The sequence below is a fragment of the Salmo trutta genome, chromosome 32 (assembly GCF_901001165.1).
Source record: "Salmo trutta chromosome 32, fSalTru1.1, whole genome shotgun sequence".
NCBI lineage: Eukaryota > Metazoa > Chordata > Actinopteri > Salmoniformes > Salmonidae > Salmo > Salmo trutta.
Window position 1 is genome coordinate 4,539,839 of NC_042988.1, and position 71,937 is coordinate 4,611,775.

General features: G+C 41.6%; 4 protein-coding genes across 4 annotated transcripts; 3 read left to right on the forward strand and 1 right to left on the reverse strand.

The window, feature by feature from the left end:
• The first annotated feature begins 1,541 nt into the window (after window positions 1–1,541).
• On the forward strand, window positions 1,542–3,601 carry LOC115170837 (ferritin, middle subunit). Its single transcript, XM_029727165.1, has 4 exons — window positions 1,542–1,868; window positions 2,246–2,392; window positions 2,630–2,755; window positions 3,229–3,601. The coding sequence occupies exons 1-4, from the start codon at window positions 1,767–1,769 to the stop codon at window positions 3,382–3,384; spliced, it is 531 nt and encodes a 176-aa protein (XP_029583025.1). The 5' UTR covers window positions 1,542–1,766; the 3' UTR covers window positions 3,385–3,601.
• Window positions 3,602–16,077: 12,476 nt separating this feature from the next.
• On the forward strand, window positions 16,078–17,946 carry LOC115170838 (ferritin, middle subunit). The gene is made up of 4 exons (XM_029727166.1): window positions 16,078–16,223; window positions 16,600–16,746; window positions 16,983–17,108; window positions 17,581–17,946. Exons 1-4 carry the CDS (start codon window positions 16,122–16,124, stop codon window positions 17,734–17,736), a joined length of 531 nt encoding a protein of 176 aa, XP_029583026.1. The 5' UTR covers window positions 16,078–16,121; the 3' UTR covers window positions 17,737–17,946.
• Window positions 17,947–34,023: 16,077 nt separating this feature from the next.
• On the forward strand, window positions 34,024–36,081 carry LOC115170839 (ferritin, middle subunit-like). Its single transcript, XM_029727167.1, has 4 exons — window positions 34,024–34,350; window positions 34,729–34,875; window positions 35,110–35,235; window positions 35,709–36,081. The coding sequence occupies exons 1-4, from the start codon at window positions 34,249–34,251 to the stop codon at window positions 35,862–35,864; spliced, it is 531 nt and encodes a 176-aa protein (XP_029583027.1). The 5' UTR covers window positions 34,024–34,248; the 3' UTR covers window positions 35,865–36,081.
• Window positions 36,082–56,792: 20,711 nt separating this feature from the next.
• Window positions 56,793–58,733, reverse strand: LOC115170841 (ferritin, middle subunit-like). Its single transcript, XM_029727169.1, has 4 exons — window positions 58,424–58,733; window positions 57,930–58,076; window positions 57,568–57,693; window positions 56,793–57,080 (listed from the first exon to the last, which is right to left on the reverse strand). The coding sequence occupies exons 1-4, from the start codon at window positions 58,523–58,525 to the stop codon at window positions 56,925–56,927; spliced, it is 531 nt and encodes a 176-aa protein (XP_029583029.1). The 5' UTR covers window positions 58,526–58,733; the 3' UTR covers window positions 56,793–56,924.
• Between the last annotated feature and the right edge of the window lie 13,204 nt (window positions 58,734–71,937).

Here is a 71,937-nt window from a genome sequence, read left to right on the forward strand (position 1 = left end):
GCCTTCTTCATAACAATTGAACCGCTCTCCTTGAAGTTCTTGATGATCCAATAAATGGTTGATTTAGGTGCAATCTTACTGGCAGCAATATCCTTGCCTGTGAAGCCCTTTTTGTGCAAAGCAATGATGACGGCACGTGTTTCCTTGCAGGTAACCATGGTTGACAGAGGAAGAACAATAATTCCAAGCACCACCCTCATTTCGAAGCTTCCAGTCTGTTATTCGAACTCAATCAGCATGACAGAGTGATCTCGAGCCTTGTCCTCGTCAACATTCATATCTGTGTTAATGAGAGAATCACTGACATGATGTCAGCTGGTTCTTTTGTGGCAGGGCTGAAATGCAGTGGAAATGTTTATTTGGGATTCAGTTCATTTGCATGGCAAAGAGGGACTTTGCAATGAATTGCAATTCATCTGATCACTCTTCATAACATTCTGGAGTACAGTATATGCAAATTGCTATCATACAATCTGAGGCAGCAGACTTTGTGAAAATTAATATTTGTGTCATTCTCAAAACTTTTGGCCACGACTGTACATGAAAATTGATTTGGAAGAGCATTTGAGGACCGGAGGTCAACTTTGATAGCTTGCTACTACTATAATTGATTTTAAGAAAAACAATATGTTTCTCGCCCATGATGTACCGCCGCTGGAGGTTCTGGACTGCGGGCCGCCGCTGAAGACTCTGGATTGCGGGCCGTCGCTGGAGGGTCCGGAAAGCGGGCCGTCGCTGGAGGTTCCGGACTGCAGCCCGTCTCAGGAGGTTCCGGACTGCGGCCCGTCTCAGGAGGTTCAAAAAATATAAATATATATGTCCCCCCACATCTAAAACCAAAGTTGCGCCCCTGGTAATAATAGTGGGAGGGAGCAATAGGGAGAGAGGGGGAGGGGGAAAGAGTACAGACTAAAAACACTGTGTCACCCTCCAGAACTTCAATTGAAAGAGTTATGTAATGGTTAACCATTTACAGTATTACTTACTGTTTATAACTTTGTGCGGCTGGTCACATGATTGACCCGGTCGTGACCGTAACAACAAGTTTAAAAAAAATAACAGACCGAGATGAAGAGGTCAAGGCGAGAGCATTTACTCCGCCCAAAATCTGTCCGCGTGAGATAAGGCCATTTATGTGTGGAGGTAAATAACAGAGTGTCAAATTACTAAAGGATTTAGATCGAATAGAAATTTCGTAATGGTTAAGCTTTTACAAACGCCGACACATATATTATATGTTGATGCACGTTGTATTCCGGCAACTTTGAGAAAAACGACGTTTAGTTGTGCGTGTTGTTTACACGCGTACCTGCCCTCTCATTGGTTAGAATCTGGCCTGTCTTCAATCGTTGAACACATGTATTTCCATTGTTAGAGTGGTCACTCGTCTCTCTTGTTAATATAATAAATAATCATTGCTTTAGGTCATGAGGTGTATCAGTGGGCTCGTCGTCAAATGATCCGCCTAGTTCCTGTTGAAATTCTAAAGGTGATTGGCTACGCTCTGTGAGGGTGGAGTTCACTGACGCGTTCCGTTCGGAACAATAAATAGAGGGAACAAGGCTCCTTCCAGTTCACAAGTCTGAGAAGACGCATGAAGAAGTTCTTGCTTCAACAGTGATTGAACGGAACTCCTCTGCCTTCGTCCCGCATTATAGAACATTCCGGATTGATAACGTAACACTTACTTTAACTGTAATAGTAAAATAGTCGAAGGAACTTTATTTTTGTATATTTCATTTTGATATAAAAGAAAATCTGCCAAGATGGAGTCTCAGATCCGCCAGAACTATCACCACGATTGCGAAGCTGCCATCAACCGGATGATCAACATGGAGATGTTTGCCTCCTTCACCTACACTTCAATGGTAAGGAGTCTCCCAAGATGACCGTTTAGTTGATCTACCTGTGTATTGTTATTCCTGGGTCTAAATGCCATTTTTCACCTGACTTTTCTACACGCCTAGACAATTAAAGAACCAAGAAGTCTAACTCCCTGAAGTTCATATTTGAGTTTTACTTTGTTAAGAGCTTTCAGGTAGATATAACATTCAAATGAAGCTGGGAATCTATCCTACCTTGGACAGAGCGCGTAACAACTCCTTGACGGGTTACTTGTCAGGTTACCAAGTAGACTACAGACTAGACTGATTCATGCCTTTGTCATCATGTTTAGTTGCCACAACAAGAACAGAATGCTGTCATGTTCTTTCTTCTAAACACTGTTTTATGTTTATCCACCCAGGCTTTCTATTTCTCCCGTGACGATGTGGCTCTGCCTGGCTTCGCGCATTTCTTCAAGGAGAACAGCGACGAGGAGCGGGAGCACGCCGACAAGCTACTCTCCTTCCAGAACAAGAGAGGTGGACGCATTTTACTCCAGGACATCAAGGTGAGTCCCTGAGCATCTAAAAACACATTTAGAATGTAGACTGATAGAAATGTCTTTACTCCATGGAGGAGAGTGTCTACAGCATTAAGTTGATCTAGAGAACCTGGAGTAGTCCTGAACATACTGCCTCTAACCACTGAACTGACAGTGTGAGGGGTGTAACTCTGTTCACTTTATCCTAACCTTAATGTCTGCTAGTAGTCCCTAACACTTCTGTGTTCACTCTGTCCTGTGTAGAAGCCAGAACGTGATGAGTGGGGCAATGGGCTGGAGGCCATGCAGTGTGCTCTGCAGCTGGAGAAGAATGTGAACCAGGCCCTGCTGGACCTGCACAAGATTGCCTCTGACAAGGTTGACCCCCATGTAAGTTATGGTGGATCTGCACATCACATGTATATATCACATAGAATACAGGTTCTGTCCCAGGAGATGAGCAGGTTGTTGTAGCTCTAACTAATGACACAAGATTGTGTGACCTGCTTCTTCACATGCACACAATAGTCCACAGATGCACACTATACACACAATGCAGCTAATGCATAAATGGCGGCAGGTTGTCTAGTGGTTAGTGTTGGGCCAGTAACCAAAAGGTTGCTGGATCGAATCCCCGAGCTGACAAGGTAAAAATGTGTTTTGCCCCTGAACAAGGCAGTTAACCCACTGTTCCATGTTAGGATCTCATTGTAAATAAGAACTTGTTCTTAACTGACTTGTCTAGTTTAAAAAGCTGGAAACACATTATCTGCACTTATGCCATTACCACCAGGCTCTTGTGTGTTACTGTATCTACAATAGTCTGTAGTTATTCTCTTGTCTGACCCGTTTCCCGTCTTTAGCTGTGTCACTTCCTGAAGACCCATTACCTGAATGAGCAGGTGGAGGCCATTAAGAAGCTGGGTGACCACATCACCAACCTCACCAAGATGGATGCTGTCAACAACAAGATGGCAGAGTACCTGTTTGACAAGCACACCCTGGGAGACCAGAGCTAAACCACTTCCATCCCCAGGCTACGGCCTCCAGCCTCAGACCAGGACTCCTGGCTTCTCTGATAGATCCTACTGGCTTTGCATTTATAGGGAGGGGAGAGTGTTGAACTGGTGCAGTGCAACACAGCTGTAACATTGAGGTGTTTATGTTGACAACACTACTGTATTTGAGGCAAGGCATCTTGTAAAACTGTAAAACAATAAAAAAATATCACTAGTTTTTCTTTTCTAAGTGTTGACTTGTAGTAATGGATGTTGTTATAGTCTATTCGGGTTCTTTGCTCCGTCTTACTGAGTATCTCAATTTCCTAGTGATAAATACTGACAATTGTAGACCTACTAGTGACAGGGTCATAACAATAGAAGTTTAACATGAGGTTTAGCGGACATTACCTCTGACCACAGAGGGCACTATTACAAGATATGTTAAAGACATCATGTCAAATAAGGGCCAAACTGTTAACTCTACCCCTAAAAGTGAAATGGGTAACTACAGTCAATGTGGACCTTTACTCTGTATCTCAAAAGATCGTCATTAGACGGCCTAGAGTTAAATCAAACCCTTGCTTCCTGCTCGGTAAATCCATATGGCGTATTTCTCTGGTGATGGGAAGTTTGGCTCTTACTGAAAGAAATGTAATGTTAACTCATTTTGTTTCAGCTGGTAATGCCCAATAGTGCCCCCTACAGCAAACTATGAGCTGAATTCTCAAAATAATGATTCTACAAGCCTCTAGTTCACCATAAGGGGCTTATTGGAGCTGTCATATGGTTGCAAAGCTACTGGTAATTACCCAAAATTACTGAAATCTTCGTCATTAACAGGGAATCTAACTTTGGTAACTCATACTTTAACTGAAAATATTGCTATTTTTCATGTGTCCATAGGGCATGGGTTTCTAGTTGAAGGGGAAAGTAACTTGACATGGTAAAATTTTCATTTTTATAAGATAAAGGTAATGGTATCTAAGTTGGTTTATATTTAAGGTAATGTTTTGTGGCTTTGTCGTTCTATTTTGAAGTATATTTTACATGAGGCAAAACAGAGGGCCAGAGATTTGAGATCTGAAGTACCCAAAAAGGCCACTGGATGGCAGCTGACTAAATGACATCCTTAATTGACCAACATTTGTTATGGATCCCTATTAGCTGCTGTCAAGGCAGCAGTTACTCTTCATGGGGTCCAGCAAAATAAAGGCAGTTCTATACAATAAAACTAACTACATTACTAAACAGATTTCACAACACATTAAGGGTTTGCCCTCAGGCCACTACTCTACTACCACATATCGACAACGCAAAATCCATGTGTGTGTGTCTATAGTGCTTATGTTATCGTGTCTGTGCCTATGTGTCTCTTCACGGTCCCTGCTGTCCCATAAGGTGTATTTTTATCTATTTTTTTAAATCTTATTTTACTGCTTGTATGAGTTACTTGATGTGGAATAGTAGCCATGTCATGGCTCTATGTAGTACTGTGCACCTTCCATAATCTGTTCTGGATTTGGGGACTATGAAGAGACCTGGTGGCATGTCTTGTGGGGTATGATTTGCTGTCTGAGTTGTGTGCTAGTAGTTTAAACCGACAGCTCGGGGCATTCAGCATGTCAATACTTCTCACAAATACAAGTAGTGATTAAGTAAATCTCTACTTTGAGCCATGAGAGATTGACATGCATATTAATGTTAGCTCTGTGTACATTTAAGGGTGAGCCGTGCTGCCCAGTTCTGGGCCAATTGTAATTTTCCTAAGTCCCTCTTTGTGGCACCTGACCACACGACTGGACAGTAGTCCAGGTGACAAAACGAAGGCCTGTAGGACCTACCTTGTTGATAGTTTTAAGAAGGCAGAGCAGTGCTTTATCATGGACAGACCTATCCCCATCTTAGTTACTGTTGTATCAATATGTTTTGACCATGACAGTTTACAATCCAGGGTAACTCCAATAAGTTTAGTCTCCTCAACTTCTTACATTTCCACATTATTCAGTACAAGATTTAGTTGAGGTTTAGTGTTTTAATTTTAGGTCCCAAATACAATGCCTTTAGTTTTTGAAATTCATGTATTTAGGACTAACTTATTTCTTGCCACTCATTCTGAAACTGACTGCAGCTCTTAAGTGTTGCAGTGATTTCACCTGCTGTGGTAGCTGATGTGTATAGTGTTGAGTCATCAGCATACATAGACACACAGGCTTCACTTAGCACCAGCGGCAAGTCATTAGTAAAGATTGAAAAAGTAAGGGGCCTAGACAGTTGCCCCCTAAATGTGCAGAATGAAATGATTTTTACATAACTCATTTTTGCTATCGTTCTTTTTTTACATCTGTTATTAGAAAGTGGCAAGGATGATGATTATTAACATGGTCTTTTGCCTGCTAATGCCTGCAATGCAGTGAAGAAAACGATATGACAACAATAATGTCTAATGTAACTGTCCCCTCTAACAATACAACTGGCCCCAGTTGAAATGGTGTAGAACCGCCACTGGCAGTGATTACACCTGCTGTGGTAGCTGATGTGTATAGTGTTGAGTCATCAGCGTACATAGACACACAGGCTTCACTCCGCGCCAGTGGCAGGTCATTTGTAAAGATAGAAAAAGTAAGGGGCCTAAACAGCTGCTCTGGGGAATGCCTGACTCTACCTAGATTATGTTGGAGTGGATTCCATTAAAGAACACCCTCTGTGTTCTGTTAGACAGGTAACTCTAGATCCACAATATAGCAGGGGATGTAAAGCCATAATACTTACGCTTTTTCCAGCAGCAGATTATGATCAATAACGTCAAAAGCTAATAATGTATTTAACCTTTATTTAACGAGGCAAGTCGTGGTTGAATTGCTGCAAAGAAACCACTACTTAAGGACACCAATAAGAAGAAGAGACTTGCTTGGGCCAAGAAACACGAGCAATGAACATTAGGCCGTTGGAAATCTGTCCTTTGGTCTGATGAGTCCAAATTTGAGACTTTTGGTTCCAACCGCCATATCTTTGTGAGACGCATAGTAGGTGAACGGATGATCTCCTCACGTATGGTTCCCACTGTGAAGCATCAAGGAGGAGGTGTGATGGTGTGGGTGTGCTTTGCTGGTGACACTGTCTGTGATTAATTTTAAATTCAAGGCACCGTTAACAAGCATGGCTACCACAGCATTCTGCAGCGATACACCATCCCATCTTGTTTGCACTTAGTGGGACTATCATTTGTTTTTCAACAGGACAAATACCCAACACACCTCCAGGCTGTGTAAGGGCTACTGACCAAGAAGGAGAGTGATGGAGTGCTGCATCAGATGACCTGGCCTCCACAATCACCCAACCTCAACCCAAAAAAACAGATAAAGCAACACCTCACGGCACAACGCCTCTCCCATATTTGACCTAGATAGTTTGTGTGTATGCATTGATATGTAGGCTACGTGTGCCTTTAAAATTGTTTTATGTAGTTTTGTCTTTGAGCCGCTCTTGTCTGTTGATGTTCTGTGTTATGTTATGTTTCATGTTTTGTGTGGACCCCAGGAAGAGTAGCTGCTGCTTTTGCAACAGCTAATGGGCATCGTAATAAAATACCAAATACCAAAATGAGATGGTTTGGGATAAGTTGGACCGCAGAGTGAAGGAAAAGCAGCCAACAGGTGCTCAGCATATGTGGGAACTCCTTCAAGACTGTTGGAAAAGCATTCCAGGTGAAGCTGGTTGAGAGAATGCCAAGAGTATGCAAAGTTGTCATCAAGGCAAAGCGTGGCTACTTTGAAGAATCTAAAATCTAAAATATATTTTGATTTGTTTAGCACTTTTTTTTAGTTACTACATGATTGCATATGTGTTATTTCATAGTTTTGATGTCTTCTCTATTATTCTACAATGTGAAAAATAGTAAAAATAAATAAAATCCCTTGAATGAGTAGGTGTGTCCAAACTTTTAATTGGTTCTGTGCATTCTGCAATAGTCTATGTGCAGGGGGGCTAGTGTAATTCTCCTGTCTTATCTTATCTTATCTATATCTATAGTGCTGCAGAGATGGGCCTGAGCCCTATGACCATTGCATCATTACTACCTGGCCTGAAGACTCCCTAGTCCACCTGGTTTTGCCTGCAGCTGTGGAACCCTGACCTGTTCACTGGACATGTTACTTTATCCCGGGACCTGCTGTTTAGTTTCTCCTCTGTCTCCATCGACCTCTCAACCTCTGAATGCTGGGCTATGAGAAGCCAACTGACCTTTACTCCTGAGGTGCTGACCTGTTGCGTCCTCTATAACCACTGTGATTATTATTTGACCCTGCTGGTCACCTATGAACGTCTAAACATCTTGAAGAACCATCTGGCCTTAATGGCCATATACAGTGCATTCAGAAAGTATTCAGACCCCTTGACTTTTTCCACATTTTGTGACGTTAAAGCCTTATTCTAAAGCGGATTTTAAAAAATCTCCCCGTCATCAGTCTACACACAATACCCCATTATGACACAGCAAAAACAGGTTTTCAGACATTTTTGAAAATCACTATTAAGAGAAAAACCCTGGCAATGTCACATTTACATAAGTATTCAGACCCTTTACTCAGTACTTTGTTGAAGAACCTTTGGCAGCGATTACAGCCTGGCGTGTTCTTGGGTATGACACTACAAGCTTGGCACACCTGTATTTGTCACATTCTTCTCTGCAGATCCTCTCAAGCTGTGTCAGGTTGGATGGGGAGCTACACAGCTATTTTTAGTTCTCTCCAGAGATGTTCGATCAGGTTCATATCCGGGCTCTGGCTGGGCCACTCAAGGACATTCAGAGACTTGTCCCGAAGCTACTCCTGCGTTGTCTTGGCTGTGTGCTTAGAGTTGTTGTCCTGTTGGAAGGTGAACCTTCGCCCCAGTCTGAGGTCCTGAATGCTCTGGAGCAGGTTTTCATCAAGAATCTCTCTGTACCTTTCTACATTCATCTTTCCCTCGATCCTTACTAGTCTCCCAGTCCCTGCCACTGAAAAACATCCCCACAGCATGATGCTGCCATAACCATGATTCACTGTAGGGATGGTGCCAGGTTTCCTCCAGACGTCACGCTTGGCATTCAGGCCAAAAAGTTCAGTCTTGGTTTCATCAGACCAGAGAATCTTATTTCTCATGGTCTGAGAGTCTTTAGATGCCTTTTGGTAAAATACAAGCGGGCTGTCATGTGCCTTTTACTGAGGAGTGTCTTCCGTCTGGCCACTCTCCCATAAAGGCCTGATTGGTGGAGTGCTGCAGAGATGGTTGTCCTTCTGGAAGGTTCCCCCATCTACACAGAGGAACTCTAGAGCTCTGTCAGAGTGATCGTCGGGTTCTTGATCCCCTCCCGGACCAAGGCCCTTCTTCTCCGATTGCTCAGTTTGGCTGGGCGGCCAGTTCTAGGAAGAGCCTTAGTGGTTCCAAACTTCTTCCATTTTTGAATGATGGAGGCCACTGTGTTCTTGGGGACCTTCAATGCTGCAGACATTTTTTGGTACCCTTCCCCAGATGTGTGCCTCGACACAATCCTGTCTCGGAGCTCTACAAACAATTCCTTGGACCTCATTGCTTGTTTTTTTGCTCTGACATGCACTGTCAACTGTGGGACCTTATATAGACAGGTGTGTGCCTTTCCAAATCATGTCCAATCAATTGAATGTACCATAGGTGGACTCCAATCAAGTTGTAGAAATAGCGCAAGGATTATCAATGGAAACAGGATGCATCTGAGCTCAATTACGAGTCTCATGGCAAAGGGTCTGTATACTTATGTAAATAAGGTATTTCTCGTCTTTGCAAAAATGTCTGAAAACCTGTTTTCACTTTGTCATTATGTCGTATTAGGTGTAGATTTATGAGGGGAAAAATGTATTGTATCCATTTTAGAATAAGGTTGTAACATAACAAAATGTGGAAAAAGTCAAGGGGTCTAAATTATTTCCAAATGCACTGTATCATACTAAATGGAGGGATACAAATTGACATCCCAAATCCTACAAATTTCCTCTGAGGCCCTTGTGCACAGTCATTTCACAACATTTCTTAATGCAATCCGGGGAGAAACACACTTTGAAAGCAGCTTTCATGGCCACTGTTAAGAGGGAGATCCTAGCTTTCCATTACTACTACATTTATTTCTGCTCTTAAAAATATGTGAACTGCACCATTTTAAAACATGAGTTTTTAGAAACAGCTTGGTTTAGGCGTTACAGGAGGTATATGTGTCACGTCCTGACCAGTAATAGGGGTTATTTGTATTGTAGTTTGGTCAGGACGTGGCAGGGGGTATTTGTTTTATGTGGTTCGGGGTGGTTGGTTGTTTAGAAGGGTATTTGATTTATTATTTCCGGGTTTTGGGCTATGTTATATGTTTTGTATTTCTATGTTCATTCTAGTATTAGTATTTCTTTGTTTAGGTCATTGGGTGTTGGACTCTCAATTGGAGGCATGTGTTTCCTAGTTGCCTCTGATTGAGAGTCCTATATATAGGTATGTGTTTGTGTTGGTAGTTTGTGGGAGGTTGTGCTAGGTATAGCCTTAATGCCCTGTTATTCAGCGGTGTGTATTGGGTACGTGTTTATTTTGGTTTTTCCTTCTTTGCCAATTCAATAAAAGAAGATGAGTGCACATAACCCTGCTGCGTTTTGGTCCGACAATGATTTTTCTTTATCATCTGACGAAGAAGATTGTGACAATATGTATACATCAATGCATCGCTTAGCCATTCTAGCATTGTCCAGTGCATTGTCCAGCCATTCTATCTTGCCAAGTGGTTGTTAGCAAGCTGACAGCAGGCTAGGTATCAACAGCCAATCCAGAACATGTTGGAAACTATAGTGAACTTCTATTGGTCAATCGCGCCATGATATTGCCGAGTATTAGCATAAACTTCATGGTTTCGTTCTGTAAGACGGAACAATGGGCAGAATTGAATTCAACGGACACGGTACTGTGCTGAACAACCAATTGAAAATGGTAATCGCCCCCAGAGGGCTAAATGTATTTTATTTTATTTGTATTTTTTATTTAACCTTCATTTGACTAGGCAAGTCAGTTAAGAACAAATTCTTATTTACAATGACGGCCTATCAAAAGGAAAAAGGGACGGGGGCTAAATTACATAAAAATATATGACAAAACACACATCACGACAAGAGAGACAACACAACACTACATAAAGAGACAACAACATAGCATGGTAGGCAGTAACAGAATTCTGTTGTAACAGATAGGCCTACATTATTCAGTGTTTGTACATCCTTGGCTGAGTACCAGTGGAAAGTTTGGGACAGTCAAGTCAGCAATAGCCTATGTTGCCAGCAACAAGATAATGTTTTGAGTTCATGATCTAGCTAATGATTAGCTCACTGGGGTAAATGAAGATGGGCAACCCCATGCTACAGGTTATCATGCTTATTGCTAAATAACACACCTGCCTGATAATATGGACCGATATGGTGTTGGGCTCATTTCTAGAAAAATTATATTTTAGATCGTGTCAGCATGATTTTATTTTCATTCATTTTGGAGTAATAAAATCAGTCTGAAAAGTCCAAAGTAATTAGCCTCTCTGTTCCCAGGTAGACCAACACAATACTTTTATTCATAATAGAATCTTCAGGACTGGACATGAATTCCTATACAACGGATGGGTCCCATTATGTCTGGCAAAAACCGAACACTGCATTCCACAGTAAGAACCTCATACCAACGGTCAAGCATGGTAGTGGTAGTGTGATGGTTTGGGGATGCTTTGCTGCCTCAGGACCTTGATGATTTGCCTTAACAGAAGGAACCATGAAATCTGCTCTGTATCAGAGAATTCTACAGCAGAATGTCAGGCCATCCGTCTGTGAGCTGAAGCTGAAGCGCAGCTAGGTCATGCAGCAAGACAATGATCCAAAACACACAATCAAGTCTACAGTCATGGCCAAAAGTTTTGAGAATGACACAAATATTAATTTCCACCAAGTTTGCTGCTTCAGTGTCTTTAGATATTTTTGTCAGATGTTACTATGGAATACTGAAGTATAATTACAAGCATTTCATAAGTGTCAAAGGCTTTTATTGACAATTACATGAAGTTGATGCAAAGAGTCAATATTTGCAGTGTTAACCCTTCTTTTTCAAGACCTCTGTAATCTGCTCTGGCATGCTGTCAATTAACTTCTGGGCCACATCCTGACTGATGGCAGCCCAATCTTGCATAATCAATGCTTGGAGTTTGTGGGTTTTTGTTTGTCCACCCGCCTCTTGAGGATTGACCACAAGTTCTCAATGGGATTAAGGTCTGGGGAGTTTCCTGGCCATGGACCCACAATATTCATGTTTTGTTCCCTGAGCCACTTAGTTATCACTTTTGCCTTATGGCAAGGTACTCCATCATGCTGGAAAAGGCATTGTTCGTCACCAAACTGTTCCTGGATGGTTGGGAGAAGTTGCTCTCGGAGGATGTGTTGGTACCATTCTATATTCATGGCTGAGTTCTTCGACAAAATTGTGAGTGAGCCCACTCACTTGGCTGAGAAGCAACCCCACACATGAATGGTCTCAGGATGCCTTACTGTTGGAATGACACGGGACTGATGGTAGCGTTCACCTTGTCTTCTCGGACAAGCTTTTCTCCAGATGCCCCAAACAATCGGAAAGGGGATTCATCAGAGAAAATGACTTTACCCCAGTCCTCAGCAATCCAATCCCTGTACCTTTTGCAGAATATCAGTCTGTCCCTGATGTTTTTCTTGGAGAGAAGTGGCTTCTTTGCTGCCCTTCTTGACACCAGGCCATCCTCCAAAAGTCTTCGCCTCACTGTGCGTGCAGATGCACTCACACCTGCCTGCTGTCATTCCTGAGCAAGATCTGTACTGGTGGTGCCCAGATCCCGCAGCTGAATCAACTTTAGGAGATGGTCCTGGCGCTTGACTTTCTTGGGCGCCCCGAAGCCATCTTCATAACAATTGAACCGTTCTCCTTGAAGTTCTTGATGATCCAATAAATGGTTGATTTAGGTGCAATCTTACTGGCAGCAATATCCTTGCCTGTGAAGCCCTTTTTGTGCAAAGCAATGATGACGGCACGTGTTTCCTTGCAGGTAACCATGGTTGACAGAGGAAGAACAATAATTCCAAGCACCACCCTCATTTCGAAGCTTCCAGTCTGTTATTCGAACTCAATCAGCATGACAGAGTGATCTCGAGCCTTGTCCTCGTCAACACTCATATCTGTGTTAATGAGAGAATGACTGACATGATGTCAGCTGGTTCTTTTGTGGCAGGGCTGAAATGCAGTGGAAATATTTATTTGGGATTCAGTTCATTTGCATGGCAAAGAGGGACTTTGCAATGAATTGCAATTCATCTGATCACTCTTCATAACATTCTGGAGTACAGTATATGCAAATTGCTATCATACAATCTGAGGCAGCAGACTTTGTGAAAATTAATATTTGTGTCATTCTCAAAACTTTTGGCCACGACTGTACATGAAAATTTATTTGGAATGGCCTAGTCAAAGTCCAGACCTAATCCCAATTTAGATGTAGTGGCAGGACTTGAAATTAGCAGTTCATGCTTGAAAACCCAGAAATTAAGCTGAATTAAAGCAGTTCTGAATGCAAGAGTGGGACAAAATTCCTCCACAGCAATGTGAGAGACTGATCAACAACTACAGGAAGCATTTGGTTGCAGTCGTTGCAGCTAAAGGTGGCAATACCAATTATTGAGTGTAAGGGGGCAATAACTTTTTAACACAGGGGAATATGGTGTTGCGTAACTTGGTTAATTAAATAGATCAAATTAAGTATCCATTCTTTTGTTATTTGTAAACTCATGTTCCCTTTATCTAATATTATGTTTTGGTTGAAGATCTGATAACATTCAGTTACAAAAACATGCAAAAATAGAGAAAATCAGAAAAGGGGAAATACTTTTTTTATATAAACACTGAGTGTATAAAACATTAAGAACAACTTCCTAATATTGAATTGCAAACGCCCCTTTTTCCCTCAGAACAGCCTTCTACAGGGATGCTGGCCTATGTTGACTCCAATGCTTCCCACAGTTGTGTTAAATTGGCTGGATGTCCCTATGGGAGGTGGACCATTCTTGATACACACGGAAAACTATTGAGTGTGAAAAACCAAGGGTTTTGGTGATGATTTTCTAAACTGTTAGTTAGACCAACAGTTTAAAGTAATATTGAAAAATATTGTTATTTGAGTTGTTTTTGGGGTATATTGGCCAAATGATCAGGAAAGTTGTTGGTGTATTTTCCCTCCAACATTCATCAGAAACAACCATATTACAGTTATTTGTTTAAAAATGCCTTAGTAAGTTACATAGTATATGATACTGCTGTTTTCTCATTCGTCCCTTTTTTTCCCTGGTCTCAGCACATTTTCGCCCACTCACCATGGTCAAGTCTGTTTACACAGTCATGAGACCGAGACTCCTTCCACCATTGTCACGGTGATAGCAGAAAAGAATGGCCTTCAGGCCAAAGATGGTGGGTAACTGAAGGCAGTTCACTCAGGCCTTTTACCATTGTATGCTTAAGGGGGGCGTGGTTCTCCATAGACACCAATGCGATAGCGGTCTGCTTAGTCCTTGACTTCCATTGAAACAGAACCATTGAGGGAGTGGAACATCTCGCTTCCTCTTCTGTTTCTGCTTGAGACTCCAGAATGCTGAGTCACAATGACAAGGCAGAAATACAGCCAGGGCAGAGCCTGAGTCATTCCATACTGTAGTAGAACCAACAGGAGGTTATGACAGGAGGACTGGGAAGGAGGGAGGGAAATAAGAATAGAGGGGAGGGGGAAAGAGTACAGACTAAAAATGCTGTGTCACCCTTCAGAACTTCAAACGAAAGAGTAATGTAACGGTTAATCATTTACAGTATTACTATCACTTCTGTTTATAACATTAACTTAAGAACATTCTTAGTTTTTACAGTAAAATTGTAATGCTAAGAGATGGATAAAAATGTACAGGGTGGGTACCTGGAGGAAAATGGGAGAGGGTCATGCCTTTTCAATTTCAGTCAAGAGGAGGGTTCAGAATTTTTTTAATCTAGTCCAGGGGAGGGTCATGTAATTTGTAATTTAAGAAATGTCAATATTTCTCAGTGTTTTAGAATTCATTGCTTATTAGGCTATATATCGATGTTTGCCCGATTCCACCCGGTTCTCTGCTGGAAATGCAATATGAAGTGTGCCTATAGGCTATTTAGCATGGTCTCAATCAAATGATTCATAGCCTATAGGCTATAGGCTATGAAGTGCATGCTCAGAGAAGCACAGAGCAAAGTTATATTTCTAAGATAGCTGCTGGGATCGCGTAAATAAAACTAGACTGCATTACACACTGCAATGGATATTCCAACACTGAGGCCTGCTCTGTCCTTGCTGATCAAAACCGTTTTTTGTGCAGGCTAACCAATCCTGTGCTGTGTAGGACTACAGTCGCAGTTCAGGAGGAGAGTCAAAGAATTCTTCAGAAAATTCTTTTTTATTAGGCGAGTCCAAAAAATGCAGTATCTTGCACGTAAACTAGCCTATAGCCTATGTTCTGTTCAGTTTGAGAAGGAGAGCATTTGAGGATTTGTTAGCTTGCTACTACTATAATTGATTTTAAGAAAAACAATATGTTTCTCGCCCATGATGTACCGCCGCTGGAGGTTCTGGACTGCGGGACGCCGCTGAAGACTCTGGACTGCGGGCTGTCGCTGGAGGGTCCGGAAAGCGGGCCGTCGCTGGAGGTTCCTGACTGCAGCCCGTCTCAGGAGGTTCAAAAAATATAAATATATATGTCCCCCCACATCTAAAACCAAAGTTGCGCCCCTGGTAATAATAGTGGGAGGGAGCAATAGGGAGAGAGGGGGAGGGGGAAAGAGTACAGACTAAAAACACTGTGTCACCCTCCAGAACTTCAATTGAAAGAGTTATGTAATGGTTAACCATTTACATTATTACTTACTGTTTATAACGTTGTGTGGCTGGTCACATGATTGACCCGGTCGTGACCGTAATAACAAGTAAAAAAAAAATAACAGACCGAGATGAAGAGGTCAAGGCGAGAGCATTTACTCTGCCCAAAATCTGTCCGCGTGAGATAAGGCCATTTATGTGTGGAGGTTAATAACAGAGTGTCAAATTACTTAAGGATTTAGATCGAATAGAAATTTCGTAATGGTTAAGCTTTTACAAACGCCGACATATATATTATATGTTGATGCACGTTGTATTCCGGCAACTTTGAGAAAAACGACGTTTAGTTGTGCGTGTTGTTTACACGCGTACCTGCCCTCTCATTGGTTAGAATCTTGCCTGTCTTCAATCGTTGAACACATGTATTTCCATTGTTAGAGTGGTCACTCGTCTCTCTTGTTAATATAATAAATAATCATTGCTTTAGGTCATGAGGTGTATCAGTGGGCTCGTCGTCAAATGATCCGCCTAGTTCCTGTTGAAATTCTAAAGGTGATTGGCTACGCTCTGTGAGGGTGGAGTTCACTGACGCGTTCCGTTCGGAACAATAAATAGAGGGAACAAGGCTCCTTCCAGTTCACAAGTCTGAGAAGACGCATGAAGAAGTTCTTGCTTCAACAGTGATTGAACGGAACTCCTCTGCCTTCGTCCCGCATTATAGAACATTCCGGATTGATAACGTAACACTTACTTTAACTGTAATAGCAAAATAGTCGAAGGAACTTTATTTTTGTATATTTCATTTAGATATAAAAGAAAATCTGCCAAGATGGAGTCTCAGATCCGCCAGAACTATCACCACGATTGCGAAGCTGCCATCAACCGGATGATCAACATGGAGATGTTTGCCTCCTACACCTACACTTCAATGGTAAGGAGTCTACCAAGATGACCGTTTTGTTGATCTACCTGTGTATTATTATTCCTGGGCCTAAATGCCATTTTTCACCTGACTTTTCTACAGGCCTAGACAATTAAAGAACCAAGAAATCTAACTCCCTGAAGTTCATGAGTTTTACTTTGTTATTAAGAGCTTTCAGGTAGATATAACATTCAAATGAAGTCGGGAATCTATCCTACCTTGGACAGAGCGCGTAACAACTCCTTGACGGGTTACTTGTCAGGTTACCAAGTAGACTACAGACTAGACTGATTCATGCCTTTGTCATCAAGTTTAGTTGCCACAACAAGAACAGAATGCTGTCATGTTCTTTCTTCTAAACACTGTTTTATGTTTATCCACCCAGGCTTTCTATTTCTCCCGTGACGATGTGGCTCTGCCTGGCTTCGCGCATTTCTTCAAGGAGAACAGCGACGAGGAGCGGGAGCACGCCGACAAGCTACTCTCCTTCCAGAACAAGAGAGGTGGACGCATTTTACTCCAGGACATCAAGGTGAGCCCCTGAGCATCTAAAACCCAGTTAGATTGTAGACTGATAGAAATGTCTTTACTCCATGGAGGAGAGTGTCTACAGCATTAAGTTGATCTAGAGAACCTGGAGTAGTCCTGAACATACTGCCTCTAACCACTGAACTGACAGTGTGAGGGGTGTAACTCTGTTCACTTTATCCTAACCTTAATGTCTGCTAGTAGTCCCTAACACTTCTGTGTTCACTCTGTCCTGTGTAGAAGCCAGAACGTGATGAGTGGGGCAATGGGCTGGAGGCCATGCAGTGTGCTCTGCAGCTGGAGAAGAATGTGAACCAGGCCCTGCTGGACCTGCACAAGATTGCCTCTGACAAGGTTGACCCCCATGTAAGTTATGGTGGATCTGCACATCACATGTATATATCACATAGAATACATGTTCTGTCCCAGGAGATGATCAGGTTGTTGTAGCTCTGATAACTAATGACACAAGATTGTGTGACCTGCTTCTTCACACGCACACAATAGTCCAGATGCACACTCTACACACACAATGCATAAGGGGCGGCAGGTTGCTTAGCGGTTAGAGCGTTGAGCCAGTAACCAAAAGGTTGCTGGATCGAATCCTCTAGCTGACAAGGTAAAAATGTGTTTTGCCCCTGAACAAGGCTGTTAACCCACTGTTCCACGTTAGGTTGTCATTGTAAATAAGAATTTGTTCCTAACTTATTTGCCTAGTGAAAAAAGCTGCAAACACCTCATTATCTGCACTTATGCCATTACCACCAGGCTCTCGTGTGTTACTGTATCTACAATAGTCTGTAGTTATTCTCTTGTCTGACGTGTTTTCCCTCTTTAGCTGTGTGACTTCCTGGAGACCCATTACCTGAATGAGCAGGTGGAGGCCATTAAGAAGCTGGGTGACCACATCACCAACCTCACCAAGATGGATGCTGTCAAAAACAAGATGGCAGAGTACCTGTTTGACAAGCACACCCTGGGAGGCCAGAGCTAAACCACTTCCATCCCCAGGCTACGGCATCCAGCCTCAGACCAGGACTCCTGGCTTCTGTGATAGATCCTACTGGCTTTGCATTTATAGGGAGGGGAGAGTGTTAAACTGGTGCAGTGCAACACAGCTGTAACATTGAGTTGTTTTTGTTGACAACACTATTGTATTTTGGATTCAAGGCATCTTGTAAAACAATTAAAATATCACTCAAGTTAATTTGTTTTCTAAGTGTTGACCTGTAGTTATGGATGTTGTAATAGTCTATTCAGGTTCTTTGCGCCGTCTTACTGAGCATCTCAACTTCCTAGTGATAAATACTGACAATTGTAGACCTACTAGTGACTGAGCGTCATAACAGAAGTTTAACATGAGGTTTATAAAGGACATTACCTCTGACAATAGTGTCTTCCACCATATCTTGTAATAGTGCCATGTCAATTAAGGGCCCAACTGTCAACTCTAGGTCCATAGGAGTAAAATGGGTAACTACAGTTGATGTAGACCTTCACTCTGCACGTCACAAGTTTAGAAGATGGCCTACAGGTCAATCATACCCTTGTGTCTTGCTCGGTAAATCAGTTAGCCAGCTGTTATGGTGTCTTTATCTAGTGATGGGAAGTTCGGCTCTTACTGACTCAAACAATGTTTACTCATTTTGTTTATATCACTTGGTAATGCCTAATAGTTCACCTACAGCAAACTATGAACTGAATACTGAAAATGGTAAATCTACAAGCCAGTCGTTCATAAGGGGCTTATTGGAGCTGTCATATGGTTGCAAAGCTACTTGTAATTTACCAAAATTAGTGAACTTTTATTTTGGTAATTAACAAGCAAGCTTAACTTATACTTCAACTGAAAATACTGCCACATTTTTTGTGTCCACGAAGTACATGAGTTTCTAGTGGATAGACCATTTGGTTGAAGGGGAAAATGGCCTAATGAGGAAAGCGGCATCTTCCATAACTCAACTTTCTTCACACAACTGCCACCAACATTTACAACCAAGAGGTATGACATGGTAAAGTAATTGATTACATTTAAATAAAATATGTTTATGGTGTTCACTAAGTTGGTTTATATTTAGGGTAATGTTTTGCAGCTTTGTCATTCAATTACAAAATATATTTTACCTGTGGTAAGGCCACACAGAGGGCCAGAGATTTGTGATAACCTGACATTCACAAAAAGGCCACTAGATGGCATCTTAAATTGTATATTCCTTAATTGACCAACATTTGTATTTGTTATGGATCCCTATTAGCTGCTGTCAAGGCAGCAGTTACTCTTCATGGGGTCCAGCAAAATAAAGGCAGTTCTATACAATAAAACTAACATTACATTGCTAAACAGATTTCACAACACATTAAGGGTTTTCCCTCAGGCCACTACTCTACTACCACATATCGACAACACAAAATCCATGTGTGTGTCTATGGTGCATATGTTATCGTGTCTGTGCCTATGTGTCTCTTCTCAGTCCCCGCTGTCCCATAAATTGTATTTTTATCTATTTTTTTAAATCTGATTTTACTGCTTGCATGAGTTACTTTATGTGGAATAGGAGCCATGTCATGGCTCTATGTAGTAATATACACCTCCCATAATCTGTTCTGGACGTTTGGACTGTAAAGAGACCTTGGGGTATGCACTGCTGTCTGAGTTGTGTGCTAGTAGTTTAAACTGACAGTTCGGTGCATTCAACATGTCAATACTTCTCACAAAAACAAGTAGTGATGAAGTCAATCTCTCTACTTTGAGACACGAAAGATTGACATGCATAATATTAATGTTAGCTCTCTGTGTACATTTAAGGGTGAGCCGTGCTGCCCAGTTCTGGGCCAATTGTAATTTTCTTAAGTCCTTTTTTGTGGCACCTGACCACACGACTGGACAGTAGTCCAGGTGTGACAAAACTAAGGCCTGTAGGACCTACCTTGTTGATAGTGTTAAGAAGGCAGAGCAGTGCTTTATCATGGACAGACCTATCCCCATCTTAGCTACTGTCGTATCAATATGTTTTGACCATGACAGAAGTTTAGTCTCAACTTGTTACATTTCCACATTATTCATTACAAGATTTAGTGAGGTTTAGGTTTAGTGTTTTAATTCATCAACATACATAGACACACAGGCTTCACTCAGCACCAGTGGCAAGTCATTAGTAAAGATTGAAAAAGTAAGGGCCCTAGACAGCTGCTCTGGGGAATGCCTAACTCTACCTAGATTATGTTGGAGGCTTCCATTAAAGAACACCCTCTGTGTTCTGTTAGACAGGTAACTCTAGATCCACAATATAGCAGGGGATTTAAAGCCATAACACTTACATTTTTTTCCAGCAGCAGATTATGATCAATAATGTCAAAAGCTGAAGTGAAGTGTTTTATTTTATGTTTCTGTGTTTTTAGGCTTAGGTTGAAGAGAGGGCAAATAGGAGTTGCAATATTGTTCGTCCTCTATCAGCCTCAGTAATTTTCCATCCAAGTGGTCAGGCCCAGGTGGCTTGTCATTGATGATAGACCAAAATAACAATGCTTTTTAAAAATAATTCGGTCAGTTAAGCATGCATGTGTAAATTCAGAATTTGTTGTTGGCATATCATACCATAGTTTGCTAATCTTGCCAATGAAAAAATAATTAAAGTAGTTGGCAATGTCAGTGAGACATCTGATTCAATGAATGATGGAGCCGAGTTTGCCTTTTTGCCCAACATTTCATTTAAGGTGTTCCAAAGCATTTTTACTATCATTCTTCATATAATTGATCTTTGTTTCCTAGTACAGTTTCTCCTTCTTTTTGTTCACTTTAGTCACGAGTTCTCAATTTACTGTACAGTACGTTTGCCTGTCAGCTGTGCAGCCAGGCTTATTTGCCATTCCTTTTGCCTCATCCTTCTCAACCCTACCATTTTCCAATTCCTCATCAATCCATGGGGATTTAACAATTTTTTTGGCAGTCATTTTCTTAATGGCTGCATGCTTATTAATAACTGGAATAAGTAATTTCATAAATGTGTCAAGTGCAGCATCTGGTGCTGCACAGGCATACTCCTACCTGGCTGGATGCCCACTCTAGCACGGCACTTGCGGGGGGCTGGGATGTAGCGCACCGGGCTATGAGCGCGCACTGGAAACACCGTGCACTCTACCGCATAACACGGTGCCTGACCAGTACCACGCCGCTTCCGGTAAGCACGGGGAGTTGGCTCAGGTCTAATGCCTGACTCCGCCAATCTCCCCGTGTGCCCCTTTGGGGCTGCCTCTTCACCTCCACCTGCTTCTCCGGCAGGCTGTTGCAATGGTCCAATAGCTGTTCCCAAGTTCAGTCTATTCTTGCCTCTAATACCTCCAGCGACCAGGATGCTATCACCTCCCGAGCACGGTGCTTGCTCCACTCCTGGTGCTGCTCCCTTCCACGCTGCTTCGTCTGTTGGTGGTGGGAAGTTCTGTAATGTCCGTCATTAGAGTGAGACCAAGGCGCAGCGTGGGTTGGGTTCATCTTTCTTTATTTTAAGCGTGAACCAGCAAAACAAGAAACAATACAACGAACAAAACGCTATGCGTGCAAACACAAGCAACGCAAAGACAACTTCCCACACAGACAGGTGGAAAAAGGGCTACCTAAGTATGGCTCCCAATCAGCGACAACGAATTACAGCTGTCCCTGATTGAGAGCCATACCAGGCCAAAACACAGAAATACAAAACATAGATAGGAACATAGAAATATAAAATATAGAACATACATCAAAACACCGAAACACACAAAACAAACAAATCAAATCAAATCAAATGTATTTATATAGCCCTTTGTATATCAGCTGAAATCTCAAAGTGCTGTACAGAAACCCAGCCTAAAACCCCAAACAGCAAGCAATGCATGTGAAAGAAGCACAGTGGCTAGGAAAAACTCCCTAGGAAAAACTCCCTAGAAAGGCCAAAAACCTAGGAAGAAACCTAGAGAGGAACCAGGCTATCAGGGGTGGCCAGTCCTCTTCTGGCTGTGCCGGGTGGATATTATAACAGAACATGGTCAAGATGTTAAAATGTTCATAAATGACCAGCATGGTCAAATAATAATAATCATAGTAGTTGTCGAGGGTGCAACAAGCACGTCCGGTGAACAGGTCAGGGTTCCGTAGCCACAGGCAGAACAGTTGAAACTGGAGCAGCAGCATGGCCAGGTGGACTGGGGACAGCAAGGAGTCATCATGCCAGGTAGTCCCGAGGCATGGTCCTAGGGCTCAGGTCCTCCGAGAGAAAGAAAGAAAGAGAGAAAGAGAGAATTAGAGAGAGCATATTTAAATTCACACAGGACACCGGATAAGAAAAGAGAATTCTCCAGATGTAACAGACTGACCCTAGCCCCCCGACACATAAACTACTGCAGCATAAATACTGGAGGCTGAGACAGGAGGGATCAGAAGACACTGTGACCCCATCCGATGATACCCCCGGACAGGGCCAAACAGGCAGGATATAACCCCACCCACTTTGCCAAAGCACAGCCCCCACACCACTAGAGGGATGTCTACAACCACCAACTTACCGTCCGAAGACAAGGCCGAGTATAGCCCACAAAAATCTCTGCCATGGCACAACCCAAGGGGGGGGCGCCAACCCAGACAGGAAGACCACGTCAGTGACTCAACCCACTCAAGTGACGCACCCCTCCCATGGACGGCATGGAAGAACACCAGTAAGTCAGTGACTCAGCCCCTGTAATAGGGTTAGAGGCAGAGAATCCCAGTGGAAAGAGGGGAACCGGCAAGGCAGAGACAGCAAGGGCAGTTCGTTGCTCCAGCCTTTCCGTTCACCTTCACACTCCTGGGCCAGACTATACTTAATCATAGGACCTACTGAAGAGATAAGACTTCAGTAAACACACCCCTGCCACGTCCTGACCAAACTACAATACCAAAATGACCCCTTTACTGGTCAGGACGTGACACCATGTACACTTATTGATTGCTAGGCATACAAATACCATTATTTCTTGGTACATATGAAACGAGGCCTTGTTTGGCTTCAACCGGACTAGATTGTGAACAACTCTTGGCAGAACACATTGCTTTACTGAAGTGAAGGTGATAAGCACAATATTGTTTGAACTGCAGCACGCCAAACGATTCGTTCTCGAATTTGTTGAGCAGAAGTTGTTTATGTTTTGCTTCTACAAAGCTGTGTCCATCATAACATTCAATAATCAATTAATTGCATTCAATATATATTTCTTCTCTATGCTGCCTGCAGCATGATCTATTTTGCCTACGACCATATGACAGACAGTTGTTGGTCGGAGCACATCACCAAAGGATTGCATATTAATCTTGCTGTATAATTCATTGCGGCCAGTAGGTCAAACTAACAACTAAAATGAGTCACTCAGAAAAACTGAGGGTTTTCTTGTCAGGTTATGTGGATTGGAAACACTCCTGGCCTAAGGTGGATCAAACTCTTTCAAACTACTACAAACCTTGCTGTTACTCATTCTGAATCTGACACCGAAAGAGCCAGAGACAACAACTTCAGCATACTCTTGTGTTTAATTAACTTCTATAGCAGGGATGAGCGTTATGCAAAGAAAAGTTACAATGTCTTTAAATATATATTTCCCTCTATGCACAATGTTAAGCAAAGGACAGACAGGTTTAAATGTTATGACATAATACCTATTATTTGTTCATCTGATTATAGTGCTCTTCTACAATTATTCATTCTAGGAGATTTATGAAAGGCAGAGTTACAATGAAGACAGTACACGTTGTAATCACTTTTTTTTAAATGCTCAAGTCATAAAAGCACTAACCTATTGTTGTCCTGGTCTCCATCTGGTCCACCAGAGGTTTGTTTACTAGGGCTCACTATAGGAACTGATTTCCTGTCAAATCCAATTATTCAATCATTAAATCAACTTCTTTCAACATTTTCATTGAAAATAATATCCCCTTTTCATGAAGTAGATTTTATTGAATGTCATTCATTCTATTGCACTATTCTAACCAAACATGCATTACCAGTTCATATCAGTAGGTGTCACTTTGCACTAGCTAGTCGAAAAAGACTGATGCCATGATAGCTGCCTGTCTCTGTATATGTGAAAGTTCTGGTTGTGTTAGCTAGAATCCATCAATTCATTCTTTCTGCATTAGCCATCCATGTGTTATGGTTGGACAAATGTGTTTTTTAGCTTTTTTATTTTAAAGACAGTGAAATTTGCACCACAAACATTTGTAAATAACCACCAGAATTGGAAATAAAATTATATGCCAACAAACATTACTGGAGTAACCTTTTCAGGAACTTCAGTATCCCTTGGCTTTGGATAGCAGCAAGAGATCGTTTCATCGTTATCCTGTGCCAAACACATTTATTCAGTGAGTCTATTGATAAAAGTCACCTCGTCCGAGAGAGATTTACATGGTTATCAAAACCTCACGCCAAGGTAAGCCAACACGAAACACAGCCCTTATTTTAAGTGTTTCTGAAATCCTCTATGGGAAAAATGAATGGTGGAAAAATGATTGGAACCATCACCCTGTTTGACGGCTAGGTTTTATAGGTATTATGACACCTCTACTATTAACACATAGAAAGAACCAGGGAAGCTAGGTGTCTCACTTCCGGTTCCGGTGACATGCATTGAAACATGGCTTTATTTTGCAAAATATCTGTGAATTACCAGACTTATTTTCAAATAATTTTCAACATCACATTCAGGTGTGGGACGTTCACTGTCTAACAAGGAACAATAGCAGGTCTATTTCGCTCTAGCAGCTGGCATATTCTGTCCATTCACAATTAATCTGTGGGAACATGGCGGCTCTCAACACCCGACAACTGAAAGAGGTGATTGTTAGTGAGGAAATTACCCCCGACCACCCCTGTCTCAGTCTCCAGAAAATAGTACCAGTCAAAAGTTTGGACACAGCTACTCATTCAAGGGTTTTTCTTTATTTTACATTGTAGAATAATAGTGAAGACATCAAAACTATGAAATAACACATATGGAAACATGTAGTAACCAAAAAAGTGTTAAACAAATCAAAATATATTTTATTTTTGAGATGCCTTGATGAGAGCTTTGCACACTCTTGGTATTCTCTCAACTAGCTTCATGAGGTAGTCACCTGGAATGCATTTCAAATAACAGGTGTGCCTTCTCTTTCTTTCCTTCTTAATGCATTTGAGCATTAAGGTAGGGGTGGTATACAGGAGATAGCCCTATGTGGTAAAAGACCAAGTCCATATTATGGCAAGAACAGTCCAAAGAAGCAATGAGAAACAACAGTCCGTCATTACTTTAAGACATGACGTTCAGTCAATCCGGAAAATTTCAAGAACTTTGAAAGTTTCATCAAGTGCAGTCGCAAAAACCATCAAGCGCTATGATGAAACTGGCTCTCATGAGGACCACCACAGGAAAGGAAGACCCAGAGTTACCTCTGCTGCAGAAGATAAGTTCATTAGAGTTACCAGCCTCAGAAATAGGCAATTAACTGCACCTCAGATTGCAGCCCAAATAAATGCTTCACAGAGTTCAAGTAACAGACACATCTCAACATCAACTGTTCAGAGGAGAATGAGTGAATCAGACGTTCATGGTTGAATTGCTGCAAAGAAACCACTACTCAAGGACACCAATAAGAAGAAGAGACTTGCCTAGGCCAAGAAACACGAGCAATGGACATTAGGCCGTTGGAAATCTGTCCTTTGGTCTGATGAGTCCAAATTTGAGACTTTTGGTTCCAACCGCCATATCTTTGTGAGATGCATAGTAGGTGAACGGATGATCTCCTCACGTATGGTTCCCACAGTGAAGCATCAAGGAGGAGGTGCGATGGTGTGGGGGTGCTTTGCTGGTGACACTGTCTGTGATTAATTTTAAATTCAAGGCACCGTTAACCAGCATGGCTACCACAGCATTCTGCAGCGATACACCTTCCCATCTTGTTTGCACTTAGTCGGACTATCATTTGTTTTTCAACAGGACAATGACCCAACACACCTCCAGGCTGTGTAAGGGCTACTGACCAAGAAGGAGAGTGATGGAGTGCTGCATCAGATGACCTGGCCTCCACAATCACCCAACCTCAACCCAAAAAACAGATAAAGCAACACCTCACGGCACAACGCCTCTCCCATATTTGACCTAGATAGTTTGTGTGTATGCATTGATATGTAGGCTACGTGTGCCTTTAAAAAAACATGTATGAGCCGCTCTTGTCTGTTGATGTTCTGTGTGTGGACCCTAGGAAGAGTAGCTGCTGCTTTTGCAACAGCTAATGGGCATCGTAATAAAATACCAAATTCCAAAATGAGATGGTTTGGGATGAGTTGGACCGCAGAATGAAGGAAAAGCAGCCAACAGGTGCTCAGCATATGTGGGAACTCCTTCAAGACTGTTGGAAAAGCATTCCAGGTGAAGCTGGTTGAGAGAATGCCAAGAGTGTGCAAAGATGTCATCAAGGCAAAGCATGGCTACTTTGAAGAATCTAAAATCTAAAATATATTTTGATTTGTTTAGCACTTTTTTTAGTTACTACATGATTCCATATGTGTTATTTCATAGTTTTGATGTCTTCTCTATTATTCTACATTGTGAAAAATAGTAAACAATAAAGAAAATCCCTTGAATGAGTAGGTGTGTCCAAACTTTTGATTGGTGCTGTGCATTCTGCAATGGTCTATGTGCAGGAGGGCTGGTGTAATTCTCCTGTCTTATCCATATATCAATGGAAACAGGAGCTCAATTACGAGTCTCATTGCAAAGGGTCTGTATATTTATGTAAATAAGATATTTCTTGTTTTTGCAAAAATGTCTGAAAACTTGTTTTCACTTTGTCATTATGTCGTATTAGGTGTAGATTTATGAGGGGAAAAATGTATTGTATCCATTTTAGAATAAGGTTGTAACATAACAAAATGTGGAAAAAGTCAAAGGGTCTAAATTATTTCCAAATGCACTGTATCATACTAAATGGAGGGATACAAATTGACATCCCAAATCCTACAAATTTCCCCTGAGGCCCTTGTGCACAGTCATTTCACAACATTTCTTAATGCAATCCGGGGAGAAACACACTTTGAAAGCAGCTTTCATGGCCACTGTTAAGAGGGAGATCCTAACTTTCCATTACTACTACATTTATTTCTGCTCTTAAAAATATGTGAACTGCACCATTCTAAAACATGAGTTTTTAGAAACAGCTTGGTTTAGGCATTACAGGAGGTATATGTATACAGCAATGCAACGCTTAGCCATTCTAGCATCGTCCAGAGTGGCTTGCCAAGTGGTTGTTAGCAAGCTGACAGTAGGCTAGGTATCAACAGCCAATCCAGAACATGTTGGAAACTATAGTGAACTTCTATTGGTCAATCGCGCCATGATATTGCCGAGTATTAGCATAAACTTCATGGTTTCGTTCTGTAAGACGGTACAATGGGCAGCATTGAATTCAACGGACACGGTACTGTGCTGAACAACCAATTGAAAATGGTAATCGCCCCCAGAGGGCTAAATGTATTTTATTTTATTTGTATTTTTTAATTAACCTTTATTTGACTAGGCAAGTCAGTTAAGAACAAATTCTTATTTACAATGACGGCCTATCAAAAGGAAAAAGGGACAGGGGCTAAATTACATAAAAATATATGACAAAACACACATCACGAACAAGAGAGACAACACAACACTACATAAAGAGACAACAACATAGCATGGTAGGCAGTAACAGAATTCTGTTGTAACAGATAGGCCTACATTATTCAGTGTTTGTACATCCTTGGCTGAGTACCAGTGGAAAGTTTGGGACAGTCAAGTCAGCAATAGCCTATGTTGCCAGCAACAAGATAATGTTTTGAGTTCATGATCTAGCTAATGATTAGCTCACTGGGGTAAATGAAGATGGGCAACCCCATGCTACAGGTTATCATGCTTATTGCTAAATAACACACCTGCCTGATAATATGGACCGATATGGTGTTGGGCTCATTTCTAGAAAAATTATATTTTAGATCGTGTCAGCATGATTTTATTTTCATTCATTTTGGAGTAATAAAATCAGTCTGAAAAGTCCAAAGTAATTAGCCTCTCTGTTTCCAGGTAGACCAACACAATACTTTTATTCATAATAGAATTTTCAACCTATTAGGACTGGACATGAATTCCTATACAACGGATGGGTCCCATTATGTCTGGCGAAAACCGAGCACTGCATTCCACAGTAAGAACCTCATACCAACGGTCAAGCATGGTAGTGGTAGTGTGATGGTTTGGGGATGCTTTGCTGCCTCAGGACCTTGATGATTTGCCTTAACAGAAGGAACCATGAAATCTGCTCTGTATCAGAGAATTCTACAGCAGAATGTCAGGCCATCCGTCTGTGAGCTGAAGCTGAAGCGCAGCTAGGTCATGCAGCAAGACAATGATCCAAAACACACAATCAAGTCTACAGTCATGGCCAAAAGTTTTGAGAATGACACAAATATTAATTTCCACCAAGTTTGCTGCTTCAGTGTCTTTAGATATTTTTGTCAGATGTTACTATGGAATACTGAAGTATAATTACAAGCATTTCATAAGTGTCAAAGGCTTTTATTGACAATTACATGAAGTTGATGCAAAGAGTCAATATTTGCAGTGTTAACCCTTCTTTTTCAAGACCTCTGTAATCTGCCCTGGCATGCTGTCAATTAACTTCTGGGCCACATCCTGACTGATGGCAGCCCAATCTTGCATAATCAATGCTTGGAGTTTGTGGGTTTTTGTTTGTCCACCCGCCTCTTGAGGATTGACCACAAGTTCTCAATGGGATTAAGGTCTGGGGTGTTTCCTGGCCATGGACCCAAAATATCGATGTTTTGTTCCCCGAGCCATTTAGTTATCACTTTTTCCTTATGGCAAGGTGCTCCAATCATGCTGGAAAAGGCATTGTTCGTCACCAAACTGTTCCTGGATGGTTTGGAGAAGTTGCTCTCGGAGGATGTGTTGGTACCATTCTTTATTCATGGCTGTGTTCTTAGACAAAATTGTGAGTGAGCCCACACACTTGGCTGAGAAGCAACCCCACACATGAATGGTCTCAGGATGCTTTACTGTTGGCATGACACAGGACTGATGGTAGCGCTCACCTTGTCTTCAAATAATATTTTTGCAGGAATCTCCTTGCGAATGATGCCCCAAACAATCAGAAAGGGGATTCATCAGAGAAAATGACTTTACCCCAGTCCTCAGCAGTCCAATCCCTGTACCTTTTGCAGAATATCAGTCTGTCCCTGATGTTTTTCCTGGAGAGAAGTGGCTTCTTTGCTGCCCTTCTTGACACCAGGCCATCCTCCAAAAGTCTTTGCCTCACTGTGCGTGCAGATGCACTCACACCTGCCTGCTGCCATTCCTGACCAAGCTCTGTAATGGTGGTGCCCAGATCCCGCAGCTGAATCAACTTTAGGAGATGGTCCTGGCGCTTGCTGGACTTTCTTGGGCGCCCCGAAGCCTTCTTCACAACAATTGAACCGCTCTCCTTGAAGTTCTTGATGATCCGATAAATGGTTGATTTAGGTGCAATCTTACTGGCAGCAATATCCTTGCCTGTGAAGCCCTTTTTGTGCAAAGCAATGATGACGGCACATGTTTCCTTGCAGGTAACCATGGTTGACAGAGGAAGAACAATGATTCCAAGCACCACCCTCATTTTGAAGCTTCCAGTCTGTTATTCGAACTCAATCAGCATGACAGAGTGATCTCGAGCCTTGTCCTCGTCAACACTCACACCTGTGTTAACGAGAGAATCACTGACATGATGTCAGCTGGTTCTTTTGTGGCAGGGCTGAAATGCAGTGGAAATGTTCATTTGGGATTCAGTTCATTTGCATGGCAAAGAGGGACTTTGCAATTAATTGCAATTCATCTGATCACTCTTCATAACATTCTGGAGTACGGTATATGCAAATTGCCATCATAAAAACTGAGGCAGCAGACTTTGTGAAAATGTATATTTGTGTCATTCTCAAAACTTTTGGCCACGACTGTACATGAAAATTGATTTGGAATGGCCTAGTCAAAGTCCAGACCTAATCGCAATGTAGATGTAGTGGCAGGACTTGAAATGAGCAGTTCATGCTTGAAAACCCACAAATTACGCTGAATTAAAGCAGTTCTGAATGCAAGAGTGGGACAAAATTCCTCCATAGCAATGTGAGAGACTGATCAACAACTACAGGAAGCATTTGGTTGCAGTTGTTGCAGCTAAAGGTGGCAATACCAATTATTGAGTGTAAGGGGGCAATAACTTTTTAACACAGGGGAATATGGTGTTGCGTAACTTGGTTAATTAAATAGATAAAATTAAGTATCCATTCTTTTGTTATTTGTAAACTCATGTTCCCTTTATCTAATATTATGTTTTGGTTGAAGATCTGATAACATTCAGTTACAAAAACATGCAAAAATAGAGAAAATCAGAAAAGCGGAAATAATTTTTAATATATACACTGAGTGTATAAAACATTAAGAACAACTTCCTAATATCGAATTGCAAACGCCCCTTTTTCCCTCAGAACAGCCTCAATTCATTGGGGCAAGGACTCGATGTAAAGGGTGTCGAAAGCCTTCTACGGGGATGCTGGCCCATGTTGACTCCAATGCTTCCCACAGTTGTGTTAAATTGGCTGAATGTCCCTATGGGAGGTGGGCCATTCTTGATACACACGGGAAACTATTGAGTGTGAAAAACCCAGGGTTTTGGTGGTGATTTTCTAAACTGTTAGTTAGACCAACAGTTTAAAGTAATATTGAAAAATATTGTTATTTGAGTTGTGATTGGGGATAATCAGGACAGTTGTTGGTGTATTTTCCCTCCAACATTCATCAGAACATAGTATATGATACTGCTGTTTTCTCATTCTTCCCTTTTTTTTCCTGGTCTCAGCACATTTTCGCCCACTCACCACGGTCAAGTCTGTTTACACAGTCATGAGACCCAGACTTCTTCCACCATTGTCACGGTGATAGCGGAAAATAATGGCCTTCAGGCCAAAGATGGTGGATAAATGAAGGTAGTTCACTCAGGCCTTTGCGATAGCTGTCTGCTTAGTCCTTGACTTCCATTGAAACATAACCATTGAGGGAGTGGAACATCTCGCTTCTTCTTCTGTTTCTGCTTGAGACTCCAGAATGCTGAGTCACAATGACAAGGCAGAAATACAGCCAGGGCAGAGCCTGAGTCATTCCATACTGTAGTAGAACCAACAGGAGGTTATGACAGGAGGACTGGGAAGGAGGGAAATAGGAATAGAGGGGGAGGGGGAAAGAGTACAGACTAAAAACGCTGTGTCACCCTTCAGAACTACAAAAGAAAGAGTTCTGTAATGGTTAATCATTTAGATTGTTACTATCACTTCTGTTTATAACTTTAACTTAAGAACATTCTTAGTTTTTACGATAAAATTGTAATGCTGAGAGATGGATAAAAATGTACAGGGTGGGTACCTGGAGGAAAATGGGGGAGGGTCATGCCTTTTCAATTTCAGTCAAGAGGAGGGTTCAGAATGTTTTAAATCTAGTCCAGGGGAGGGTCATGTAATTTGTAATTAAAGAAATTGCAATATTTCTCAGTGTTTTAGAATTTGTTGCTTATTAGGCTATATATCGATGTTTGCCCGATTCCACCCGGTTCTCTGCTGGAAATGCAATATGAAGTGTGCCTATAGGCTATTTAGAATGTTCTCAATCAAATGATTCATAGCCTATAGGCTATAGGCTACGAAGTGCATGCTCAGAGAAGCACAGAGCAAAGTTATATTTCTAAGATAGCTGCTGGGATTGCGTAAATAAAACTAGACTGCATTACACACTGCAATGGATATTCCAACCCTGAGGCCTGTTCTGCCCTTGCTGATCAAAACCTTTTTTTGTGCTGCCTAACCAATCCTGTGCTGTGTAGGACTACAGTGGCAGTTCAGGAGGAGAGTCAAAGAATTCTTCAGAATTTTTTTTGTTGATTAGACGAGTCCAAAAAATGCAGTATCTTGCACGTGGACTAGCCTTTAGACTATGTTCTGTTCAGTTTGAGAAGGAGAGCGTGAAGATGAGGACCGGAGGTCAACTTTGATATCTTGCTACTACTATAATTGATTTTAAGAAAAACTATGTTTCTTGCCCATGATGTATTTATCCAAGTTATTGACATCACAATAAGCCAGATTTTAGTTACTTACATTGTGATGCTGAAACTTGAAGCAGCAGTCACGGCACAATCAATTGGAAATGGACAGCTGATGGTGCTGAAAATAGGCAAATAAGAGTAGGAATAATTCATTTAAACCGTCTTCATTTAATTAGACTTCACTAACAACAAGAGGGCTTTGTGTTGGAGCCTATTTCTTCCTATTTAAGAAATAAGAGGTAGCTCTACCTGTTTGACAGACAGAATTAGGCTATAGGCTGCTATATCCATAGATTTGTCATTCAATTCCTCTACTCACCATGCACTCTTTAAATAGCCTTCCTCCATGTCAGTGAAGGCCTGTTAAAACCAGTAATGGAATTGAGGGGGTATGAGAGGGTATGCAATAGGCCTACATTTTTTTGAAGAAAATGGCGAAAAGGAAGTGCCTACACATTGTTATTTTAAGATTTGGAATCAAATAAAAAATCGGATTACATACAGTGATCTATAACAGCACTTTGGTCCGTTATGCTTTATGCTAAATACAAGGAAGGTGGCACGGTGGTCCTTTGTGGGCAAAATTTCTCATCAAACTTTGCCATCAAATTCTGGCATTCTCTGGATTTATGGTGCTTTCAAGACAACTGGGAAATGTCGAATCATGAAGTCAGTGATCTTCAGGTTGGCATCAAGATATGGGTGGCCTGTGACGCACAATCCAGCTACGCTTGGAAGATGCAAGTCTACACAGGGAAGCCGACCGGTGGAGGCCCAGAGAAGAGCCAGGGGATGGGGGTTGTGCTTGATGTGACAGATGGACTGAGGAGTCACAATGTCACGTGTGACAAATTCTTCTTCTCTTATGAACACTGGCAGCAGATCCTGAAGAGGAAGATCCCCATTGTTGACACAATTAGAAAGAACAAGCCTGAGCTCCACCCTGCTCTCCTTGCAACAAGGGGGAGAGAGGCCTTCTCATCAAAAGTTGCCTTCACCCCCATCACCACTCTAAGAATGTGGTCCAAAAAAAAGGGAGGGTTAGGGAGGGTGACAAATGTCTATGGTGGCTCTGGTGCAGTAAGCAGAACCTTCTCATCCTGCGGATCCTCCAACAGAGGAGGCGGCTCCGGTTCGGGGCGTAACCCCCGCTCCGCCCACTGACCCCTCTGCTTTTGTGCCACCGGACCGTGGATCGTCGGAGAAGGAACCGGACCGTAGATCATCGCCAGAGGCTCTGTACTGCAGACCGCCGCTGGAGGTTCTGGACTGCGGGCCGCTGCTGAAGACTCTGGACTGCAGGTCGTTGCTGGAGGGTCCGGAAAGCGGGCCGTCGCTGGAGGTTCCGGACTGCGGCCCGTCTCAGGAGGTTCAAAAAATATAAATATATATGTCCCCCCACGTCTAAAACCAAAGTTGCGCCCCTGGTAATAATAGCGGGAGGGAGCAATAGGGAGAGAGGGGGAGGGGGAAAGAGTACAGACTTAAAACACTGTGTCACCCTCCAGAACTTAAATTGAAAGAGTTATGTAATGGTTACCCATTTACAGTATTACTTACTGTTTATAACTTTGTGCGGCTGGTCACATGATTGACCCGGTCGTGACCGTAATAACAAGTAAAAAAAAAATAACAGACCGAGATGAAGAGGTCAAGGCGAGAGCATTTACTCTGCCCAAAATCTGTCCGAGTGAGATAAGGCCATTTATGTGTGGAGGTAAATAACAGAGTGTCAAATTACTTAAGGATTTTGATCGAATAGAAATTTCGTAATGGTTAAGCTTTTATAAAAGCTTTTACAAACGCCGACACATATATTATATGTTGATGCACGTTGTATTCCGGCAACCTTGAGAAAAACGACGTTTAGTTGTGCGTGTTGTTTACACGCGTACCTGCCCTCTCATTGGTTAGAATCTTGCCTGTCTTCAATCGTTGAACACATGTATTTCCATTGTTAGAGTGGTCACTCGTCTCTCTTGTTAATATAATAAATAATCATTGCTTTAGGTCATGAGGTGTATCAGTGGGCTCGTCGTCAAATGATCCGCCTAGTTCCTGTTGAAATTCTAAAGGTGATTGGCTACGCTCTGTGAGGGTGGAGTTCACTGACGCGTTCCGTTCGGAACAATAAATAGAGGGAACAAGGCTCCTTCCAGTTCACAAGTCTGAGAAGACGCATGAAGAAGTTCTTGCTTCAACAGTGATTGAACGGAACTCCTCTGCCTTCGTCCCGCATTATAGAACATTCCGGATTGATAACGTAACACTTACTTTAACTGTAATAGCAAAATAGTCGAAGGAACTTTATTTTTGTATATTTCATTTTGATATAAAAGAAAATCTGCCAAGATGGAGTCTCAGATCCGCCAGAACTATCACCACGATTGCGAAGTTGCCATCAACCGGATGATCAACATGGAGATGTTTGCCTCCTTCACCTACACTTCAATGGTAAGGAGTCTACCAAGATGACCGTTTAGTTGATCTACCTGTGTATTGTTATTCCTGGGCCTAAATGCCATTTTTCACCTGACTTTTCTACAGGCCTAGACAACTAAAGAACCAAGAAATCGAACTCCCTGAAGTTCATATTTGACTTTTACTTTATTAAAAGCTTTCAGGTAGATATAACAGTTCAAATGAAGCCGGGAATCTATCCTACCTTGGACAGAGCGCGTAACAACTCCTTGACGGGTTACTTGTCAGGTTACCAAGTAGACTACAGACTAGACTGATTCATGCCTTTGTCATCAAGTTTAGTTGCCACAACAAGAACAGAATGCTGTCATGTTCTTTCTTCTAAACACTGTTTTATGTTTATCCACCCAGGCTTTCTATTTCTCCCGTGACGATGTGGCTCTGCCTGGCTTCGCGCATTTCTTCAAGGAGAACAGCGACGAGGAGCGGGAGCACGCCGACAAGCTACTCTCCTTCCAGAACAAGAGAGGTGGACGCATTTTACTCCAGGACATCAAGGTGAGCCCCTGAGCATCTAAAACCCAGTTAGATTGTAGACTGATAGAAATGTCTTTACTCCATGGAGGAGTGTCTACAGCATTAAGTTGATCTAGAGAACCTGGAGTACTCCTGAACATACTGCCTCTAACCACTGAACTGACAGTGTGAGGGGTGTAACTCTGTTCACTTTATCCTAACCTTAATGTCTGCTAGTAGTCCCTAACACTTCTGTGTTCACTCTGTCCTGTGTAGAAGCCAGAACGTGATGAGTGGGGCAATGGGCTGGAGGCCATGCAGTGTGCTCTGCAGCTGGAGAAGAATGTGAACCAGGCCCTGCTGGACCTGCACAAGATTGCCTCTGACAAGGTTGACCCCCATGTAAGTTATGGTGGATCTGCACATCACATGTATATATCACATAGAATACAGGTTCTGTCCCAGGAGATGAGCAGGTTGTTGTAGCTCTAACTAATGACACAAGATTGTGTGACCTGCTTCTTCACATGCACACAATAGTCCACAGATGCACACTATACACACAATGCAGCTAATGCATAAATGGCGGCAGGTTGTCTAGTGGTTAGTGTTGGGCCAGTAACCAAAAGGTTGCTGGATCGAATCCCCGAGCTGACAAGGTAAAAATGTGTTTTGCCCCTGAACAAGGCAGTTAACCCACTGTTCCATGTTAGGATCTCATTGTAAATAAGAACTTGTTCTTAACTGACTTGTCTAGTTTAAAAAGCTGGAAACACATTATCTGCACTTATGCCATTACCACCAGGCTCTTGTGTGTTACTGTATCTACAATAGTCTGTAGTTATTCTCTTGTCTGACCCGTTTCCCGTCTTTAGCTGTGTCACTTCCTGAAGACCCATTACCTGAATGAGCAGGTGGAGGCCATTAAGAAGCTGGGTGACCACATCACCAACCTCACAAAGATGGATGCTGTCAAAATCAAGATGGCAGAGTACCTGTTTGACAAGCACACCCTGGGAGACCAGAGCTAAACCACTTCCATCCCCAGGCTACGGCCTCCAGCCTCAGACCAGGACTCCTGGCTTCTCTGATAGATCCTACTGGCTTTGCATTTATAGGGAGGGGAGAGTGTTGAACTGGTGCAGTGCAACACAGCTGTAACATTGAGGTGTTTATGTTGACAACACTACTGTATTTGAGGCAAGGCATCTTGTAAAACTGTAAAACAATAAAAAAATATCACTAGTTTTTCTTTTCTAAGTGTTGACTTGTAGTAATGGATGTTGTTATAGTCTATTCGGGTTCTTTGCTCCGTCTTACTGAGTATCTCAATTTCCTAGTGATAAATACTGACAATTGTAGACCTACTAGTGACAGGGTCATAACAATAGAAGTTTAACATGAGGTTTAGCGGACATTACCTCTGACCACAGAGGGCACTATTACAAGATATGTTAAAGACATCATGTCAAATAAGGGCCAAACTGTTAACTCTACCCCTAAAAGTGAAATGGGTAACTACAGTCAATGTGGACCTTTACTCTGTGTATCTCAAAATGTCGTCATTAGACGGCCTAGAGGTAAATCAAACCCTTGCGTCCTGCTCGGTAAATCCATATGGCGTATTTCTCTGGTGATGGGAAGTTTGGCTCTTACTGAAAAAAATGCAATCTTAACTCATTTTTTTTCAGCTGGTAATGCCCAATAGTGCCCCCTACAGCAAACTATGAGCTGAATTCTCAAAATAATGATTCTACAAGCCTCTAGTTCACCATAAGGGGCTTATTGGAGCTGTCATATGGTTGCAAAGCTACTGGTAATTACCCAAAATTACTGAAATCTTCGTCATTAACAGGGAATCTAACTTTGGTAACTCATACTTTAACTGAAAATATTGCTATTTTTCATGTGTCCATAGGGCATGGGTTTCTAGTTAGACCAGATAGTTTAAGGGGAAAGTAACTTGACATGGTAAAATTAAAAATTTTATAGAGGTAATGGTATCTAAGTTAATTTATATTTAAGGTGATGTTTTGTGGCTTTGTCATTCTATTTTGAAGTATATTTTACATGTGAGGCCAAACAGAGGGCCAGAGATTTGAGATCTGAAGTACCCAAAAAGGCCACTAGATGGCAGCTGACTAAATGACATCCTTAATTGACCAACATTTGTTATGGATCCCTGTTAGATGCTGTCAAGGCAGCAGTTACTCTTCATGGGGTCCATCAAAATAAAGGCAGTTCTATACAATAAAACTAACTACATTACTAAACAGATTTCACAACACATTAAGGGTTTGCCCTCAGGCCACTACTCTACTACCACATGTCGACAACGCAAAATCCATGTGTGTGTATCTATAGTGCATATGTTATCGTGTCTGTGCCTATGTGTCTCTTCACGGTCCCTGCTGTCCCATAAGGTGTATTTTTATCTATTTTTTAAAATCTTATTTTACTGCTTGTATGAGTTACTTGATGTGGAATAGTAGCCATGTCATGGCTCTATGTAGTACTGTGCACCTTCCATAATCTGTTCTGGATTTGGGGACTACGAAGAGACCTGGTGGCATGTCTTGTGGGGTATGATTTGGTGTCTGAGTTGTGTGCTAGTAGTTTAAACTGACAGCTCGGGGCATTCAGCATGTCAATACTTCTCACAAATACAAGTAGTGATTAAGTAAATCTCTACTTTGAGCCATGAGAGATTGACATGCATATTAATGTTAGCTCTGTGTACATTTAAGGGTGAGCCGTGCTGCCCAGTTCTGGGCCAATTGTAATTTTCCTAAGTCCCTCTTTGTGGCACCTGACCACACGACTGGACAGTAGTCCAGGTGACAAAACGAAGGCCTGTAGGACCTACCTTGTTGATAGTGTTAAGAAGGCAGAGCAGTGTTTATTATGGACAGACCTCTCCCCATCTTAGCTACTGTTGTATCAATATGTTTTGACCATGACAGTTTACAATCCAGGGTAACTCCAATAAGTTTAGTCTCCTCAACTTCTTACATTTCCACATTATTCAGTACAAGATTTAGTTGAGGTTTAGTGTTTTAATTTTAGGTCCCAAATACAATGCCTTTAGTTTTTGAAATTCATGTATTTAGGACTAACTTATTTCTTGCCACTCATTCTGAAACTGACTGCAGCTCTTAAGTGTTGCAGTGATTTCACCTGCTGTGGTAGCTGATGTGTATAGTGTTGAGTCATCAGCATACATAGACACACAGGCTTCACTTAGCACCAGTGGCAAGTCATTAGTAAAGATTGAAAAAGTAAGGGGCCTAGACAGCTGCCCCCCTAAATGTGCAGAATGAAATGATTTTTACATAACACATTTTTGCTATCGTTCTTTTTTTACATCTGTTATTAGAAAGTGGCAAGGATGATGATTATTAACATGGTCTTTTGCCTGCTAATGCCTGCAATGCAGTGAAGAAAACGATATGACAACAATAACGTCTAATGTAACTGGCCCCTCTAACAGTACAACTGGCCCCAGTTGAAATGGTGTAGAACCGCCACTGGCAGTGATTACACCTGCAGTGGTAGCTGATGTGTATAGTGTTGAGTCATCAGCGTACACAGACACACAGGCTTCACTCAGCGCCAGTGGCAGGTCATTAGTAAAGATAGAAAAAGTAAGGGGCCTAAACAGCTGCTCTGGGGAATGCCTGACTCTACCTAGATTATGTTGGAGAGGATTCCATTAAAGAACACCCTCTGTGTTCTGTTAGACAGGTAACTCTACATCCACAATATAGCAGGGGATGTAAAGCCATAATACTTACACTTTTTCCAGCAGCAGATTATGATCAATAACGTCAAACTCTAATAATTTATTTAACCTTTATTTAACGAGGCAAGTCGGTTACAAACAACTTCTTATTTACAATGACGGCCTACACTGGGCCAATTGTGCACCACCCATTCTCGAGTTTGTTGAGCAGAGGCTGTTTATGTTTTGGTTCTACAAAGCTGTGTCCATAATAACATACAACAATCAATTAATTGCATTCAATATATTTTTCTTCTCTATGCTGCCTGCAGCATGATCTATTTTGCCTACGACCATATGACAGACAGTTGTTGGTCGGAGCACATCACCAAAGGTTTGCATATTAGTCTTGCTGTATAATTCATTGCGGCCAGCAGGTCAAACTAACTAAACTAACAAACAAACTAATATAATTCACTCAGAAAAAAACAAATCATGAGTCATGACTCTTGAGTCAGTAAAAAGTTGTTCCAAAAGAATTAATCGTTCTTGAACTGCACGTCATTTGCCAGAGGTTGACACCATAGGTCCCAAGGTGGTGTGGCAAAATGTGTAAGTGTCTTTTCTGGGGCCTAGAGTGTTTCCTGATCTCATGACCTGGTCAGGTTTAACTCTGGGTCCTATTCGTAGGACATGACAAAATATTATTGTTTTAGGTAGCTTCCCTTTTCATCTGTGCTATGACTATAGGACTGAGAGTTTTCTTGTCAGGTTATGTGGATTGGAAACACTCCTGGCCTAAGGTGGATCAAACTCTTTCAAACTACCACAAACCTTGCTCTTACTCATTTTGAATCTGATACCAAAAGAGCTAGAGACAACAACTTCAATGGACAACATACTCTTGTGTTTGATTAACTATTCTAACCAAACTTGCTTTACCAGTTCATATCAGTAGGTGTCACTATACACTAGCTAGTCGAAAAAGACTGATGCCATGATAGCTGCCTGTCTCTGTATATGTGAAAGTTCTGATTGTGTTAGCTGGAATCCATCAATTAATTCTTTCTGCATTAGCCATCCATGTGTTACGGTTGGACAAACGTGTTTATTTCTTTTTCCTTTTTAAGACAGTGAAATTTGCACCACAAACATTTGTAAATAACCACCAGAATTGGAAATAAAATAAGATGCCAACAAACATTACTGGACTAACAAACTGTCTGACAAACCTTTTCAGGAACTTCAGTATCCCATGGCTTTGGATAGCAGCTAGAGATCGTTTCATCTTTATCCTGTGCCAAACACATTTATTCAGTGAGTCTATTGATAAAAGTCACCTCGTCCGAGAGAGATTTACATGGTTATCAAAACCTCACGCCAAGGTAAGCCAACACGAAACACAGCCCTTATTTTAAGTGTTTCTGAAATCCTCTATGGGAAAAATGAATGGTGGAAAAATGATTGGAACCATCACCCTGTTTGACGGCTAGGTTTTATAGGTATTATGACACCTCTACTATTAACACATAGAAAGAACCAGGGCAGCTAGGTGTCTCACTTCCGGTTCCGGTGACATGCATTGAAACATGGCTTTATTTTGCAAAATATCTGTGAATTAACAGACTTATTTTCAAATAATGTTCAACATCACATTCAGGTGTGGACGTTCACTGTCTAACAAAGAACAATAGCAGGTCTATTTCGCTCCAGCAGCTGGCATATTCTGTCCATTCACAATTAATCTGTGGGAACATGGCAGCTCTCAACACCCGACAACTGAAAGAGGTGATTGTTAGCGAGGAAATTACCCCCGACCACCCCTGTCTCAGTCTCCAGAAAATAGTACCAGTTAAAAGTTTGGACACAGCTACTCATTCAAGGGTTTTTCTTCATTTTACATTGTAGAATAATAGTGAAGACATAAAAACTATGAAAAAACACATATGGAAACATGTAGTAACCAAAAAAGTGTTAAACAAATCAAAATATATTTTATTTTTGAGATGCCTTGATGAGAGCTTTGCACACTCTTGGTATTCTCTCAACTAGCTTCATGAGGTATTTTCAAGAGGTAATTTCAAGAACTTTCATCAAGTGCAGTCGCAAAAACCATCAAGCGCTATGATGAAACTGGCTCTCATGAGGACCACCACAGGAAAGGATGACCCAGAGTTACCTCTGCTGCAGAAGATAAGTTCATTAGAGTTACCAGCCTCAGAAATAGGCAATTAACTACACCTCAGATTGCAGCCCAAAGAATTGCTTCACAGAGTTCAAGTAACAGACACATCTCAACATCAACTGTTCAGAGGAGATTGAGTGAATCAGACGTTCATGGTTGAATTGCTGCAAAGAAACCACTACTTAAGGACACCAATAAGAAGAAGAGACTTGCTTGGGCCAAGAAACACGAGCAATGAACATTAGGCCGTTGGAAATCTGTCCTTTGGTCTGATGAGTCCAAATTTGAGACTTTTGGTTCCAACCGCCATATCTTTGTGAGACGCATAGTAGGTGAACGGATGATCTCCTCACGTATGGTTCCCACTGTGAAGCATCAAGGAGGAGGTGTGATGGTGTGGGGGTGCTTTGCTGGTGACACTGTCTGTGATTAATTTTTAATTCAAGGCACCGTTAACCAGCATGGCTACCACAGCATTCTGCAGCGATACGCCATCCCATCTTGTTTGCACTTAGTGGGACTATCATTTGTTTTTCAACAGGACAATTACCCAACACACCTCCAGGCTGTGTAAGGGCTACTGACCAAGAAGAAGAGTGATGGAGTGCTGCATCAGATGACCTGGCCTCCACAATCACCCAACCTCAACCCAAAAAACAGATAAAGCAACACCTCACGGCACAACGCCTCTCCCATATTTGACCTAGATAGTTTGTGTGTATGCATTGATATGTAGGCTACGTGTGCCTTTAAAAAAAATGTATGTAGTTTTGTCTTTAAGCCGCTCTTGTCTGCTGATGTTCTGTGTTATGTTATGTTTCATGTTTTGTGTGGACCCCAGGAAGAGTAGCTGCTGCTTTTGCAACAGCTAATGGGCATCGTAATAAAATACTAAATACCAAAATGAGATGGTTTGGGATGAGTTGGACCGCAGAGTGAAGGAAAAGCAGCCAACAGGTGCTCAGCATATGTGGGAACTCCTTCAAGACTGTTGGAAAAGCATTCCAGGTGAATCTGGTTGAGAGAATGCCAAGAGTATGCAAAGTTGTCATCAAGGCAAAGCGTGGCTACTTTGAAGAATCTAAAATCTCAAATATATTTTGATTTGTTTAGCACTTTTTTTAGTTACTACATGATTGCATATGTGTTATTTCATAGTTTTGATGTCTTCTCTATTATTCTACAATGTGAAAAATAGTAAAAATAAAGAAAATTCCTTGAATGAGTAGGTGTGTCCAAACTTTTGATTGGTTCTGTGCATTCTACAATAGTCTATGTGCAGAGGGGCTAGTGTAATTCTCCTGTCTTATCTTATCTATATCTATAGTGCTGCAGAGATGGGCCTGAGCCCTACGACCATTGCATCATTACTACCTGGCCTGAAGACTCCCCAGTCCACCTGGTTTTGCCTGCAGCTGTGGAACCCTGACCTGTTCACTGGACATGTTACTTTATCCCGGGACCTGCTGTTTAGTTTCTCCTCTGTCTCCATCGACCTCTCAACCTCTGAATGCTGGGCTATGAGAAGCCAACTGACCTTTACTCCTGAGGTGCTGACTTGTTGCGTCCTCTATAACCACTGTGATTATTATTTGACCCCACCTATGAACGTCTAAACATCTTGAAGAACCATCTGGCCTTAATGGCCATATACAGTGCATTCAGAAAGTATTCAGACCCCTTGACTTTTTCCACATTTTGTGACGTTAACCTGTTGGGGATAGGGGGCAGTATTTGCACGGCCGGATAAAAAACGTACCCGATTTAATCTGGTTACTACTCCTGCCCAGTAACTAGAATATGCATATAATTGTTTGATTTGGATAGAAAACACCCTAAAGTTTCTAAAACTGTTTGAATGGTGTCTGTGAGTATAACAGAACTCATTTGGCAGGCCAAAACCTGAGAAGATTCCAAACAGGAAGCGCTCTCTCTGACCATTTCTTGGCCTTCTTGATCATCTCTAACCAAAACAGGGGATCTCTGGCATAACGTGACATTTTCTATCGCTCCCATAAGCTCTCAGAAGGCGCCAGAACGATGAATGGTGACTTTGCAGGCCATGGCTGAAGTGCTTCGAAGTACGGTAATGGAATATTTTGAATTTTTTTGTCACGAAACGCGTCGGGCGAGTCACCCTTCTTTACCCTTCGGATAGTGTCTTGAACGCACGAACAAAACGCTGCTTTTTGGATATAACTATGGATTATTTGGAACCAAACCAACATTTGTTATTGAAGTAGAAGTCCTGGGAGTGCATTCTGATGAAGAACAGCAAAGGTAATCAAACCTTTCTAATAGTAAATCGGAGTTTGGTGAGTACCACACTTGGTGGGTGTCAAAATAGCTAGCCTGTGACGGCCGGGCTATCTACTCAGAATATTGCAAAATGTGCTTTCACCGAAAAGCTATTTTAAAATCGGACATAGCGAGTGCATAAAGGAGTTCTGTATCTATAATTCTTAAAATAATTGTTATGTTTTTTGTGAACGTTTATCGTGAGTAATTTAGTAAATTCACCGGAAGTGTTCGGTGGGAATGCTAGTCACATGCTAGTCACATGCTAATGTAAAAAGCTGGTTTTTGATATAAATATGAACTTGATTGAACAAAACATGCATGTATTGTATAACATAATGTCCTAGGATTGTCATCTGATGAAGATCATCAAAGGTTAGTGCTGCATTTAGCTGTGGTTTGGGTTTATGTGACATTATATGCTAGCTTGAAAAATGTGTGTCTGATTATTTCTGGCTGGGTACTCTGCTGACATAATCTAATGTTTTGCTTTCGTTGTAAAGCCTTTTTGAAATCGGACAGTGTGGTTAGATTAACGAGAGTCTTGTCTTTAAAATTGTGTAAAATAGTCATATGTTTGAGAAATTGAAGTAATAGCATTTCTAAGGTATTTGAATATCGCGCTACGGCAAGCATCCCACCTAGCCCATAGAGGTTAAAGCCTTATTCTAAAGCAGATTTTAAAAAATCTCCCCGTCATCAGTCTACACACAATACCCCATAATGACACAGCAAAAACAGGTTTTCAGACATTTTTGAAAATCTCTATTAAGAAAAAAACCCTGGCAATGTCACATTTACGTAAGTATTCAGACCCTTTACTCAGTACTTTGTTGAAGAACCTTTGGCAGCGATTACAGCCTGGCGTGTTCTTGGGTATGACACTACAAGCTTGGCACACCTGTATTTGTCACATTCTTCTCTGCAGATCCTCTCAAGCTGTGTCAGGTTGGATGGGGAGCTACACAGCTATTTTCAGTTCTCTCCAGAGATGTTCGATCAGGTTCATGTCCGGGCTCTGGCTGGGCCACTCAAGGACATTCAGAGACTTGTCCCGAAGCTACTCCTGCGTTGTCTTGGCTGTGTGCTTAGAGTCGTTGTCCTGTTGGAAGGTGAACCTTCGCCCCAGTCTGAGGTTCTGAATGCTCTGGAGCAGGTTTTCATCAAGAATCTCTCTGTACCTTTCTACATTCATCTTTCCCTCGATCCTTACTAGTCTCCCAGTCCCTGCCACTGAAAAACATCCCCACAGCATGATGCTGCCATAACCATGATTCACTGTAGGGATGGTGCCAGGTTTGCTCCAGACGTGACGCTTGGCATTCAGGCCAAAAAGTTCAGTCTTGGTTTCATCAGACCAGAGAATCTTATTTCTCATGGTCTGAGAGTCTTTAGATGCCTTTTGGTAAAATACAAGCGGGCTGTCATGTGCCTTTTACTGAGGAGTGTCTTCCGTCTGGCCACTCTCCCATAAAGGCCTGATTGGTGGAGTGCTGCAGAGATGGTTGTCCTTCTGGAAGGTTCCCCCATCTACACAGAGGAACTCTAGAGCTCTGTCAGAGTGATCGTCGGGTTCTTGATCCCCTCCCGGACCAAGGCCCTTCTTCTCCGATTGCTCAGTTTGGCTGGGCGGCCAGTTCTAGGAAGAGGAAGAGTCTTAGTGGTTCCAAACTTCTTCCATTTTTGAATGATGGAGGCCACTGTGTTCTTGGGGACCTTCAATGCTGCAGACATTTTTTGGTACCCTTCCCCAGATGTGTGCCTCGACACAATCCTGTCTCGGAGCTCTACAAACAATTCCTTGGACCTTTTGCTCTGACATGCACTGTCAACTGTGGGACCTTATATAGACAGGTGTGTGCCTTTCCAAATCATGTCCAATCAATTGAATGTACCATAGGTGGACTCCAATCAAGTTGTAGATGTAGCGCAAGGATTATCAATGGAAACAGGATGCATCTGAGCTCAATATCGAGTCTCATGGCAAAGGGTCTGTATACTTATGTAAATAAGGTATTTCTCGTTTTTGCAAAAATGTCTGAAAACCTGTTTTCACTTTGTCATTATGTCGTATTAGGTGTAGATTTATGAGGGGAAAAATGTATTGTATCCATTTTAGAATAAGGTTGTAACATAACAAAATGTGGAAAAAGTCAAGGGGTCTAAATTATTTCCAAATGCACTGTATCATACTAAATGGAGGGATACAAATTGACATCCCAAATCCTACAAATTTCCCCTGAGGCCCTTGTGCACAGTCATTTCACAACATTTCTTAATGCAATCCGGGGAGAAACACACTTTGAAAGCAGCTTTCATGGCCACTGTTAAGAGGGAGATCCTAGCTTTCCATTACTACTACATTTATTTCTGCTCTTAAAAATATGTGAACTGCACCATTTTAAAACATGAGTTTTTAGAAACAGCTTGGTTTAGGCGTTACAGGAGGTATATGTGTCACGTCCTGACCAGCAATAGGGGTTATTTGTATTGTAGTTTGGTCAGGACGTGGCAGGGGGTATTTGTTTTATGTGGTTCGGGGTGGTTGGTTGTTTAGAAGGGTATTTGATTTATTATTTCCGGGTTTTGGGCTATGTTATATGTTTTGTATTTCTATGTTCATTCTAGTATTAGTATTTCTTTGTTTAGGTCATTGGGTGTTGGACTCTCAATTGGAGGCATGTGTTTCCTAGTTGCCTCTGATTGAGAGTCCTGTATATAGGTATGTGTTTGTGTTGGTAGTTTGTGGGAGGTTGTGCTAGGTATAGCCTTAATGCCCTGTTATTCAGCGGTGTGTATTGTGTACGTGTTTATTTTGGTTTTTCCTTCTTTGCCAATTCAATAAAAGAAGATGAGTGCACATAACCCTGCTGCGTTTTGGTCCGACAATGACTTTTCTTTATCATCTGACGAAGAAGATTGTGACAATATGTATACATCAATGCATCGCTTAGCCATTCTAGCATTGTCCAGAGTGGCTTGCCAAGTGGTTGTTAGCAAGCTGACAGCAGGCTAGGTATCAACAGCCAATCCAGAACATGTTGGAAACTATAGTGAACTTCTATTGGTCAATTGTGCCATGATATTGCCGAGTATTAGCATAAACTTCATGGTTTCGTTCTGTAAGACGGAACAATGGGCAGCATTGAATTCAACGGACACGGTACTGTGCTGAACAACCAATTGAAAAATGGTAATCACCGCCAGAGGGCTAAATGTATTTTATTTTATTTGTATTTTTTATTTAACCGTTATTTGACTAGGCAAGTCAGTTAATGACGGCCTACCAAAAGGAATAAGGGATGGGGGCTAAATTACATAAAAATATATGACAAAACACACATCACGACAAGAGAGACAACACAACACTACATAAAGAGACAATAACATAGCATGGTAGGCAGTAACATAATTCTGTTGTAACAGATAGGCCTACATTATTCAGTGTTTGTACATCCTTGGCTGAGTACCAGTGGAAAGTTTGGGACAGTCAAGTCAGCAATAGCCTATGTTGCCAGCAACAAGATAATGTTTTGAGTTCATGATCTAGCTAATGATTAGCTCACTGGGGTAAATGAAGATGGACAACCCCATGCTACAGGTTATCATGCTTATTGCTAAATAACATACCTGCCTGATAATATGGACCGATATGGTGTTGGGCTCATTTCTAGAAGGGAAAATTATATTTTACATCGTGTCAGCATAATTTTATTTTAATTCATTTTGGAGTAATAAAATCAGTCTGAAAAGTCCAAAGTAATTAGCTTCTCAGTCAATATTTGCAGTGTTAACCCTTCTTTTTCAAGACCTCTGTAATCTGCCCTGGCATGCTGTCAATTAACTTCTGGGCCACATCCTGACTGATGGCAGCCCATTCTTGCATAATCAATGCTTGGAGTTTGTGGGTTTTTGTTTGTCCACCCGCCTCTTGAGGATTGACCACAAGTTCTCAATGGGATTAAGGTCTGGGGAGTTTCCTGGCCATGAACCCAAAATATTGATGTTTTGTTCCCCGAGCCACTTAGTTATCACTTTTGCCTTATGGCAAGGTGCTCCATCATGCTGGAAAAGGCATTGTTCGTCACCAAACTGTTCTTGGATGGTTGGGAGAAGTTGCTCTCGGAGGATGTGTTGGTACCATTCTTTATTCATGGCTGAGTTCTTCGACAAAATTGTGAGTGAGCCCACTCACTTGGCTGAGAAGCAACCCCACACATGAATGGTCCAGGATGCTTTACTGTTGGAATGACACAGGACTGATGGTAGCGCTCACCTTGTCTTCTCCGGACAAGCTTTTCTCCAGATGCCCCAAACAATCGGAAAGGGGATTCATCAGAGAAAATTACTTTACCCCAGTCCTCAGCAGTCCAATCCCTGTACCTTTTGCAGAATATCAGTCTGTCCCTGATGTTTTTCCTGGAGAGAAGTGGCTTCTTTGCTGCCCTTCTTGACACCAGGCCATCCTCCAAAAGTCTTCGTCTCACTGTGCGTGCAGATGCACTCACACCTACCTGCTGCCATTCCTGAGCAAGATCTGTACTGGTGGTACCCAGATCCCGCAGCTGAATCAACTTTGGGAGATGGTCCTGGCGCTTGACTTTCTTGGGCGCCCCGAAGCCTTCTTCATAACAATTGAACCGCTCTCCTTGAAGTTCTTGATGATCCAATAAATGGTTGATTTAGGTGCAATCTTACTGGCAGCAATATCCTTGCCTGTGAAGCCCTTTTTGTGCAAAGCAATGATGACGGCACGTGTTTCCTTGCAGGTAACCATGGTTGACAGAGGAAGAACAATGATTCCAAGCACCACCTTCATTTCGAAGCTTCCAGTCTGTTATTCGAACTCAATCAGCATGACAGAGTGATCTCGAACCTTGTCCTCGTCAACACTCATACCGGTGTTAATGACAGAATCACTGACATGATGTCAGCTGGTTCTTTTGTGGCAGGGCTGAAATGCAGTGGAAATGTTTATTTGGGATTCAGTTCATTTGCATGGCAAAGAGGGACTTTGCAATGAATTGCAATTCATCTGATCACTCTTCATAACATTCTGGAGTACAGTATATGCAAATTGACATCATACAATCTGAGGCAGCAGACTTTGTGAAAATTTATATTTGTGTCATTCTCAAAACTTTTGGCCACGACTGTACATGAAAATTGATTTGGAATGGCCTAGTCAAAGTCCAGACCTAATCCCAATGTAGATGTAGTGGCAGGACTTGAAATGAGCAGTTCATGCTTGAAAACCCACAAATTACGCTGAATTAAAGCAGTTCTGAATGCAAGAGTGGGACAAAATTCTTCCACAGCAATGTGAGAGACTGATCAACAACTACAGGAAGCATTTGGTTGCAGTCGTTGCAGCTAAAGGTGGCAATACCAATTATTGAGTGTAATGGGGCAATAACTTTTTAACACAGGGGAATATGGTGTTGCGTAACTTGGTTAATTAAATAGATAAAATTAAGTATCCATTCTTTTGTTATTTGTAAACTCATGTTCCCTTTATCTAATATAATGTTTTGGTTGAAGATCTGATAACATTCAGTTACAAAAACATGCAAAAATAGAGAAAATCAGAAAAGGGGAAATACTTTTTTTATATAAACACTGAGTGTATAAAACATTAAGAACAACTTCCTAATATTGAATTGCAAACGCCCCTTTTTCCCTCAGAACAGCCTTCTACAGGGATGCTGGCCCATGTTGACTCCAATGCTTCCCACAGTTGTGTTAAATTGGCTGGATGTCCCTATGGGAGGTGGACCATTCTTGATACACATGGGAAACTATTGAGTGTGAAAAACCCAGGGTTTTGGTGATGATTTTCTAAACTGTTAGTTAGACCAACAATTTAAAGTAATATTGAAAAATATTGTTATTTGAGTTGTTTTTGGGGTATATTGGCCAAATGATCAGGAAAGTTGTTGGTGTATTTTCCCTCCAACATTCATCAGAAACAACCATATAACAGTTATTTGTTTAAAAATGCCTTAGTAAGTTACATAGTATATGATACTGCTGTTTTCTCATTCTTCCCTTTTTTTCCCTGGTCTCAGCACATTTTCGCCCACTCACCATGGTCAAGTCTGTTTACACAGTCATGAGACCGAGACTCCTTCCACCATTGTCACGGTGATAGCAGAAAAGAATGGCCTTCAGGCCAAAGATGGTGGGTAACTGAAGGCAGTTCACTCAGGCCTTTTACCATTGTATGCTTAAGCATGTTCCAGTTTAGGTCACATAACAGCGCGAGCTCTAAAGATAGATGGGGGACAATAAATTCACATATGGTGCCCAGGGCACAGCTGGGGGCAGAAGGTGGTCTGGGGGGGCAGAAGGAGTAGGATAAGGGTACGGCTAAGGGCTATAAGAACTGGTCGTCTAGTATGTTCGGAACAGAGAGTAAAAGGAGCAGGTTTCTGGGCGTGGTAGAATAGATTCAATGCATTATGTACAGACAAAGGAATGGTAGGATGTGAATACCGTGGATGTAAACCTAGGCATTGAGTGACGATGAGAGAGGTATTGTCTCTATAGACATCAATTAAACCAGGTGAGGTCACCTCATGTTTGGGAGGTGGGACAAGAGGGTTAGCTGAGGCATATTGAGCAGGGCTGGAGGCACTACAGTGAAGTAAGGCAATAATCACTAACCAAAACAGCAATGGACAAGGCATATTGACATTAGGGAGAGACAAGCGTAGCCGAGTGATCGTAGGGTCCAATGAGTAGCTGGACGGGCTGGAGACACGGTGATTCAGACAGCTAGTGGGCCGGGTCTAGCAGGCCAACAGAAGGGCCTTAGAGGGACGTCGCGACGGAAGAAGTCTGTTGTCGCCCCCTTGTGTGGTTACGTCGGCAAACCAGTCGTGATTTATCAGCAGGGGTTCTGTGTAGTAAAAGGGTCCAGGCCAATTGGCAAAATAGGTATAGTAGCCTAAGAAATTGACTGATGGACCACTTCAGCTACCAAACCGGTATGCTCTAGACAGCTAGCGGGCCCTGACTAGCAGATGGGCATTCAGGGGATGTCGCGACGGAGGAGCCTGTTGAAAAACACCGGGCGGATTACGTCGGTAGTCCAGTCATGATGGATCAGCGGGGCTTCGTATCGGCAATAAAAGGGGTCCAGGCCAATTGGCAAAATAGGTATTGTAGCCCAAGGAGTGGCTGATGGACCTCTTCAGCTCGCCGGGAGATAAGCCTAGCATAGGCTAGCTCCAGGCTAATTGGTGCTTGCTTCGGGACGGGGACGTTAGCCAGGAGAAGCCAATCAGGACAGCAGCTAGCTAGCTGCGATGATCCAGGTGAAGAGGTTCAGAGCTTGCGGTAGGATTCCGGAGATATGGAGAAAAAGGAGTCTGATAAGCTCTGGGTTGAATCATGCTGTGCAGACTGGCAGGAGTTGTCCGGGCTAAAGGTTAGCTGATGACCGCTAGCAGTGGCTAGCTGACTACTAGCTAGTAGTTAGTTAGCTGGCTAGCTTCTGTTGGGGGTTCCGGTTCTAAAGTAAAGAAAATAGCAGATCCATACTATATTGTGAGAGGCGGGTTGCTGAATGTTAGTATGTTGAAGTTGGGGTTAAGAAAAATAGTAAAAAATATATGTGAAGAAAAAACATTTAAAAAAATATATCTAAAAATATATACACGGGACATGACAAGACGAAGACAAAAGATGCCTGACTGCTACGCCATCTTGGAGAAAACAATAAAAAATAAATGATCAGGTAGAACAGAAAACCAGCAGACTCCAGGCCTCATAGAGTAAGAGTTGAATACTCTTGCACTAAAATGTATAAGGCAACAGGCAAATGCACAAACTAGAGAAAACTCAGAAATATATTTTTATTTGCTATCTATCTGCGTTTTCTCTGGTACTTCTAGAACCACCTGCAACTGGACACGGACATGTATACGATAACTGGTTTCCAGAATTGGGAACGAAGAGAGTACTGCCCATACCAGGTTAGTTGTAGAATCTACTGCAATGTTTTGATTAGGCAAACCTGTAATGTCCAGAAATGCTGGATAACAACAATCTTTGGTTATATCATATCTAGTGTAGCTACAATCTATAGATTTTTTTTGCCATGGGCAGAGAGAAAAATGTTGCTGTTTTAGAGCGCAGGGATTCTTAAAAGATGGGACAATCAATTTTTTTATACAAATATTTGTCTTAATATTAACAAAATGTGAAGTTTATATTTTGACAGACCAAAGTATCAGCTATTAACACCATGTAAAGGAACAAACTATTTTATCATTAAATGCAACTAAGTGGATTCATGTCAACTCCGTCAGACACCATAAAAGGCATTACATTTGTACAATTATTGTCCAACAAGTGTTTAAAGGCCTTGATTGTTTAATGCTAACATTTAGATTATTCATGAAAGTGTAATACAAATCTCCAAACATATTTTTGTTTTGTTTTATAGCTATATTAAATGCTCCAGGGCTAATTTAGTTAGCAATCTGGCATGGTTTTCTAGATTTTGAACATAAAAGAACAATTATAAAGCTAACATTATCCCTTAGGTCTAGCACAGCAAATACATTAATTGTTGAAGCATATGTTGCAGAACAGTGATTACAATATTTGTTCAGAATATTGACAACAAAATAAATACATCTTAAGGGGGTTAGTTCCTCTGTAGAGATTGGAGAACCTTCTAGAAGGACAACCATCTCTGTAGCACTCCACCAATCAGGCCTTTATGGTAGAGTGGCCAGACGGAAGCCACTTCTCAGTAAAAGGCACATGACAGCCCACTTGGAGTTTGCCAAAAGGCACCTAAAGGACTCTTAGTCCATGAGAAGCAAGATTATCTGGTCTGATGAAACCAAGATTGAACTCTTTGGCCTGAATGCCAAGCGTCACATCTGGAGGAAACCTGGCACCATCCCTACGGTGAAGCATAGTGGTGGCAGCATCATGCTGTGGGGATGTTTTTCAGCGGCAGGGATTGGGACTCTAGTCAGGATTCAGGGAAAGCTGAACGGAGCGAAGTACAGAGAGATCCTTGATGAAATCCTGCTCCAGAGCGCTCAAAACCTCAGACTGGGCGAAGGTTTACCTTCCAACAGGACAACGACCCTAAGCACACATCCAAGACAACGCAGGAGTGGATCCGAACCTGATCGAACCTGATCGAACATCTCTGGAGAGACCTGAATATAGCTGTGCAGCGACGTTCTCTATCCAACCTGACAGAGCTTGAGAGGATCTGCAGTGAAGAATGAGAGAAACTCCCTGAATACAGGTGTGCCTAGCTTGTAGCGTCACACCCAAGAAGACTTGAGGCTGTAATCGCTGCCATTGGTGCTTCAACAAAGTATTGAGTAAAAGGTCTGAATACCAGTGGTTGACAGAGTACCCAATTGTTATAAATGAGTAAAAGTAAAGATACCGTAATAGAAAAAGACTCAAGTAAAAGTGAAACTCACCCAGTAAAATCCTACTTGAGTAAAAGTCTAAAAGTATTTTGTTTGAAATATGCTTAACCCTTGTGTAGTCTTAACATTCTGTATACTCCCCTTGTCCTAAGGGTAAAAAATGACCCGCCTGCACTAAACCCCTAAAATAAAGCAGTTTAATTGAATTTTAAACCCCAAATCTATTTTGCATGAAGAAACAACCTGTCATCCATGACAAACTTTGTGAATATCTGGGTTTTCCCTCTTCACAATGCAGAAAGACTGCATTTAATCAGTGGACACCACTCATTGTATTACAACACACCTGTCATAATTGTTTTCTTTACTAATGTAGAGGTTTATTATTATTATTATTGCTAAAGGAACTGCGTAGGTGTTAACATAATTTTTTGCAAGAGATAGCACTTGTATAGCCTAAGAAAGTAGCAGAAATGTTCAGAAAGTAGTTTTGAATGCATTTTTTTGAAGGGAAAGAATAGTAGTCTTGAACTTTTTTTGGTAACATAGTGATATATTGTTATATACTGTACAATGAGGAATTCAACTACAAAATACTAGTCTTCTCCCGTTTTTTTACCTTTGCCCCCACCCACAAGGTCTATAAACAACAACAATAAATACAAATAAAATAAGATAATAGATACAAAACAAAAACGTGAAGAACAAAAATCAATCATCTCTAATTAGCACATGTGGGACAGTATGCAAGTGTGTGTGCATGGACTTTGCAGATGTATTTCTCACATGTGCAGCACATAGTATTTGTTTTACAGTCCTTCTTTGGGTGCCAGAATTGGCATCTCCTCCTCTTGCCAGGCCCAGCTGCAGCATCAGGTGGATCAGGACAAGAATCAGCTCCCTGAACAGCTTTCACAAGTGCTGCAGAGGCTGCTGTGCAGGGGAGGCACTCCCTTCTTTGAATGTGTGGGGTTACAAGGGCCTTACCCAGCGGCTCCAGGAACACCCTCCTCTTGTTCTGTTTATCAGGCATCCAGGTAGGGTTGATCTTGTTCCATATTACGACGGCATTGTATGAGTATACATCAATGATGTTGTGGACGATGACCAGGGGCCAGTGGGCAGTCATCCTCCTGCAGCTGTAAGTTCCAATCACCTTGTCCAGGTTGTCAACGCTTCCTTTGTTGTGGTTGTAGTCCAGGATGATGGCTGGCTTCCTGTCCTCACGATCACTGATTTCAGCCGTTGTGTGCTCAGGAGGACCACATTCTTGTTCCTCTTTGGTAGGTAAGAAACTAGAGTGGTGGTGGGGGTGAAGGCAAACTTTGATGAGAAGGCCTCTCTCCCCGCTGTTGCGAGGAGAGCAGGGGGGGAGCTCAGACTTGTTCTTTATAACTGTGCCAACCATGGTGATCTTCCTCTTTAGGAGCTGCTGGCAGAGTTCATAAGAGGTGAAGAAATTGTCACACGTGACATTGTGCCTCCTCTGTCCATCTTTCACATCAAGCACAACCCCCATCCCCTGGTTCTTCTCTGGGCCTCCACCGGTTGGCTTCCCTGTGTAGACTTGCATCTTTCAAGCATAGCTGGATTGTGCGTCACAGGCCACCCATGTCTTGATGCCATACTTTGCTGGCTTGCTGGTTATATACTGCCGGAAAGGACAGAAACCTTTTGACAAAAGAGATTACTATCAGTAAATAGTATCAGTGTTACACAAAACAATCACATAAATCAATGATATTACAGCAATACAAAATGAAATTGACTGTGAAAATCACTTATATTACAGATATGAAAATAATTACTTTTGAATGGAACCAGTTGTTCATCCACTGTTACTTCAGGCCCAGAATTGTAGAGGTATGGCAGACACTCCACCCACTTCTACCTCTCTTATGGCCGTCAGTTTGTCTCTCACACGTCTTGCAGATCTTTTCTCACAGTTATCAAATCATAGCATTCTTGAGAAAGTGTGGAAGAATTTCAGTGGCATCGTGGCACGGAAAATCGGCCTTCCACTCTCTGCATCCCAGAGACTACATGTAGCCTCGTCTCGGGACCTATACACACCCGCTAAGATTAGCAGCCCTATGTAGCCACGCAGGTCAATCTCATTCATCCTTTTCTAGTTGTCTCCATATTTACGGAAACCCTCCAAATTTGTCATCTCCAGGATGATCTTTTCGATGGCTGGTGTAATGAACATGTATAATGTTGAGGTGATGTCCTGGGCATGGGCAACTGCATGCCTTGTGGGCCCTGGGGGTCGTCCTCATGACATTTTGTGCTGCCATCCTGTCCTGGTTGTAATATGGTGAGAAGGACCATGTTATTTTGCTATTCTTTGACAAAAATGTCTCTTTTAGCTTGGGGGATTTCTTCTTCATCTGAAGATGATGGATCGTGCTCTGGGTTGTATTCTTCCCCATCTTCTTCTTCAGATACCTCCTCCTCTTCTAAATCATTGTTCTCTTGTTCCTCTTGGACATCTGAAAGAATCTGATCTACAACCTGTTGGTCACTGAAACGTGCACTCATGGCTTCAGCAAAGAGAGAACTGGGAGGACTGTCATCTGCAGCACCTTTATAGCCTCTGACTGCGTTCCCCTTTAGTAAACAATACTTTCAAGAAATGTTTATCTTGTCTGAAATTGTTTTTATTTTGTCAGATTTAAAAAAAAAAATTGTCTGTGAAGTTGAGTCATTTGTGGGGTCGTGGAGGGGAGATGCTGCACATGCACAAGAAAGTTTTAGTTTTGTCTGAGTTCAATCAGTAAAACACAATCTCAATATCTCTCTCTCTGTGTGTGTGTGTGTGTGTGCGTGCGTGCATCACTGCTGAATACTTCTGTAAATGTGATATTTCCGTTTTTATTTTTTTTTAATCTGACAAAATTAAAACAATTTCAGACAAGATAAACATTTCTTGAAAGTATTGTTTACTAAAGGGGAACGCAGTCAGAGGCTATAAAGGTGCTGCAGATGACAGTCCTCCCAGTTCTCTCTTTGCTGAAGCCATGAGTGCACGTTTCAGTGACCAACAGGTTGTAGATCAGATTCTTTCAGATGTCCAGGAGGAACAAGAGAACAATGATTTAGAAGAGAAGTTATCTGAAGAAGGGGAAGAATACAACCCAGAGCACGATCATACACCTTTTATTGTATATAACTGCCTTTATTTTGCTGGACCCCATGAAGAGTAACTGCTGCCTTGACAGCAGCTAATAGGGATCCACAACGAATGCAAATGTTGGTGAATTAAGGAACATGCAAATGATTCAGACGCCATCTAGTGGCCTTTTTGGGTACATCAGATTATCACAAAACTCTGGCCCTGTGTGGCCTCATTACAAATAAAATATATTTTCAAATAGTATGACAAATCTGCTAGCATAACCCTAAATATAAACCAACTTAGCGAACACAATTACCATCTTTTATTTAAACGTACTGAATTATCTTACCATGTCAATACTTCTTGGTTGTAAATGTTGGGAGTTGTGAAAAGAAAGTTGCAGAGTTATTGAAAATGCCATTGCTGATTAGACACTACTCATTAGGCTATTTTCCCCTTTAACCAAATGGTGTACCCACTAGAAACGTATTTACCATATGGACACATTACAAATGTCTAGCAATATTTTTCAGTTTAAGAATTAAAGTCCAGCTTGCCTGTCAATTACCAAAATGAAAGTCTTCACAGTAATTTACCAGTAGCTTTGCAACCATATGACAGCTCCAATAAGCCCCTTATGGTGAACTAGAGGCTTGTAGAATCATTACTATTTTGAGTATTCAGTTCATAGTTTGCTGTAGGGGAACTATGGACATTACCACCTGAAATAAAATAAATCTTTACTCATTTTGTTTATGTCAGTAAGAGCCGTACTTCCCAGAGAAATGCGCCCTAACAGCTGGCTAACTGATTTTCCGAGCAGAACACAAGGTTATGATTGACCTCTAATAAACTTGTGATGCAGAGTAAATGTCTACATCAACTGTAGTTACCCATTTCACACTTAAGGACCTAGAGTTGACTGTTGGGCCCTTAATTGACATGGCACTATTACAAGTCATGGTAGAGGACACGCTTGGTGGTCAGAGGTAATGTCCTTTATAAAACTCATGTTAACAATAGAAGTTTATGACCCTCAGTCACTAGTAGGTCTACAATTGTCAGTATTTATCACTAGGAAATTGAGATGCTCAGTAAGACAGAGCAAAGAACCTGAATAGACTGTTAGGTCAACACTAAGAAAATATCTTGAGTGAGATATATTTTTTAATTGTTTTACAAGATGCCTTCCCTCCAAAATACAAGTGTTGTCAACAAAAACACCAATGTTACAGCTGTGTTGCACTGCACCAGTTTAACACTCTCCCCTCCCTATAAATGCAAAGCCAGTAGGATCTATCAGAGAAGCCAGGAGTCCTGGTCTGAGGCTGGATGCCGTAGCCTGGGGATGGAAGTGGTTTAGCTCTGGCCTCCCAGGGTGTGCTTGTCAAACAGGTACTCTGCCATCTTGTTTTTGACAGCATCCACTTTGGTGAGGTTGGTGATGTGGTCACCCAGCTTCTTAATGGCCTCCACCTGCTCATTCAGGTAATGGGTCTCCAGGAAGTCACACAGCTAAAGAGGGACAACACAGGTCAGACAAGAGAATAACTACAGACTATTGTAGATATAGTAACACACAAGAGCCTGGTGGTAATGGCATAAGTGCAGAGAATGTGTTTTCAGCTTTTTTCACTAGGCAAGTCAGTTAAGAACAAGTTATTTATCTACAATGACATCCTAACGTGGAACAGTGGGTTAACTGCCTTGTTCAGGGACAGAACATCTCTACCTTGTCAGCTCGGGGATTCAATCCAGCAACCTTTATTACTGGCCCAACGCTCTAACCACTAGACAACCTGCCACCCTTTATGCAAACTTATGCATTAGCTGCATTGTGTGTATAGTGTGCATCTGTGGACTATTGTGTGCATGTGAAGAAGCAGGTCACACAATCCTGTGTCATTAGTTATCAGAGCTACAACATCCTGATCATCTCTTGGGACAGTACCTGTATTCTATGTGATATAGACATGTGATGTGCAGATCCACCATAACTTACATGGGGGTCAACCTTGTCAGAGGCAATCTTGTGCAGGTCCAGCAGGGCCTGGTTCACATTCTTCTCCAGCTGCAGAGCACACTGCATGGCCTCCAGCCCATTGCCCCACTCATCACGTTCTGGCTTCTACACAGGACAGAGAGAACACAGAAGTGTTAGGGACTACTAGCAGACATTAAGGTTAGGATAAAGTGAACAGAGTTACACCCCTCACACTGTCAGTTCAGTGGTTAGAGGTAGTATGTTCAGGACTACTCCAGGTTCTCTAGATCAACTTAATGCTGTAGACACTCTCCTCCATGGATTAAAGACATTTCTATCAGTCTACAATCTAACTGAGTTTTAGATGCTCAGGGGCTCACCTTGATGTCCTGGAGTAAAATGCGTCCACCTCTCTTGTTCTGGAAGGAGAGTAGCTTGTCGGCGTGCTCCCGCTCCTCGTCGCTGTTCTCCTTGAAGAAATGCGCGAAGCCAGGCAGAGCCACATCGTCACGGGAGAAATAGAAAGCCTGGGTGGATAAACATAAGTGTGGTGGTTAGGAAAAAAAATGACATGCCTTACGTGACTCGGCATTCTGTTCTTGTTGTTGCAACTAAACTTGATGCCAATTAACCCGTCAAGGAGTTGTTACGCGCTCTGTCCAAGGTAGGATAGATTCCAGGGTTCATTTGAATGTTATATCTACCTGAAAACTCTTAATTGCAAAGTAAACCTCAAATATGAACTAGAGAGTTAAATTTCTTGACTATTAATTGTCTAGGCCTGTAGAAAAGTCAAGTGAAAAATGGCATTTAGGCCCAGGAATAATAATACACAGGTAGATCAACTAAACGGTCATCTTGGTAGACTTCTTACCATTGAAGTGTAGGTGAAGGAGGCAAACATCTCCATGTTGATCATCCGGTTGATGGCAGCTTCGCAATCGTGGTGATAGTTCTGGCGGATCTGAGACTCCATCTTGGCAGATTTTCTTTTATATCAAAATAAAGTGTAGAAAAATAAAGTTCCTTCGACTATTTTGCTATTACAGTTCAAGTAAGTGTTACTTATCAATCCGGAATGTTCTATAATGCGGGACGAAGGCAGAGGAGTTCCGTTCAATCACTGTTGAAGCAAGAACTTCTTCATGCGTCTTCTCAGACTTGTGAACTGGAAGGAGCCTTGTTCCCTCTATTTATTGTTCCGAACGGAACGCGTCAGTGAACTCCACCCTCACAGAGCGTAGCCAATCACCTTTAGAATTTCAACAGGAACTAGGCGGATCATTTGACGACGAGCCCACTGATACACCTCATGACCTAAAGCAATGATTATTTATTATATTAACAAGAGAGACGAGTGACAACTCTAACAATGGAAATACATGTGTTCAACGATTGAAGACAGGCAAGATTCTAACCAATGAGAGGGCAGGAACGCGTGTAAACAACACGCACAACTAAACGTCGTTTTTCTCAATGTTACCGGAATGCAACGTGCACCAATTTACAATATATATGTCGGCGTTTGTAAAAGCTTTTCAAAATCCTTACGTAATTTGACACTCTGTTATATACCTCCACACATAAATGGCTTTATCTCACGCAGACAAATTTTGGGCGGAGTAAATGCTCTCGCCTTGACCTCTTCATCTCGGTCTGTAATTTAATTTGTTTATTACAAAGTAACATTTTAATGGAAACGTCTAAAGAAGTAGTATCAGCCAAAAGCAATGCTACAGTGCAGGTCTAACGATAGAGGTTATTGTTGAAAAAGGTGTGTGTGTTATATCCAGAATTTGAACACATTCTAATATTGGGCTAATTGAGAAATAGTCTATGTCTACATTTGATTTAGGATATAAAAGGAATTGAACTATGAGACGCAGTTCTGTAAACTTCTGTTTAATTCTCTAAGAGCACATGTTCCAAGAGCACATGTAGCTTAATTATGTACCTTTTCCAATATGCAGTCAAAAGAATAATTGTAGGGTTTATCACACTTTTTTCATATCAATTCAATTTTCAGTATGAGGTATGGGAATACAGTAGTGGACAGAGAAAGAAAGGCTGGCTTTTGTAGAAATGGTATTTGATGATAGACCTTTCGGTTTCAAATGACATATTGTAGTTGACAAATGGTCTATCAAAGTTGATTACATTAGCCTAGAAATAACTACACAGAATCAGTAGCTACATACATCTAACAATACATAGGTTATTAAGCTAAAACTGTGAAGTGGAAAACTTTTTACAGCTAATGAAAATCAAAGACCACAGTAATAAAGTAACCTTCCTAACAACTTCAGTTCACATGACCTGATCTTCCACAACTGTTGACAGGGTGCTTTCAGGGTGCTGGGTTATTGTTCAATACATCCCTGTAGTTGCAACATCACTGGTATTCAAAAGAACTAGAGCTGTGTTCGAATACTCATACTAACTGCACTAACCATACTAAATGTGATGTAAGTGAAGTATGTAGTATGGTTATTGGTCATAGTATGGATATAGTTAGTATGCCAGAAGTTCCTCGATGTCGTACTAAATTAGCCAAAATTGACATTTTTTCCGTGCTTTCAGGGCCCATAATGCAATTCTTCAGAAAACGGGCGTGGCCTCCCAACGGTTTCAGATTTTAAGAAAATGTCGGAAAATATGCAGCCGAAGTCCAACGAGAGTGGATACAATTTCATTGCTTTAACTAACTATGACAAATGTTAAGAAAATGTTCAGTGATGTAATTAATTTTCAAATAAGTTACGTTACAATCCTTTAACAACGCTATACTTACGAACCGCATAGCATATCGTTACAGTAGTATGTACTGTTATGTTAGCTAGCTACCTAACATACATTTAGTTTGCTATTAAGACATCAGGCTTAGCTAAGTGGCATAGTCAATGTGCGTTCTCAATGGACATAGTTAATTTGCTCTGGCTATCTACTCCGATTTCAGAGCACTCTCATCTGAGTTTGCCAAAGCGCAGATTAATTGATGAATTTACAAACGTAACACCCATTGAATATAACCGGTGTCAGTAAATGTCTGCAAAAAAAGAGTCATTAAATTGTTGCCAGCACCACAGTTACAGTCACCAATGCTCTGGATAACATGAAAGCAGCCTAACCAGCTCTGCTAGGGTGAGAAAAATGGTCAGAGTGAAGTGTTCTCTCATTTGTGTCTGGAAGTAGCTAGCAAGCTAGCCAAAGTTAGCCAGTTAGCTTGGGTGCTTGACTGCCGTTGTGAGGTCAGAACGCTTGGATGAACCCTACTCCTTGGCTAGAGCGTCCAGTGTGGGCTCTGAATGCTCAGAGAGCAAAACACTTTGAATTTATGAACGGACAATCTGACAACGCTCTGAATTTACAAAACGCCCAGAGCGTACTCTGGCACTCCAGATTGAATTTACAAACACATCTGAAATCGTATGATGTCTAGCTAGTAATTTGTTATGCTAACAACCTAGCAAGAGGTTGCATATCAACAGCATCAGCTTCCGGTAGACTGGCGAAGCGCTAGTAAGCTCAACTAAAAGTTTACTGTTCTATTACAGTATACTCAAATGTAACCTTTATTTAACTAGGCAAGTCAGTTAAGAACAAATTCTTATTTTCAATGACGGCCTACTCCAGCCAAACCCGGACGACGCTGGACCCAATCACAGTCAGATATGATACAGCCTGGATTCAAACCTGGTACTATAGTGACGTCGTTTGCACTGAGATGGAGTGCCTTAGACCGCTGCGCCACTCGGGAGCCCTATGAACTAGTAGTATGCAGTATGTACTCTTTACGTATATAATATACAGTATGTTAGTATGGGTATTCAAACACAGCTTAGGTATTCTTCTTCTGGGGCAGTATGCATCAAACCTCTCAGAGTAAGAGTGCCGATTTAGGATCAGTTTAGCCTTTTAGATCACATTGAATAAGCTCCTCCCCCCAGCCTCCACTGATTTATACAGCCCCTGGTCTTTCCTGGCCTAGTATGTGAGGATAGGACCCCCTTTCTCCTAAAATGTAAGCCAAAACAAGCTCTATCTATCAGTTTGTCATAGCTACTATCTAGGTTCATTGTTTATTGAAAAATTATGAAGCTGCTTCAAATGGGGGTAAGGGTCTTCAACATAGATAATCCTTGAAGTATGTGCCCTGCTCTATGTTACTTTGATCAACTGTTCTAGACTGAACCTCACTTTATAGTGTAATGTTTTCATTATGAGAGCAAACAAAGAATAGGAGACAATGAGTCAAAGCCTCTTCAGGCTGTTGGGAGTGACAGTAGACTTATGCTTAAACCTTTGTTACAAAAAGGGCTGTGACATACTTGGCATTCCTTTTTTTTGCTAAAAGGGACATCACTTTTTGACTAAATGATGTGTCATGCTTAAAGGATAAGTTTGGGTGAGCATATAAGGCGAATGTCTAGCATCCCAATGGTTGCTTGTAACTCATCACAGACAACCTTAGCTTTTGTTTTCTAATTATCAACTTTGCAATGATTTGCTACTTTTTATCTACTTTTAAACTACTGAGCATGTTAGCTAACCCTTCCCCTAACCATAACCGTAATCCTTTAACCTGTTAAGGACAGACCGCCTGCGGAACCCCTAGCCGACAGCCAATGGCATCGCACGGCGCGAAATACAAAACCAACTAAAATACCACAATTCAATTTTCTCAAACAATCAACTATTTTACACCATTTTAAAGACAAGTCTCTCGTTAATCTAACCACATTGTCCGATTTCAAAAAGGCTTTACAGCGAAAGCAAAACATTAGATTATGTTAGGAGAGTACCCCGCCAAAAATAATCACACAGCCATTTTCAAAGCAAGCATGTATGTCACAAAAAACAAAACCACAGCTAAATGCAGCACTAACTTCTGATGATCTTCATCAGATGACACTCTTAGGACATTATGTTATCCAATACATGCATGTTTTGTTCAATCAAGTTCATATTTATATCAAAAACCAGCTTTTTACAATAGCATGTGATGTTCAGAACTAGCATACCCAATTACTAGCATTACTAAATTACTCACGATAAACGTTCACAAAAAACATAACAATTATTTTAAGAATTATAGATACAGAACTCCTTTAAGCACATTTTGCAATATTCTGAGTAGATAGCTCGGCCATCACAGGCTAGCTAATTTGACACCCACCAAGTTTGGTGCTCACTAAACTCAGAATTATTATAAGAAAAATTGGATTACCTTTGCTGTTCTTCATCAGCATACACTCACAGGACTTCTACTTCAACAACAAATGTTGTTTTGGTTCGAAATAATCCATAGTTATATTGAAATAGCTCCATTTTGTTCGTGCGTTGACGTTACCATCCGAAGGGTGACGCGCGACCGCATTTCATGACAAAAAATGTCAAAATATTCCATTACCGTACTTCGAAGCATGTCAAACGCTGTTTAAAATCCATTTTTATGCTTTTTTTCTCATAAAATAGCGATAATATTCCAACCGGGCGACGTTGTATTCATTCAAAGACTGAAAGAACAAAATGGAGTAGTCTCGTGGATGCGCATCTCCAGTGTCACTGTCCCCATGCAGGCCAGTAACAAACAGAGCTGCTGTACTTAGCCCAGAGACTGCAGACCTCTCATTCCACTTTCTGGTGCCTTCTGAGAGCCAATGGAAGCCTTAGAAAATGTCACGTTACAGCACAGATGCTGTATTTTTGATAGAGAGGCTACAGAAAGACAATACATTGTCAGACAGGGCACTTCCTGTATGGAATCTTCTCAGGTTTTGGCCTGCCATATGAGTTCTGTTATACTCACAGACACCATTCAAACAGTTTTAGAAACGTTAGAGTGTTTTCTATCCAAATCTACTAATTATACGCATATTCTAGTTTCTGGGCAGGAGTAGTCGCGAGATTAAATCGGGTACGTTTTTAATCCGGCCGTGAAAATACTGCCCCCTATCCCAAACAGGTTAACCTAACTCCTAACCTTAACCTTAGACCTAACCTTAACCCTTAACCCCTAGCCTAGCTAACTTTAGCCACCTAGCTAACATTAGCACCTACCCACCGAGCTAACGTTAGCCACAACAAATTGGAATTCGTAACATATCATATGTTTAGCAATTCGTAACATATTGTACAAATTACAATTGGTAAAATATAATATGAAATGGATGATGGACATCCACAAATTAATACATACATACAAAATATATCATACTAATTGGAGTACCTCAAATTAAATTTTACTATGTAACGTCAAACCTCTGAGTCCAGGTTGTTCTAAGTGACCTTATTTTAGCAGATGGGCAAACATAGCATTAAAATTGAAATTGACAATGAATTGTCTTAATTTTTTTATTCAAATATTTTCTGTAATGTTCAACCCCGAGAACCTGTGTTAAGTTGTTACGGTCACGCCCGGGTCCATCATGTGACCAGCCGCACAAAGTTATAAACAGTGAGTAATACTGTAAATGGTTAACCATTACATAACTCTTTCTATTGAAGTTCTGAAGGGTGACACAGCGTTTTTAGTCTGTACTCTTTCCCCCTTCCCCTCTCTCCCTATTGCTTCCTCCCTCCCACTATTATTACCAGGGGCACAACTTTGGTTTTAGATGTGGGGGGACATATAAATTGATATGTTTAGGGTCGAGAAACACTGCAAACAGCTTACCCGACTGCTCGGAGGCATCCGCATGGTCCTAAAGCACACAATTGCCTCGTTTTGTATCATCAAATCAAATCAAATTTATTTATATAGTCCTTCGTATATCAGCTGAAATCTCAAAGTGCTGTACAGAAACCCAGCCTAAAACCCCAAACAGCAAGCAATGCATGTGAAAGAGGCACGGTGGCTAGGAAAAACTCCCTAGGAAAAACTCCCTAGAAAGGCCAAAAACCTAGGAAGAAACCTAGAGAGGAACCAGTCTATGAGGGGTGGCCAGTCCTCTTCTGGCTGTGCCGGGTGGATATTATAACCGAACATGGTCAAGATGTTAAAATGTTCATAAATGACCAGCATGGTCAAATAATAATAATCATTGTAGTTGTCGAGGGTGCAACAAGCACGTCCGGTGAACAGGTCAGGGTTCCGTAGCCGCAGGCAGAACAGTTGAAACTGGAGCAGCAGCATGGCCAGGTGGACTGGGGACAGCAAGGAGTCATCATGCCAGGTAGTCCCGAGGCATGGTCCTAGGGCTCAGGTCCTCCGAGAGAAAGAAAGAAAGAGAGAAAGAGAGAATTAGAGAGAGCATATTTAAATTCACACAGGACACCGGATAAGGCAAGAGAATACTCCAGATGAAACAGATTGACCCTAGCCCCCCGGCACATAAACTACTGCAGCATAAATACTGGAGGCTGAGACAGGAGGGATCAGAAGACACTGTGGCCCCATCCGATGATACCCCCGGACAGGGCCAAACAGGCAGGATATAACCCCACCCACTTTGCCAAAGCACAGCCCCCACACCACTAGAGGGATGTCTACAACCACCAACTTACCGTCCGAAGACAAGGCCGAGTATAGCCCACAAAATCTCCGCCATGGCACAACCCAAGGGGGGGCCGCCAACCCAGACAGGAAGACCACGTCAGTGACTCAACCCACTCAAGTGACGCACCCCTCCCATGGATGGCATGGAAGAACACCAGTAAGTCAGTGACTCAGCCCCTGTAATAGGGTTAGAGGCAGAGAATCCCAGTGGAAAGAGGGGAACCGGCAAGGCATTCCAATGATAAAACTTGGGGGGGACAAAAATGCATGTCCCCCTTGTCTCCAGTGAAATTTGCACCTCTACTTATTCCTGTCATTACCTCCTGTTGGTTCTAATACAGTGTGGACTGACTCAGGCTCTGCCCTGGCTGTATTTCTGCCTTGTTGTTGTGACTCAGCATTCTGGAGTCTCAAGCAGAGACGGAAGAGGAAGCGAGACAGCCCACTCCTTCATCCCCCCCCCCCCCCCACTATCGCATTGTTGTCTGCTTAAGGACCCACCTCCTTAAGCAGACAGTGGTAAACGGCCTGAGTGAACGATCTTCATTTATCCACCATCGTTGTTCTAGAGGTAGTTCTGTTCTGTTATCACAGTGACAATGGTGGAAGGAGGTGGGGTTTTGTGACTGCAGAAACAGACATGAGGGGTGATAAATGGGCAAAGACCGGCTGATACCAGATTTGAAGAAAAGGAAAAAGGGAAGAAGGAGAGAACAGCAGGAACATATACTATACTATGTAACTTACATATACTGTGTAACTTACTAAGGCATTTTTAAACAAATAGCTGTGAATGGTTGTTTCTGGTGAATTTAAGGGAAAATACAACTTTTCTGAAAATGTTGTCAATGTAGTCAATCAGTACTCAAATACCAATATTTTTCTGTATTACTTTAAACTGCTGGTCTAACTCTAACAGTTCAGAAAGTCACCACCAATGTCAAAACCCATTATTCTATTTTTGTTCCCTTCACCATGTTTGGGTAGTACATGGTCTGGAAATGACTAATTTATTTATACATATTCGTCTCTTTCTTTATTGAGATATCAAGTTATGAATGAGAGGGAGGTGACAGAAAGGTAGAGGAATACAGATATGAAGGCGTAGGCAGGGTTTGAATCCATGCTGCAAAGGGCCATGTGCAGCATTACCACTAGATCAGACTATGACACAACATTATTAATGTCTAATACTCAATTAACTTAATAGGAGTCGATGCACTCAAAGTCAAGAAACTGCTGACATGATTACACAATTTAATTGCTGTATCAATTCATTAAAAAGTATACATACATACATGGTTGTAAAGGAAATCATGTCCAGTCCTAATGAGCTGAAGATTCTATCATGAATAAAATTAAACAAGTATTGTGTTAGTCTACCTGAAAACAGAGAGGCTGATTACTTTGTTGTAGTGAAAGTGAACTGGGATAGAAATACATTATCAATCCAATTAAAGTGAGTGTTGTGATGCCAACTTTGGACCAACTACATTGAGTGTAAAGGCTTGGATAGGCCTATGGCTCAGAATATGGAATAGAGTGTGAATGGTGGGCTACTCTCTCAAGTATTAATTCAAATATGCAGTACCCTATAGGTTGTGGGCAGAAGCCGAAAAACGTGAAGTTGATCGATCCCCATCGAGGAGGAGCAGATTTCTATATTTGACAGTAAAACATTCTTATAATAACTATAAAATGTGTTGGCACCTTCAATTCTTGCACATTGTCTCATAGAAATAACAGTTTAACACTGCTTCTATCTAGGATGTAAACACAGTCTCAAATGAGGTCTGAAAACTCAAACTGCTTGCTGTATGTGTTTGATGAACTCCCAAAGACTGAAATAAGATAAACATCTGTTTTTGAGTGCACTTGAAATATTCAGCATGCAATACAAATTGTCCTATGAAGAGGTAACTCCGTTCACCATTTAGATTTTTTTTTTAAGCTATCCGATGTTAGTTTGACTAGCCTAGCCTGCTAATGTAAATGTAAATTTGCCTGCTCATGAGGCTTGTGTTTCATTAGCTATCTTTCAGTGACATTTTTTGTTGTTGTCATGTTTTGACCTGACTATGTCTCTTTTCAAGTAACAAGCTGCAGGCTTGAAGATACATTCAATCATAGAGTTTGCGTAGAAAGCCAAGCAAAAGTGTTTAGATATAAAGATGTGTGTGTCATGTATGCTAGAATGTACGTTTAAAAACGAAGTTGCATATGCAAATTAGCCAACACAGCATATCCTACACATATATACTGTAGCATACCTTGCAATACAATGTTCTCTAAAAAAACAACTGGGGAAAATGTATAAAATTTGGTCTGCAATAAGAGAACCAGAGTTTGATTTCTAAACCAGATGAGTTCTCAAGTGTCAGCAACTGCCCAATACCATGATGGGCAGGCATGCGTAATGTTGGAGGCGTTGGAGAATGATAAAGAATCTGCAGGATTACAGAAGAAGCGGTTGAGTTTGAGATTGAGCAAAACCTGCAAAGAAAAGGCAACACGCAAATGCACAAAGACTAAAGATAACTCAGTAAGATATATTTATTTACTATCATCTGTGTTTTCTCTGGTATTTCTAGAACCACCTGCAACTGGAAACGGACATGTTTAAGATAACTGGTTTCCAGAATTGGGAACAAAGAGAGTACTGCCAATACCAGGTTAGTTGTAGAATCTATTGCAGTGTTTTGATTAGGCAAACCTGTAATGTCCAGAAATGCTGGATAACAACAATCTTCAGTTATATCATATCTAGTGTAGCTACAATCTATGGATTTTTTTGCCATGGGCAGAGAGAAAGAATTCGCTATATTAGAGCTCAGGGACTCTTAACAGATGGGTAAATCAACTTTTTTTCTACAAATATTTGTATTAATATTAACAAAATGTGAAGTTTATATTTTGACAGACCAAAGTATCAGCTATTAACACCATGTAAAGGAACAACCTATTTTTTCATTAAATGCAACTAAGTGGATTTATGTCAATTCTGTCAGACACCATAAAAGTCATTTCATTTGTACAATTATTGTCCAACAAGTGTTCAATGGCCTTGATTGTTTAATGCTAACATTAGATCATTCATAAATGTTTAATACAAATCTCCCAACATATTTTTGTTTTGTTTTATAGCTATATTAAATGCTCCAGGGCTAATTTACTTAGCAATCTGGCATGGTTTTCTAGATTTTGAACATAAAAGATGAATTAAGAAGCTAACATTATCCCTTAGGTCTAGCACAGCAAATACATTAATTGTTGAACCATATGTTGCAGAACAGTGATTACAATATTCATTCAGAATATTGACAACAACAAAAAAATCTATCTTATTATGGGGGTTAGTTCCTCTGTAGAGATGGGAGAACCTTCCAGAAGGAGAACCATCTCTGCAGCACCAATCAGGCCTTTATGGTAGAGTGGCCAGACAGAAGCCACTTCTCAGTAAAAGGCACATGACAACCCATTTGGAGTTTGCCAAAATGCACCTAAAGGACTCTTAGTATAAGAGCACAGGGCGAGACCCAGATGCAGACACGGGAGGCAGATGGTTTGAGTCTCTGATATTTATTAGTATCCAAGGGGCAGGCAAGAGAATGGTCGTGGACAGGCAAAAAGATCATAACAAAGTCAGAGTCCAGGAGGTACAGAGTGGCAGGCAGGCTCGAGGTCAAGTCAGGCAGGCAGGTTCAGAGTCAGGGCAGGCAAGGGTCAAAACCAGGAGGACAGGCAAAAAAGAGATAAGAAAAAGCAGTGGCATGAGAAAAACACGCGGGTTAACTTGATATTACGAACTGGCACAGAGAGACAGGAAACACAGGGATAAATACACCAGGGAAAATAATTGACCCCTGGAGGGGGTGGAGAAAATCACAAGAACAGGTGAAACAGATCAGGGCGTGACACATAGACCATGAGAAATAAGATTCTCTGGTCTGATGAAACCAAGACTGAACTCTTTGGCCTGAATGCAGGGTGTCACGTCTGGAGGAAACCTGGCACCATCCCTATGGTGAATCATGGTGATGGCAGCATCATGCTGTGGGAATGTTTTTCAGTGGCAGGGGACTGGGAGACTAGTAAGGATCGAGGGAAAGATGAACAAAGAAAAGTACAGAGAGATCCTTGATGAAAACCTGCTCCAGAGCATTCAGGACCTCAGACTGGGGGCGAAGGTGCACCTTCCAACAGGACAACGACCCTAAGCACACAGCAGAGACAACGCAGGAGTGGCTTCGGGACAAGTCTCTGTGAATGTCCTTAAGTGGCCCAGACAGAGCCCGGACTTGAACCCGATCGAACATCTCTGGAGAGAACTGAATATAGCTGTGTAGCGACTCTCTCCATCCAACCTGACAGAGCTTTAGAGGATCTGCAGAGAAGAATGGGAGAAACACCCCAAGTTCAGGTGTGCCAAGCGTGTAGTGTCACTGAGTAAAGGGTCTGAATACTTATGTAAATGTGATATTTCCGTATTTATTTATTTTTATATAGATTTGCAAAAATGTCTGAAAACCTGTTTTTGCTGTGCCATTATGGCGTATTGATGAGGGGGAAAAAACAATTAAGCAGTTTTAGAATAAGGCTTTAAAGTCACAAAATGTGGAAAAAGTCAAGGGGTCTGAATACTTTCTGAATGCACTGTATATGGCCATTAAGGCCAGATGGTTCTTCAAGATGTTTAGACGTTCATAGGTGACCAGCAGTGGCAAATAATAATCACAGTGGTTATAGAGGACGCAACAGGTCAGCACCTCAGGAGTAAATGTCAGTTGGCTTGTCATAGCCGAGCATTCAAAGGTTGAGAGGTCGATAGAGACAGAGGAGAAACGAAACAGCAGGTCCCGGGATAAGGTAACATGTCAGGTGAACAGGTCAGAGTTCCATAGCTGCAGGCAGAACAGCAGAAACTGGAGCAGCAGCACAACCAGGTGGACTGGGGAGTCTTCAGGACAGGTAGTTCTGAGGCATGGTCATAGGGCTCAAGTCCTCTGGGGGGGGATTGGAGCATACAGATAAGACAGGATAATTACACAAGCCCCGCCGCACGTAGACTATTGCAGCATATACAGTACCAACCAAAAGTTCAAGGGTTTTTCTTTCCACAATGTAGAATAATAGTGAAGACATCAAATCTATGAAAAAACATGTATGGAATGATGTAGTAACCAAAAAAGTGTTAAACACATCAAAATATATTTCAAATTTTAGATTCTTCAAAGTAGCCACGCTTTGCCTTGATGACAACTTTGCACACTCTTGGCATTCTCTCAACCAGCTTCACCTGGAATGCTTTTCCAACAGTCTTGAAGGAGTTCCCACATATGCTGAGCACTTGTTGGCTGCTTTTCCTTCATTCTGCAGTCCAACTCATCCTAAACCATCACAATTTGGTAATTGGTATTTTATTAGGATCCCCATTAGCTGTTGCGATAGCAGCAGATACTCTTCCTGGGGTCCACATGAAACAAAACAATACAGAACATCAATAGACAGGAGCAGCTCAAGGACAGAACTACATAAAAAAAATGTAAAGGCACACGTTTCCTACATATCAATGCATACACACAAACTGTCTAGGTCAAATAAGGGAGAGGCTTTGTGCCGTGAGGTGTTGCTTTATCTGTTTTTTGGGTTGAGGTTGGGTGAATGTGTTGACTGACCATCATGTCTTAGAGTAATGATGGACTGTCATTTCTCTGCTTTTTGGGCTGCTGTTGCCATAATATAGACTGGTCTTTTACCACATAGGGCTATATTCTGTATACCACCCCTACCGTAATGCACAAATGCATTAAGAAGGAAAGAAATTCCACAAATTAACTTTTACGAAGGCACACCTGTTATTTGAAATGCATTCCAGGTGACTAACTCATGGAGCTGGTTGAGAGAATGCCAAGAATGTTCAAAGCTGTAATCAAGGCAATGGGTGGCTACTTTGAAGAATCTCAAAAATAAAATATATTTTGATTTGTTTAACACTTTTTTTGGTTAGTACATGATTCCATATGTGTTACTTCATAGTTTTGATGTCTTCACTATTATTCTACAATGTAAAATAAAGAAAAACCCTTGAATGAGTAGCAGTGTCCAAACTTTTGACTGGTACTATTTTCTGGAGACTGAGACAGGGGTGGTCTGGGGTAATTTCCTCACTAACAATCACCTCTTTCAGTTGTCGGGTGTTGAGAGCCACCATGTTCCCACAGATTAATTGTGAATGGACAGAATATGCCAGCTGCTGGAGCGAAATAGACCTGCTATTGTTCCTTGTTAGATCGTGAACGTCCCACACCTGAATGTGATGTTGAAAATTATTTGAAAATAAGTCTGTTAATTCATAGATATTTATCAAAATAAAGCCATGTTCCAATGCATGTCAAGGGAACCGGAAGTGAGACGTGTAGGCTTGCCTTGGTGTGAGGTTTTGATAACCATGTAGATCTCTCTCGGACAAGGTGACTTTTATCAATAGACTCACTGAATAAATGTGTTTGGCACTTTATAAAGATGAAACGATCTCCTGCTGCTACCCGAAGCCAAGGTATATTGAAGTTCCTGAAAAGGTTAGTCCAGTAATGTTTGTTGGCATATTATTTTATTTACAAATGTTTGTCGTGCAAATTTCACTGTCTTAAAAATAAAAAATAAATAAACATGTTTGTCCAACCATAACACATGGATGGCTAATGCAGAAAGAATGAATTGATGGATTCTAGCTAACACAACCAGAACTTTCACATGTACAGAGACAGGCAGCTATCATGGCATCAGTCTTTTTCGACTAGCTAGTGTATAGTGACACCTACTGATATGAACTGGTAATGCACGTTTGGTTAGAATAGTGCAATAGAATGAATGACATTCAATAAAATCTA

Coding starts and splice junctions, on each gene's coding strand:
- LOC115170838 (XM_029727166.1), top strand. CDS start 16,122: ATGGAGTCTCAGATCCGCCAGAACTATCACCACGATTGCGAAGCTGCC. Junction 16,747..16,982: donor TTTTACTCCAGGACATCAAG/GTGAGCCCCTGA, acceptor TGTCCTGTGTAG/AAGCCAGAACGTGATGAGTG. Junction 17,109..17,580: donor CTGACAAGGTTGACCCCCAT/GTAAGTTATGGT, acceptor TTCCCTCTTTAG/CTGTGTGACTTCCTGGAGAC.
- LOC115170839 (XM_029727167.1), top strand. CDS start 34,249: ATGGAGTCTCAGATCCGCCAGAACTATCACCACGATTGCGAAGTTGCC. Junction 34,351..34,728: donor CCTTCACCTACACTTCAATG/GTAAGGAGTCTA, acceptor TTATCCACCCAG/GCTTTCTATTTCTCCCGTGA. Junction 35,236..35,708: donor CTGACAAGGTTGACCCCCAT/GTAAGTTATGGT, acceptor TCCCGTCTTTAG/CTGTGTCACTTCCTGAAGAC.
- LOC115170837 (XM_029727165.1), top strand. CDS start 1,767: ATGGAGTCTCAGATCCGCCAGAACTATCACCACGATTGCGAAGCTGCC. Junction 1,869..2,245: donor CCTTCACCTACACTTCAATG/GTAAGGAGTCTC, acceptor TTATCCACCCAG/GCTTTCTATTTCTCCCGTGA. Junction 2,393..2,629: donor TTTTACTCCAGGACATCAAG/GTGAGTCCCTGA, acceptor TGTCCTGTGTAG/AAGCCAGAACGTGATGAGTG.
- LOC115170841 (XM_029727169.1), bottom strand. CDS start 58,525: ATGGAGTCTCAGATCCGCCAGAACTATCACCACGATTGCGAAGCTGCC. Junction 58,077..58,423: donor CCTTCACCTACACTTCAATG/GTAAGAAGTCTA, acceptor TTATCCACCCAG/GCTTTCTATTTCTCCCGTGA. Junction 57,694..57,929: donor TTTTACTCCAGGACATCAAG/GTGAGCCCCTGA, acceptor TGTCCTGTGTAG/AAGCCAGAACGTGATGAGTG.